Source organism: Solanum stenotomum, chromosome 8, assembly GCF_019186545.1.
Source record: "Solanum stenotomum isolate F172 chromosome 8, ASM1918654v1, whole genome shotgun sequence".
Taxonomy (NCBI): Eukaryota; Viridiplantae; Streptophyta; class Magnoliopsida; order Solanales; family Solanaceae; genus Solanum; species Solanum stenotomum.
Window position 1 is genome coordinate 10,194,833 of NC_064289.1, and position 60,948 is coordinate 10,255,780.

General features: G+C 34.2%; 4 protein-coding genes, 2 long non-coding RNA genes and 1 pseudogene across 7 annotated transcripts; 4 read left to right on the forward strand and 3 right to left on the reverse strand.

Moving 5' to 3' along the window:
• The first annotated feature begins 5,948 nt into the window (after positions 1 to 5,948).
• LOC125873450 (F-box/LRR-repeat protein 25-like) lies at positions 5,949 to 7,181 on the forward strand. Its single transcript, XM_049554388.1, has one exon. The coding sequence runs from the start codon at positions 5,949 to 5,951 to the stop codon at positions 7,179 to 7,181; it is 1,233 nt and encodes a 410-aa protein (XP_049410345.1).
• On the forward strand, positions 7,146 to 7,752 carry LOC125872816 (uncharacterized). The gene is made up of 2 exons (XM_049553614.1): positions 7,146 to 7,420; positions 7,522 to 7,752. The coding sequence occupies exons 1-2, from the start codon at positions 7,223 to 7,225 to the stop codon at positions 7,696 to 7,698; spliced, it is 375 nt and encodes a 124-aa protein (XP_049409571.1). The 5' UTR covers positions 7,146 to 7,222; the 3' UTR covers positions 7,699 to 7,752.
• Positions 7,753 to 23,986: 16,234 nt separating this feature from the next.
• On the reverse strand, positions 23,987 to 27,047 carry LOC125872815 (putative late blight resistance protein homolog R1A-10; annotated as a pseudogene). The gene is made up of 2 exons (XR_007447166.1): positions 24,449 to 27,047; positions 23,987 to 24,242 (listed from the first exon to the last, which is right to left on the reverse strand). The product of XR_007447166.1 is annotated as a putative late blight resistance protein homolog R1A-10 (transcript).
• A 7,615-nt stretch (positions 27,048 to 34,662) lies between these two features.
• Positions 34,663 to 36,637, forward strand: LOC125874370 (uncharacterized). The gene is made up of 3 exons (XR_007447264.1): positions 34,663 to 34,874; positions 35,323 to 35,400; positions 36,585 to 36,637. It is a non-coding gene; the product is annotated as an uncharacterized LOC125874370 (long non-coding RNA).
• A 6,222-nt stretch (positions 36,638 to 42,859) lies between these two features.
• LOC125874388 (uncharacterized) lies at positions 42,860 to 44,188 on the reverse strand. The gene is made up of 3 exons (XR_007447265.1): positions 43,477 to 44,188; positions 43,215 to 43,404; positions 42,860 to 43,108 (listed from the first exon to the last, which is right to left on the reverse strand). It is a non-coding gene; the product is annotated as an uncharacterized LOC125874388 (long non-coding RNA).
• Positions 44,189 to 45,872: 1,684 nt separating this feature from the next.
• Positions 45,873 to 47,588, forward strand: LOC125874568 (putative leucine-rich repeat receptor-like protein kinase At2g19210). The gene is made up of 3 exons (XM_049555474.1): positions 45,873 to 45,982; positions 46,305 to 46,857; positions 46,939 to 47,588. The coding sequence occupies exons 1-3, from the start codon at positions 45,904 to 45,906 to the stop codon at positions 47,408 to 47,410; spliced, it is 1,104 nt and encodes a 367-aa protein (XP_049411431.1). The 5' UTR covers positions 45,873 to 45,903; the 3' UTR covers positions 47,411 to 47,588.
• A 980-nt stretch (positions 47,589 to 48,568) lies between these two features.
• On the reverse strand, positions 48,569 to 50,621 carry LOC125873139 (transcription factor bHLH87-like). The gene is made up of 2 exons (XM_049554017.1): positions 49,807 to 50,621; positions 48,569 to 49,366 (listed from the first exon to the last, which is right to left on the reverse strand). Exons 1-2 carry the CDS (start codon positions 50,486 to 50,488, stop codon positions 48,780 to 48,782), a joined length of 1,269 nt encoding a protein of 422 aa, XP_049409974.1. The 5' UTR covers positions 50,489 to 50,621; the 3' UTR covers positions 48,569 to 48,779.
• Between the last annotated feature and the right edge of the window lie 10,327 nt (positions 50,622 to 60,948).

A 60,948-nucleotide genomic window follows, 5' to 3' on the forward strand; every position in this document is an offset into this window, starting at 1 on the left:
TTCTCCACCAATTGTGAAAACATATCCACTCGTGGATTTTGTTTCAGTTGACCCAGTAATCCAATTTGCATCACTATATCCTTCAAGAACTGCTGGATATTTGTTGTAATGCAAAGCATAGTTTTGGGTGTCTTCTAAATACCCCAAAACTCTCTTCATTACCAACCAATGATTTTGATTGGGATTACTTGTGTATCGACTCAGTTTACTTATGTGCGTAGGTTATGTCTGGTCGTGTACAATTCATGACATACATCAAACTTCCCAATACTCTGGAATAATCCAATTGAGACCGACTTTCACCTTTATTCTTAGCAAGATTAAAGTTCACATCAATTGGGGTCTTTGCCTTTTTGAAATTCAAATACTTGAACTTTTCAAGTACCTTTTGGATATAATGAGATTGAGACAATGCTAGACCATTATGAGTTTTGTGAATCTTAATTCCTAATATCAAATCGGCTACTCCTAGATCTTTCATATCAAACTTACTAGCAAACATACGCTTAGTAGCTTTTATATTGGCAATGTCCTTGATCATTATCATCATCCACATATAGGCATACAATGACTTCCTGATCCGGAGTGTCTTTAATGTAAACACATTTATCATACTCATTGATCTTAAATCCATTTGACAATATGGTTTGATCAAACTTTGCATGCCATTATTTCGGTGCTTGTTTTAGTCTATAAAGGGACTTAACAAGTCTGCATACTTTCTTTTCTTTACCGGGAATTACGAAGCCCTCAGGTTGTTCCATGTAAATCTCTTCCTCCAGCTCTCCATTTAAGAAGGCGATTTTCACATCCATTTGATGGATTTCAAGACCGTATACTGCAGCTAGGGCAATTAACATCTGAATTGATGTAATCCTAGTCACTGGCGAGTATGTGTCAAAATAATCAAGACCTTCTTTCTGTCTAAAGCCTTTGACAACAAGTCTTGCTTTATATTTGTCAATAGTTTCATCATCTTTCATCTTTTTTTGAAGATCTATTTTAAACCCAAGGGTTTGTTCCCTGGAGGAAGATCAACCAACTCCCAAGTATGATTGCTTAAGATTGATTCAATCTCACTATTGACAACCTCCTTCCAAGAGGTTGAGTCGCTAGTTGTCCTTTGACGTTTACTGCGCCTTAGACTTTCTTCATTGTTTTCATTCTCTTTTGGTTCTTCTCGAGGTTGTTTAGACCCCCCACTAGATGACTCAAGTCTAGTTTTATACGGATAGATATGTTCAAAAAATTCAGCATTATCTGATTCCATTACCGTATTATTATGAATATCCGGATGTTCGGACTTATGAACCAAAAATCGGCATGCCTTACTATTTGTGGCATATCCAATGAATACTTAAACCCACAGTCTTAGGCCTTATTTTCACCCTCTTAGGTATAGGAACCTGGACTTTGGCTAGACACCCCACACTTTGAAATATTTCAAGTTAGGTTTTCTACCTTTCTATTTCTCATATGGAATAACATGTGTCTTCTTGTGAGGCACTCTATTGAGTATTCGATTTGCTGTAAGGATAACTTCCCCCCACAAGTTTTGTGGTAAACCTGAACTAATAAGTAAGACATTCATCATTTTCTTTAAAGTTCGATTTTTCCTTTCTACAATTCCATTAGATTGAGGAGAGTAAGGTGCAGTAGTTTGATGGATGATTTCATTTTTCAAACATATTTTTGCAAATGGAGATTTATATTCTCTACCTCTATCACTTCTAATCATTTTGATCTTTTTATCCAACTGATTTTCAACTTCAGTTTTATATTGCCTAAATGCATCTATTGCTTCATCCTTACCATTTAGCAAATAAACATAACAGTATCTAGTGCAATCGTCAATAAAAGTTATGAAATACTTTTTCCCACCATGTGTTGGTGTTGACTTCATGTCACAAATGTCCATGTGAATCAGTTCTAAGGGATATGAATTCCTTTCAACAGACTTATAAGGATGCTTAGCATACTTAGATTCAACGCAAACTTGACATTTTGATTTATTGCACTCAAATTTAGACAAAACATTTAAGTTAATCAGTTTTTGCAAGGTTTTATTATTAACATGTCCCAAACGTTTATGCCATAAACATTTAGACTCAAGCAAGTAAGAAGAAGCATACTCTTTATTCATATCAACTCCAATTACATTGAGTTTAAAGAGGCCCTCAGTGAGGTAACCTTTTCCTACATACATTTCATTCTTACTCACTACAACTTTATCAGAAACAAATACACATTTGTATCCATTCTTGGTAAGAATTGGTATAGAAACTAAGTTCTTTCGCAATTCTGGAACATACAAGACCCTGTTCAAAGTCACCACCTTGCCCGATGTCATCTTCAAGTGGACCTTGCCAGTTCCTTCAACTTTTGCAGCAGCAGAGTTTGCCATAAATAACTTCTCGTCTGCTGGTGCTGGAGTATATGATGCAAATAATTCTTTGTTGGCACAAACATGGCATGAGGCACCAGAATCTACCCACCATTCTCTTGGATTTCCAACCAAGTTGCATTCTGAAAGCATTGCACAAAGATCGTTCATCTCTCCTTTGGATTCAACCAAATTTGCTTGATCCTTCTTCTTGTCCTTCTTGGGACCCCAACATTCAGTAGTCCTATGACCACGTTTGCCACAATTGAAGCAACTTCCATTGAATTTCTTCTTAGGAGGATTGCTCTTTGGACCAGATGCTTTCTTTCTTTTCTTTGATTTTATGGGATCTTCTTCAACAATATTTACTCCAAATGTTGCTGAATTACCACGTGACCTCTTTTCTGCGGCCTTGTTATCCTCTTCGATTCTCAGCCTTACCATGAGATCTTCTACAATCATCTCCTTGTGTTTATGTTTCAAATAGTTTTTGAAGTCCTTCCACAATGGAGGTAACTTCTCAATAATGACAGCTACTTGAAAAGCATTATTCACAACCAATCCTACATTCAAGATTATGTGAGTATTAAGAATATACTTAATATTTCCAACATAGGTATTAAATAAATTTATACCTTCATCAAGGAGATCATGAATTATGACCTGCAATTCTTGAACTTGGGTGACGACGGTCTTACTGTCTATTATCTTATAGTCCAGAAACTTTGCCACAATGAACTTCTTCATTCCAGCATCCCCTGTTTTGTACTTCTTTTCTAAAGCATCCCAGAGTTCTTTTGAGGTTTTGACATTACTGTACACATTGTACAGATCATCCTGCAGGCCACTTAAAATATAATTTTTATATAAAAAATCAGAATGTGTCCATGCTTCTGTTATAAAAAATCGTTCTTCAGGCGAAGTTTCATCCGACATAACAGGGACGTTCTCATTAATGAACCTCTACAGACTCAACGTAGTCAGATAGAAGAACATCTTCTATTGCCATATCTTGAAGTCGACTCCAGAAAACTTAGCAGGTTTCTCAGCCGGTGCTAGTGCAGCAGTTGAACGGTTGTGTGCAACCGATGTTGTTGCAGCACTTACTGTTCCATTTTTTACTTGACTTGAATTAGTCCTTTTTCTATCACAAATGGCAGACAATTTTAGTATGTGAAATACTAACAGTAAAAGATAAATCCTTACACAGACTGTTTCTGATTTAACGATAAAGTTTTTACGTTCTTTTAATCGTTAATCGAATGAATTTTAAAAATTCAAACATAGTAGAAAATCATAAAGGTTTTAATCTCCAGAAACCTCAAATACAGAAACTTATAAATTTCTTAAGATTGTTGTCTCCTGTATTCAGGTTAGTAAAAAATACAGAAACAGAAAAAGATGAAAATAGACAGAATGATTTTTAATCCGAGGGGGCACCTTCTTCTTAACCCTTTAAGAACTAAAGGAAGTGCTTCCTAATATAAGGACACCAATTTCCTTTCTTCTACCAATATGGTAAAATGACTTTTCATTTGCACTTTGCATTGACTTTTCATTTTTCCCTCCAAAATTGGTTCCCCCACTTTCATTGGTTCTTCCACTTTCCATTTTCTCTTTTTATTTTCCGTTCACACCTTGCTAAAACCCAATAGACTGCGCCTAATCAAGGTTGCAATTGCAAGGCACAACTTCCTATGCTCCTTACAAGGCGCAAGGAGACAGTGACTTACAAGTTGCAGACTGTCTGCACCTTGTAAGGGGCATAGGGTCCCGCACCTTGTAAGGCGCATAGGGCCCCACACCTTTCTCAAATATTAAAAAATAAAATAATATTTGGCCTCTAAAATTTTCCATGCAAATTTTCTATTTCCGCCAATTATAGAAAAAAAGTAAAAAATTATGATCAGTTTATTTGCCGAATCACCATAAACACATTTACGTTCTAACTATTAGATTGAATTCATTAGTTTGGAGAACTGCAAATAGGGAGTTGTGCCTTGTAAGGCGCATAGGGAGCAGCACCTTGCAATTACAATCTTGATTTAGACGTCGTTACCCCTATCGTTTAAATGTTACCTTTTCATTACATATTTATTTTTGTTGTTCTTTCGAAATTTTTGATTAATTTTTTTTGCCCTTTTGGCTTCGAACTCTCGAAAGTGTTCATCTTATTGATAGTCATTCCAATTCACGGGGAGTACTAAAAAGAGGTTTTAAGGTCCATACAAGGTGTTAAAAAATAATTATGGGTTAAATAAATTTTATTATTGTTGATGGAAAATCTAAACCAACCCACTAATGAGAAGGATATTTATGAAATTATTAGTGGGAATTGAAATCTCAACACGGGATAAAGTATAAGTTGAGATATTATGAGCTTATTTTTTACTTACTAATTGTGAAACCTGATTTTGATATTGTTATTTCATTTGTATCTGGATTTTTTCTTTTTCATGTGTATCCATTTTGTGACAACTTTATATCAATCGCATTTGAAATTAGTTTTAATTTGATTCATGCATTTAACATTTGAACTAAATTAATTAATTTTTTAAATTATTGTGGTTTCGTAATGGCTACCCAATCACAACAATATCAAAGATTGGCTATATTCATGGGATTACATGTAAGAATCTGATTTTAAAATAAAAATAAAAGTTCTAACAATAATTCTAACCATGGTCTTAGTATTTAGGAAAATCAATCAAATTAATGTCTCATAAAATAAAGATACGTATTAAATTACACAATATTTTCCTCAATTGATAATAATAAGTTATTTAAGGCTTTGAAATATTCAGAAATTTGATTGAGCAGTCCAGTCTTTTTGGTACGTATCTCCAAAATTTGATTGAGAAATTCTCATTATATTTTAGGGTTTAGTAGCCGGAAAACGCCATTTACGGCAATCTGTTATATTGTTGCTCAAATCCCAGCTCCGATAACTGTGTTTTGGTGATGGCTTGCGTCCAATTTTTTTTTTTTTTTTTGGAGTTTCAAACTAAAAATTAGTGTACGATTATACCAAAATTGTCCCCTGTATTATTAGTTGATGCAAAGCTTACAGCATATTTATTTTATCCGTGTATTATGAAATTGCTTCTGCTTCTTTTACTGGTTGAATGCTGATTTAAAGATTCCTCTGATTTATTTTTCTGAAATGACGATTGCTCTTGTTGCTGATTGTGATTCATTTTGCGATTCTGAAATGCCTTTATTCTTTTGCTTGAATGCTCATGAGTCATGATGAAGGTGGTTTAGTAGGACGTAACTGTAGCAGATCAGTATCCTTACTTTGAGTAACGTTTTAGCTGTAGTTGCTAATCCATCAAGTTGTATGATGTTTCGAAATTGGCATAATACATAAACTTGCTCTTTTAACTTGCAGTTGACATCATTTTTTTGTGAAGTGATACAATTTTCTGAAATAGCACAGTCCCTTGTACGAATTTGATCATCTTACTTTGACATCAGAATAAAATTAACTAAATGTGTAGTTTAATGTATGTTTTTGCCTTATTAATTTTCAGGAAAGATGGCCACTCGAGGAAAAGGTAGAGTAATGGATCAAATCTCTCAACTACCTGACCCTATTTTGCTGCACATACTATTCTTCCTACCTGCGAAAGATGCAGCTCAAACTAGTGTGCTCTCCAAGACATGGCTGAAAGTCTGGAATTCGCTTCCTCTATTTACATTTGATTTCGGTCAAAACCTTTCCTTATGGAAACTCCTGTCTACAGAAAAAGAGGAATCGGAACAAGCTGATGTAAGAGATGCTTTTCTAAATATTATAGATGGCTCATTGGTAAATCTCCGCGTCCAAAAAGCAATAATAGAGAAATTCAGGCTTTTTCTTAAACTGTCATATCTAAGAAATGTGTCTTGCATCGATGAATGGATAAGATTGGCTACCAATAACTGCATCAAAGAGTTAGATGTTCATATTAAGCGCCAGTATGGAGAAGACTGGTACAGTTTGCCAGGTACAACATTTACAGCTAAATCACTGATTATTCTGAGATTGGGAGGTTTTAAGCTAGACTTCCCTCTAATTGTTGATCATATGAAGCTTACTAAATTGAGAGAGCTATCTCTAACTGATGTTCTGTTGGAAGAACAGACGATCTTGGAAATTTGTTCTGCTTGTCCAGCGGTAGAAGATCTACGTCTCATCAGGTGTGAAGGAGTGAAAGATCTATTGATATCTGATCTCCCCAGACTTATAAAGCTTGCAATACATCAAGCAAATGAAATAACTTGGGAATATAGAAGTATCCGGATTCAAGCTGTTAATCTTCAAAGTCTAGAATACAGAGGATGTAACAGCGAGTTAAAGTTTGACGTGACTACTTTCAAGCTTCTGAAAGAATTGAGCATAACATTTGAGCTGATTACAGATCTGGTGGTAGAAAATCTTGTTTCTGAATTGCCCCTTCTTGAGAAATTAGAATTGAACTTTTGTTTCAAGTTGGTGATGCTTAAATTTTCGAGTTGTATGCTTAGACAGTTAACATTCCGTTCTGGCAAGAGTCTAAAGGAAATTGTGATCGACGCTCCAAACCTGATCCGTTTTGAATATGGTGCTCGTAAATTGCCTGACATATTCTCTATGACAACATCTTCTCTGCAGGAATGTTATCTCAAATTAATGCCCAGTGATCATCTAAGCACGAGTTGGTTTCAAAAATTGAAGGGATATCTATCTAGATTCAAACAACTAAATTTACTTGTTCTGTTTATAGATTCAATGACTGTAAGTCTGAATTCCATTTTCACTTTATTATTTTGTTAATGTTTAGTTTTTGTGACATTTGATTATCTCTTTTGTCGTTGATGATCAAGAATACATTCATCGTGGAAGAACTGAATGGAACGTTGTCCTGCCCACTATCTGTTGTCAAGCATGTGAAGATAAAGAAAGTTATGGAGTCTCTAAATTTTGAAACTCTGTTAGATGGTCTGCTTTGGACTTGTCATCCAGAGACTCTGTCAATTGATAGAACCTGGGAGCACAATGAGGATTTTGTACAGGTGAATTTGATTTTCCTGTCTTTGCTTGTATACAGGATTTTTGTTTCTTATATAGTACAAAGCATATCAGTGTTGTGATTCTTGTGCTGCTTTTGGTATAGTTTTTGAGGGAGAAACTAATGCAAAGAGGTTTTGCTACTGTCTGTTGTGACTCGAGACGTATCAAATGCTGGAGGCACTACCTTAAGGAAATTGAAGTTGAGAGCTCTACTAGACAGTATGGGAATCCTTCTTCATCATCTCGAGTCTCAACCGTTTGTTTCAAACTCACATGGTAGAATAAGCGCACTGGTCTATAGGACTGAAAACTCATTTCGTCTGTCTTGATTTGCTTATATTCACATGGATCTGTTTCGTCATTACTGCAGTCTCAAAGTTGGATATATTATGTAGTGATAACCTTTATTTATTCTTTCTTTTTTCCCTTTTAATTTTTAACCAGATTAATTCTCCCATGATTAAAAAAGACAAACTGGAGAAACAGTAACTCGTTATGTCTTGTGTTTTGGTCTGTACTTGTTATTAACCTTATTTGAAGGAATTTATTGCTCTAATGATTGTATACATTTGAGAAGTACTCTCGTTGAGGGGGCATTTGTGCGAATGTGTCAACAAAAATTAAAGACCACTCAAAATAGGGGCGTTTGGTAGAATGACCCAACCAAAAATTGGTTGGTGTCGTACTGTTTTGGGCTTGAGGCCTCAAAAGAGGGATACCCATAGTTAAGAAATACTCAAAGCATGCAGCTGTAGTGGTCTATGCCATGCACGTGAACAGTAATTTAAAGTATAATTCTTCATAGTTTCTAAATATATAATTCTATATATTTAGCAGTCTGATTACAAGAACTTGTAATTTTTAACATAGAAGTATAATTCACCTTATCAAGGAGTATAAGATTAATAATTTTGGCCTATAATGACCTTCAAGTATATATATGATTCATACTAATTGGTCTACAGTGACCTTCAAGTATATACACGATTCATACTAATTGGTGTTGTTATATATATATATATCTTAATTTTTTGTATTAATCTGCTGGCATGTAAAGACCTTCAACGTCGATGACCATAGGCGGGTAATCTTCAGGATCAAGGCTTTCTTCATTCATCCGCACCACATAGCTGCCAGTGCAAAGTGCATAGGAATCTATACGGTTCCACCTCTCATCAAACCATGCGCGAACAGTCCAGTTAAATCCGAAATCCACGAAATTATAGTCGAGAGCAAGTCCCATCACCTCTAGCAACATTACAGGCATGGGCACTTGCTCTCGAACTATCGACGTTCCCATTGTTTGCAGAATTCGGACAGTACCAATGTTTCCACAACCGCCGCACTAGATATAATTCAAGAAGAATTTGTGACATAAATTAACGGAAATAATGAAAAATTAAAAAGGTGACACAACTCACTGATACGATAGCATTAAAATGATTGTTGCCCCGTTATATGGTTAAGGAAACCCGTATGTGTACAGGCGCACTCGTCCAACAACATTCATGACACTTCCAACTAGGTAATTTGATCAATTTCATTACAAAAATGCTTAGAAATATTATCAAAAGAGTACCACATAAAATATGACAATAAATTTGATCGAGCAGGCATGAATACCATTTTGTGGTAGTTAGGGAAAGTTAGTAATTAACTTGAAGAGCAAGACTTAATATAATACCTTAATCATGTAGGTTAAATGTCGACTATTCCATCCTGATGCAGGTTGAAGATGGCTAACCTTACGAAGAGTAGCTACGGTTAAGGCAAGAGTCACTCTCATATTTGTAATAGATTCTCAAATACTACTTAATAAATAACTATGTCAAATGTGTGAGTTAGCTTAAGCTAGGCGTACATATATATAGGCACAATTTTGAGGGGTAAATTAGTAAATTGTCTTTCTTACTTGCGTATAATTTTGTAACGAATGCGTAAAGAAAGTGACAAACTAATTTGGAAGGTTTGAGACTTTCTTGCCACTGAAGCTATAAATGTCCTAAGTGTCATTTTAGATGGTGCCTTGACGTTGCTTTCAGAGACTAATTCATGTGTATGGACTTCCCTTAAATGGTCTCTTTTGAGATTAGTGCTAACCAGTTTTTTAATCTAATAAGTTCAAGTTTAAGTTTATTTTACATTGAAAGTGTAAAAAGAAATTAGACAATCGGATTATTGAAAATATAATTGTAGGTAGTTTTAAGGGTAAAACCCACTTTACTCACTATTCATTACTAGGTTATAGAAGAAATTTAAAAAATTACTAGGTTATGATATGTGAGAATGATATAAAAATTATAAAATAGTTTTTATATGAAATTGAATAGATGAAATAAAATTTCTCTTCTTTTCAATACTAATAATACTAAATAAAATGGATCAAAATAATTTGAAGGTTTACAAAAAGAATTAAAATCATGCAGGAAAATGAGACTTTAAATATCAAAAAGGAAAAATGAGGTTGGAATTTACTTTTTATACAATTCTACTTTTGCTTAAATTTTTTATAATTATTTAATAGAGTACATGCTGAAAGTCATTATAGACATTTTAAAATATATAATAATTCGACTCATTTCTAGCCATTGATTTAAGATTATGGTGATTTATTCAAGATATATATGAAGAGGATATTATTTTTCCAAATTAGAATTTTAAGAGGGTAAAATGGGCTTAACCCTATTTTGAGTTTATAAATTGATCGATTATTTAAAATAATGAAAGATGATAATATAATATAACTGGTCAAGTAGTTACTAAAAATACAAAACGACCTAACTATTTCTCCTTTCAAATTAATTTATTACTAACCTTTGTTGCATTTTTAGTCTATGTCCGAGGTACCCATTCTCTCTCATAACTCATAAGTATATAAAATAATGATAATTCCTAATACCTCTTAGTTGCTTTTTAAAAAAATTCCTTGTTTGATTAAAAGAAAAGGAAAATTAATAATCTATCCTTCAATTTGTTGTTCCTATTTTTTTAAATTAGTTTGTTTGAAAAAAAAATGTCTATTTCCTTTTTAATAATTCTTTAATTCTAATTTTTCACATGACATATTTCAGAGTTTAAGATTAAACGGTGTTTTGATACATATAGCATATCTTTAATTCAAGACAAAAAATTCAAAAATACTTTTTTACTTTCGAAAATTTCGTACCAAATCAAAATAAGACAAACGAATTAAACATAATAATTACTAAGGCAATTGTTTGAAGTAGTGGATCTCATCCCAATTCTTAGATTAATTCTTTGATCTCATCTTGGACAATTTTTAAATTTTGAACTAACTTTGTGTAAGGTTACTATAAAGTATAAAGTTGCCAGTAGAATGAAAGGAACAATGTGTTTTATTGATTGTAAACTAAGTATATATAGATTCCGTACAACTTTTACAGCAAAGAGATAAACTAAGAAAAAGGTAAGCCTTATCTAATAACCTATATACAAGGAGGACGTTACAACCGAGTCCTAAAGAGAAGACACTACTAAAGCTGATGCGTTATTACGCCCCCGCAAGTTGGTGGTGTCAATAATACCCAACTTGGAAAATTGTTGGACAAAACAAGCTTTGGGAAGAGGTTTTGTGAGTATGTCAGCCACTTGATCAGCTGAGTGAAAGTGGTGAACTTCAATATCCATGTTCTGAACTTGTTCATGAACAAAGTGAAAGTCAATGTCGACTTTCATCCTACTATGAAATATCGGATTGGAACAAATGTAAGTGGTGCTGATGTTGTCACAGAAAACCTGTGGAACTCCCTTAAGTGAAAGCCGAAGTTCATGAAGAAGATTTGTGATCCAGTTGATTTCTGCAACAGCAGTAGCCACAACTCTATACTCAGCTTCTGTAGAGGATCGAGATACGGAGCGTTGTTTCTTGGAGGCCCAAGAAATTGGTGTGTTTCCCAGGAAAGTGATATAGCCAGAGGTAGAAGTGCGATCATTTGGACCACCAGCCCAATCTGAATAAACAACCAAACGAGAATATGGAGCTTTGGTAATTTGTATGCCATATTGGCAGGTGTGACGAAGATAACATAGTAATCTCTTAACTGCTTTCCAGTGAGAGTGGCGTAGATTGTGCATAAATTGAGAGAGCTTGCTAACAGTGAAGGCAATATCAGGACGTGTAAAGGATAAGTAGTGCAACTTTCCAATTACCCGCCTATAAAGAGTACCATCAGTCAGAGGATCATTCACTGAAGTTGTCAAAATAGTAGTTGAGGTCATAGGTGTAGGAGCTCCTTTACTGTCTAGCATGCCAACAACATCTAAAAGTTCCATAATATACTTGTGTTGGGACAAAAAAAGACCAGCAGTAAAAGAGATAACCTCAACACCCAAAAAATAATGGAGTTGTCCAAGGTTTTTCAAGGAGAAACGAGTGGAAAGACCATCGATTATATGACGTACCCCACGAATCTGATTTCCAGTGATGATTATATCATCCACATAGATAAGAACATAAACAATGAATCCAAAATTATGCAAAATAAATAAAGAAGAATCAGATTGGAACTCGACAAATCCAACAGTTAGCAAATAACTTTTGAGCTCATTGTACCAAGCTCGAGGGGCTTGTTTCAAGCCATAGATTACTTTATTCAACTTACATACATGGGATGAGAGACTTTGATCTTCAAAGTCCGGTAGCTGCCTCATATAAACTTCTCCCTCAAGGCTTTCTTGTAAGAATGCATTATTGACATCAATCTGATGGATTGGCCAGTTGTACTGCGTCGCGATGGTAAGCACCAACCGAACAGTAACTGGTTTGACTACCGAGTTAAATGTGGAATGGAAGTCTAAGCTTGGACGCTGGGTAAATCCCTTTGCAACAAGATGAGTTTTATACCTGTCAATGGAACCATCAGATTTATGTTTTATATGAAACAACCACTTGCACTCAACCACATTCATCAAAGAAGTAACTGGAACCAAATCCCATGTCCAATTCCTAATAAGTGCATCAAATTCAGCTTGCATCGCTTCTTTCCAGTGAGGGTGAGGACGTGTTTGCTTGTATGTACGAGGAACAAAGGATGATGAGAGTTGAACACTGACACTAAACTGCTTGGGTTTGAGACCATTTATTTTGGAGCATGTGACCATGTGATGGCTTGAAGTTGTCACCACGGGTGAAAGATCAGATGGAGTCAAAGCAAGTGCAGGTTGGGAAGGGTTATTGGCAAATGACTGAGAAGGTAGGTTGGTGGGAGGTATAGGGGAAGGGAGTGGTAACACTGAGGTACTTAGTTGTTGGTATTTTTGCGTTGATAGGTGATTAACGGTCTGGGTGACGGTAGGGGCTGAGTATTATCCGGTGGTGGTGTAATGGTGTGGGGCAATGATGGAAATGATAAAGTCTGAGAATTACATGATGCAACAGAGACACCTTCTGATCTGGCAGGCATTGAGTTGGGCAGTGGAGAGTGCACGGGCAGAGCATATGGGAGAAGATGACAAGAATCGAAACTTGATGGTTTATTAGTCACAGGTAAAACATCAGAACAAATTTCCCAAGCGATATCAGTGCTCTGTTGGATTTTTAGATTCGAAAAAATATTATGAAAATGATACTTGTCTTACAAAAACTAAACATCCCTAGATAAGTACAATTTATTTTTGACGGGATCAAAACATTGGTGGCAGTAATGTTTATTAGAAAATCCTAGATATACACAATGAGTCGATTTTGGCTCTAACTTATTTTTGGCATACAGTTTAAGCCACGCGTAACATAAACAACCAAAAACTCTAAGTGATTCATACTTTGAAGCCTCGTGAAATAAATTTCATAAATGCATTTATTTTGTAAATTTGGAATGATTAGACGGTTTATAAGGTAGACAGCTTGGTGACAGGCAAAACTCTAAAAAGATGAGGGTAAGGAGGCTTGATGCAATAAGGTTTTGGCAGTCTCCACTATGCATGTGTCTGCGTTCAATTGATGCCACTCTTTGAGGCGTGTATGGTGGTGTCACTAAGTGTTCAATACCATGAGTTTTGAGATATGATGATAAACCTTGGAACTCACCACCACCATCAGTATAGAGAGACATAATTTTGGCTTGAAACTGACGCTCAAGTAAGGGATGTAAAGCTTGAAAGACATCAAGAACTTCCTTTTTTGATTTAATAGTGAACAACCAGATGTATTTCGGGTACTGGTCAACAAATAAGGCATAATATCTCTTGTTATCAATTGACAAAACAGGAGATGGCCCCCATAAATCAGTATAAATTATTTGCAATGGTCGTTGACTTTGTAATGAATTTTCAGAAAAAGGTAACATGTGCATTTTATTAGAATAACATGAATTACAAATGGAAGCGGTTCTAGAATGTGAAACTAGAAAAGAAAACTGACGTAAAATCGTGTTTAAAGTACGATGATTAGGATGGCCTAAACACCGATGCCACAGGTGTAGAGGAACGACAACATTGCATTGAGGGGTAGGGGTGTTCACGGTTTGGTTTGGGTCGGTTATTGGTTAAAACCAAAACCAAACCAACTTAATCGGTTTTAAAATTATCAAAACCAAACCAAACCAAATATAATATACATTTATCAGTTTGGTTGTTTTCAATTTTGGTTTGGTTTGGTTTGGTTTGGTTTGGTTCAGTTATTAACCATACATAAAAATAAAAGAAACAATTCATTCAAAACGTGAAAAAAATGACAACAATCCATTCAAAACGTGAAAAAAGTGACAATGATCCACTTAAACAAAAAAATAGTTAGAATGATTGGCATTACAAAACTTTCGATTATTGAATTTACTGAATAAAACTTCAAAATTCACTATTTTGGCATAGAAGGAAGAGACAATGACATTTTCAGTCCCACAAAGAATTTTCATAGACACTCATATACATGAAACCAATAAGAAAAATGTTCTCACCTTGGACATTTTTTCTTTCATAAGTAAATTATAAATAAATTTGATGAAACATATATAAAATCTTTAAAATATTTTATGAATATAATATAGGACAAATTACTTAACTACACTCCTTTACTTACCTTAATATCCATTTATCCCTACTTATTTCAAAAATTTCAAAAATCCCTTATTTTACCTATGTATCCCGCATGTATCCCGTGCACAACGCCATGTATCCCGCTATGTGAAATGTATCAAACACAATGTATCCCGTGCACAACGCATGTATCCCGTGCGCAACGCCATGTATCCCGCATGTATCCCGTGCACAACGCTATGTATCCCGCATGTATCATGTGCACAACGCTATGTATCCCGCTATGTGAAATGTATCAAACCTAATATATTTCATGCACAACGCTATGTATCCCGCTATGTTGAATGTATCAAACCTAATGTATCCCGTGAACAACGCTATGTATCCCGCAAACATTATTTTTAAGATATTTTTGGTAAATAGAAAACTAGAAGGGATATGATGTTATTTAGTACTTATAATATGTGGTTCCTATAATTTATACTATAATATATTATGTATGTATAATAATAAAATTTATGTATATACTTGTTGGTTTGGTTCGATTATTTCTTCAATTTTTTCCAAACAAAACTATAACCAAACCAAATACTATCGGTTATTAACAATCTAAAACCAAACCAAACCAAAACCCAAATTAAATCGGTTCATTTAATCGGTTTGGTTTGGTTTTTCGGTTTGAATCGATTTTTATCCAAACCATGAACACCCCTATTGAGGGGTATGATGTGCACTGCCTAACGGCCACTCATATAGCCGATCTCGATTCTGCCCGCGAAACAGAGGAGCCCCCGTACTCAGATCCTTCACACAATAAGAAAAATGAAAGAATTCAATGGATGTATGGTTATCACGGCAAAATTTGGAAACAGAAAGAAGATTATTTTTTATAGAATGAGAACATAAAGTATTGAGAAACTTAAATTGCTGATTCGATGCATTTAAGTTAGTGTTACCGGTATGAGGTGGAATGGTGTTACCGTCCCCCATTGTTATCTCTTCTGGACCGTGGTAGGTGTGCATATCAGTGAAGTTTTGTGCATTAGAGGCCATATGATTAGTGGCGCCTGTATCAACAATCCAAGGAGCCTATTGAGTTGGAGATCGAGCAGCATAGTTTGCTCGGACTTGTATGTGATCGTGTGATTGTGATCTGCAAACCGTAGCAGAATGACCAGGACGGTCACACAACTGGCACTTTAGAGTGTGGTCATAACGTCGTTGTTGGTTATTGTTGCCAGCACGCCATGGTTGGGCACGCCTTGACTGGTTGGTTTTAGGGAAATTTGCATTTGAACGCCTATTAGAGGTGTTTCCTTGGCGATGATGCATGTTTGTTTGCTGTACAATAGCAGCAGTAATGGGTGTTGAGAGTGGCTTCTTTGATTCTTCATGCTTGACGAAAACTTCATGGTCAAGTAACTTCTCATTAAGTTTTGGATAAGAGATAGTAGAATCTCTTGCACGAATAGCAACCGATATTTCACGAAATTTAGGTCTAAGTCTAGTGAGGATTTTGACAATCAGTTCCTCATTGGACACAGGAGCTCCAGCAGTGGCAAGTTCATCACAGAGAGATCGAACCTGGTGCAGATAATCAACGATAGAAAGGAAAGGCGAACCAGACGATCACCCAAACTAAAGATCCTTGTTTGCGATTTGTTGGCATACGCAGTGTGCAGAGCATCCCAAGCAGCCTGAGAAGTGGATGCAGCGACAACCGTAGCAGCAAGAGTTGGATCAACTGAGGCCAAGATGGCGTTTTGAATTAGTTGATCTTGGCGATACCATGAAACAAATGTAGGATTTTCGACGTCCTGATTATTTTGAGCCACTGTACAAGCAGAGGCTGGGCGAGAACCGTCGAGATGGCCAAAAAGATTGTGACCACACATAAGCATGGACACTTGTGCTTTCCAAAAGGAAAAATTGTGGCTGCCAGTCAATTTGATTGGTAACTGGGTGACAGGATTAAACTGAACAATCGTTGTATTGGCATCGGAGTTGGTTACAGTGATGTTTGGGGCCATTTTTTTGGGAAGGGTGGGAGGGTTTCTCGACAGAAATTTACTCGTGAGAGTTAATTGGCTCTTGATACCATATAAAGTATGAAGTTGGTAGTAGAATGAAAGGAACAATGTGTTTTATTGATTGTAAGGTTTCTCGACAGAAATTTACTCGTGAGAGTTAATTGGCTCTTGATACCATATAAAGTATAAAGTTACCAGTAGAATGAAAGGAACAATGTGTTTTATTAATTGTAAACTAAGTATATATAGATTATGTACAACTTCTACGTCAAAGAGATAAACTAAGAAAAAGGTAAGACTTATCTAATAACCTATTTACAAGGAGGAAGTTACAACAGAGTCCTAAAGAGAAGACACTACTAAAGCTGATGCGTTATTAGTTACTACGTACCAAATTATATATATGAAGTGTTTATGAGACAATTAATACGGTTATGTCTTCAAATAATATCATATGTAATTAAATTGAATTGTGTGAAAGGTTATCAACATAAGGAAAGTTGGTTTTCAAGAATGGTTATAAAATTTCTTTAATCTATTCTTAATGAGCCACATATAAAAAATTTATAACCGTGAAATTGACGATTTATCTTCTTGCAATGAAGTAAATTAACGACCTATCTTCTTGCAATGAAAATGACATCATATCAAATCCCCAGACGCGTTTTTTCTTTTCGATCTATATGACTTTTAGTAGAAAAATTTGCTATAAATATGGGTATAGGGATAAGAAAGTCTTTCTGGTTGAATTTTTTTTCCTTTTTTTTTACCATCTTATGATCTTCTCTTAAAGAGATTATAACAATGGTAACTTGTAAGGTTCAAACAGTTCGCTTATATTGATTTTTCTTTTAATTAAACTAGGGGCAGTAAAAACAGCTAGAAAGCTACTCCCTTCGTCCCATTTTATGTGAGGTAATTTGACTCGGCAAAGAGTTTAAGAAAGAAAGGAAGACTTTTAAAACTTGTGATCCAAAATGAATGATAGAAATTTGTGTGACTATAAATCATTTCATTAAGGGTAAAATAGATAGTTAAATTGTTACTTAATATAGAAATGTGTCATTATTTTTGGGACGGACTAAAAATGAAAGTAAGTCACATAAATTGAGACAGAGGGAGTATTATAAAAATATTTTAAAAATATGAGGAAAATATTTTTCATCAAAAATATTGTTTCTGAATACTAAAAACTAAGGAGATGATTGCTTCAATGCAAGGAAAACTCAATTTTAAAAGTTCAGCCGGACCATCATATGGATCGGGATGTGAATGATAACTTATTTGCATTCGGTGTTCATAATAAATTAAATAATTTAATCTTAGTAATTTTAATTAAATTGAAAATACATCTCATGAATCAACCATGCTGATTATTAATGATCAGTGATTAAACAGACCTTATTTGTTTTAAGTGAGCATAAATATAGGGTGAGAATTACGAAGTTTTATTTTCGAAAAGGAAAAACAAAACACTAATTACATATAATGTTCTATATTAAATTAAATAAATTAGAAAAAGAAAAGTAGACCCCCTTTAATTTTATTTTATTGTAATTATAAATAAAAAGTTTCTATACATGAAACTGAAATATGTTACTGATAAGGTTAACAAGCATCCATGCATATTAGAAATAATTAAAATGGGGCATTAGGAGAGCTTTGATTTCCTTGTAACTTTCTTATATATGACGTAAAACCATTGTAACTAATTAAAATGACTTAGAAATTGAAATGGTGTGTTCATACAAGACTTGCTGATGATGACTGATGAATTTAGGGATGGCAAATGGGGCTGGGTACGGATGCGGGGCGGGGACGGGTTAAGGTTATGAGGGGTGGAGCCGGCCGTGGCGGGGAAATGTTTTTAAAAAAAAGATAATGTAGGGCGGGGACGGTTTGTGGTTTTACGCGAGTTCAGTTTTAATTTTAACTTTTTACATGTTATAAGTGTGATAAAACATTATCTATTAAGATAATTTCTCTAAAGTTGCTAAAATATTCAAGATAGTAAATGAAAATAATTTAATCAAACCTAATACAATTTCTTATATGATTCCCATTTCCCAATTGACCTCTAAAAATTAATACAACTTGGTGAAAAAATGAATTTATTTTTATGAATTTTATTTTTAGTATCAAACATAACTAGAAAAAAAATATTTAAAATTTATGTTGGGTTAAACAGATTGAAAACGAAAATATTATTTATGTGAGACAGAGCGAGGCGAATTAAATTTTTTTGTGGCATATTTTTCAACCCCGTCATATAACTTTTTTTGACAGTTCAATTATGGGAGTTTGTGATGACCTCCGCAAATTTCTTAACTTGCGATTAAAAGCTCAATTTGTTATTCTTCACCTCTTATTCTATATTTTTTTTAAAGGGAATTTTTGCATATAGTCAATCAAAAATAATTTAATTAAAAAAATATTTAATTATGTTTTATAGTTATAATTTTCTAATTACGATTCGTAGCTACATGTAGAGGGAGGAGAGAGGCGAGCGAGATTGGGAGAGGGAGGAGAGGGGAGAGAGTGGAGAGAGGTGAGCGCGAGAGGGCAACGAGTGGAGAGAGACGAATTGTATATGTATACACGTTGAATTGTATATGTATATCTGTCAAATAATTGTATATATGTAGCTGATATGTCACGACCCAAAACGTCGTGATTGACACCCACACTAACCCTCCGTTGGGAGAACCATTACTACAACCCAAACAAACCAATTTTATCGGATGTTAAGGCATTTAAAGATACGAAAGCGGGTTTAAATGACAATAAAAATGGAGTCCCCATAAACTCCAAGGTTTTAACAAACAACTAATCAAACTAATGTGGAAGAACAAGCCCTAGAACCTGAAAGTCATTGTACCAAAACTCTACTAACGACAAGTTTAACAATAAGGGGTACAACCCCAAAACTAAACAACACCTTAAACAAATAGTCTGAGTCCGAAAAGAGTGGACTTAAACAAGAAAGATCAATGGCAGCCTGAAAGAACTGGTTCACCCTTGAATCCGGTCACGCTTAATAGTCACTTAACTGAGGTCTATCAATAGTCGCCTGAAGATGCCCTGTACTCAACAAAAACCAAGCAAGTGCAGTATCGGTACACAACCACAGTGTACTGGTAGGATCACGCAGCTATCCCAATAAGTGTATGTTCTCAATAATATACATTGATTATCAATTTAAAGCAACATACAATCTTCCAATATCAATCATCATTAGATATGAACGTAATCATCATAAGTAGGTACACAACACAATTCAATGGTCCTCTCACGAAATCCAATTTAATAGTCCTCTCATGGAACCCACACCCAAACTGTTAGCATACCGAAACGTGGTACCCGATCCAATGTTTATGCCGGAACGTGGCAACCGATCCCATATTTATGTCGGAACGTGGCAATTGATCCATGTTTATGTCGGAACGTGACAACCAATCCATATTTATGCCGGAACGTGGCAACCGATCCCATGTTTATACCGGAACGTGGCAACCGATCCATTCAACAAACCACAATCACAATCAAAATGTATATTCTCACAATCATACAACAAGAGGTGATTCATGACATACAATTATTCAATTATCCTCATTTACGATTATAATGATCAATAATGCAACATTCGCATACATATATGCATTATAATGAGCAATTACAAACATATATCACATCAACATTAAATCACAACCATCACCTACCTCAAATCCAAGCTTGAATCTCTTAAGGCACTTGAATCTTCCATTTTCGGATTTATCCGCTTGTTCTAGGTCTACAAACAACAATTTATACGCAAGGATCAACAATCAAGACCCAATTACCCGGATCATAATCAATAATATCAACCCTACGTCAAACCATTGATCCTCATACCCAGATTAGGGCTTTTTCCCACCATCCAAACAGTTTCAAAACCCTTCCCCAACAATAATCACCCAAGAAACTAAGTTCTACGGATCGAAAAACGGATTCGGGGAGTGAAAACCTTATCTTTAGCCTCAAGAATGGTATAAGATTGTCAAGAAAACCCCTGGGGCTGTTCCTTATCTCTCAAAGTAAAAAAAATGCAGAATAAAACATTTAATTTTTGGGGTTTTATTTTCGACTTAAGTCGCGTTTGTCTCGCTACAACGGGACCCAACCCGCCCTAGCGGCAAAAATCCCACCCCAACGGCTTGCACGGAACCAATGAGCTATTTTAATAATTCCAAGACCCCAATTTCACAACACACATTTAACCAATGACGCTTAGAAAATACCGTTCACGCTAAGTCGATTCCGGGAATCTACCCCACCAAATTCAATTTCGTAAAGTCGTACGGATTCCTTAACGACTTATCTAACTACGCATGTAAGCAAAATCATAATTAAATCACCCATTGTTACCAGATTTTCCTACACATTAATGACTCTAATTTCGTCCAAATTTGGACTATGTTGAGAAATTCCAAGTTACTATGACAAAGTTTTTCAACCCAAAATTTTTCCCCGTTGGCTTTTCCCTAACGATAGAAATCAGGTTGTTACATTGTATACATATGCATTTGTATATCTGGCGAGTGAGATTGGGAGAGGGAGGCGAGAGGCGAGAGGCGAGAGGTGAGAGGCGAGTCGCGAGCGAGAGATGGGCAGAGAGTGGAGAGACTGTCAGATAATTATATATATAACTGATATACATATGTATTTGTATATCTGGTGAGCGAGATTAGGAGAAGAATGAGAAAGGCGAGCGAGATTGAGAGAGAGAGGAGAAAGGCGAGCGAGAAAGGACAGAGAGTGGATAGAGGCTAATTGTATTTGTATATCTATCATATAATTGTGTGTGTATATATATATTACTTGAAAAGCATAAACTCCTAACATGAATGTTAAATTACTATAATATCCTAACTTAGGTTGTGACTTTTTTGATGAGTTGTGACTTTTTTCAAAGGGTTGTGATTTTTCGTTGAGTTGTGACTTTTTCAATAAGTTGTGACTTCTCGGAAACGCCATGAATTTTTAGATAAGACACAAAAAATACTTGTTCATACTACCCTTTGTTGACTATAAATAGAGGGGCTTCCTCTCATTTTTCAACCACAATTTTTTTAATCTTCTACTCTTCTTCTTCTTGCATTTTTAATTTTTTTTTGTGTGATTTATTGTCGTAGAGTGAGTTCGAAGTTTAGAAGAATATGAGGTACCACTATTTTGATGAAGTAAAAATCCTTCTATCCTAAGAGGGTATATTTCATAACCTCGAGTACTTGAGGAAAACAATTTTGATGATATAATAATCATTTTTTTTGCTTAATATATACATTAGTATGTAATGTTCCAATATATGAAGTTAACATGATGTAGTCTAAATTCATTTGTTTTGTTAATAATTTTTCTTGTGATGTAGATATATGTTTTTGAATATCTTTTTCCAAAATTTAGAGAATTGTCATGATTTGTTTTTTTTTATGCTCAAAACAAAAGAATGACTTTATTTATCAATGTTGCTTATGTGATTTAGATTGTTAGGAAGTTTGCTTCAAAATAGTTATTACTATATTAACAATGCCCTTTGTTTTACTTATATACTATTTCTTAATATTTCAGTATTTTAGACGAAGAAAAGTTCACATGACTTGAAATAACGCCAGTTGAAGTTTATATTAGTTTAATTTTTATTATTTATTTAATAGCTAATTTTAATGAAATAAATATTTTCATTAATGAAAATATATATTTATATTTAGGTAGGTATTTGTATTTAAATTAAAGTATTATATATGTCACGAATTTATTATCATGTTAACAAGATCTTCTAACTTCAAAATATATTATTTTAAAATATTCCGAGTTCTTTTTAAAAATAGAAACTCATAACAAATGTAAAAATATGCGAATATATATATATGAAAGTAATATGGAATACATATTTACATTTTATCCCTACCCTAAATTAAAATGTTTGCTTTTCACGCGTAATTTTCCCTTTAAAGAAGTATCAATTTTAGTAGGTTAGTGAAAGTGGGCCAACTTGATGTAATTTACGAGTTACGACGTTATTAATTCGAAGCAAAAATTATTTAATTGAATGTGTAACAAGCGAAAAGAAAACTGCAATTATTGAATTAGTTAATGTAATTAAGTGATTGATTAGTTAAATTCTCGGAGAGTAATTAATTGATTTGCTTCCTCTATTTACATTTGATTTCCATCAAAATTCAAAACCTTTCCTTATTGAAACTCTTGTCTACAGAAAAAGGGGAATCTGAACAAGCTGATTTACAATACATCAAGCAAATGAAATAACTTGGGAATATAGAAAGTATCCAGATTCAAGTTGTTAATCTTCAAAGTCTATTACAGAAGATGTAACAGCCAGTTAAAGTTTGACGTGACTGCTTTCAAGCTTCCGAAAGAACTGAGCATAACATTTGAGCTGATTACTGATCCCTTGTTAGAAAATCTTAAATTTTTGAGTTGTATGCTTGGACAGTTAAATGTTCCGTTCTGGCGACAATCTGATGGAAATTGGGATTGACACCCCAAACCTGCTACGTTTTGAATATGAAGCTCTTTTTCGTTGATGATCAAGAATACATTCATCATGGAAGAACTGAATGGAACGTTGTCCTGTCCGCTTTGTTGTCAAGCATGTAAAGATATAGCAAGTTTTGGAGTCTCTGAATTTTGGAACTCTGTTAGTTGGTCTTGCTTTGAACTTGTCATCCAGAGACTCTGTCAATGGACAGAATCTGGGAGCACAATGAGGATTTTATACAGGTGAATTTGATTTTTTCCGTCTTTGCTTAAATATAGGATTTTTGCTTCTTATATAGAGTAGTAAAAGAATATCAGTGTTGTGATTCTTCTTCTGCTTTTGGTACCGTTTTCGAGGAAGAAACTACCGCAAAGAGTGGGGGAGACTCCTTTAACTTAACAAACCCCGGAATTATGCACCCATTCCGTTTTATATAAAAATGGGGGGTTAATCCCCTATCCATCAAGCTCACACAAATATACAGTTGATCATAATGTAAGTAAAGAAACCTTAGTCTACTTGTTTTTTTCTGCATTAGTCTATCGTCTCTCTTTAAGAATGGCGCAGAAGATTTTCTGTAACAAACCAATTTTCAATACACAGACACTGATATGTATATTATAATAATCACTGAACGGAATTACAGTGGAATACAAATACTACAAGAACAATTTATTGAGACCTAAAGGAACAAGAATAGGATAAGCATAAGGGGACGAGGAACAGAAACTTTGACAAAGCATAATTACAATTTGCCTTTCTAATTACTAGTCCTTTTAAACTAGATGGCAACTCGGCCTGGATCGTTTGATATCAATCTTTGTGAAGATCTTCTGTCCTATATTTCATCCCAATAGTTGCTTGTAGGTATTGCCATTGGGCTTTAACTGATACATAACATTTTCCATCAAGATGATCTCGACTTCTAGTAAACTGTCTGTCTCAAGCTCCAAATTTCTTTTGTTTTTTGTTAATTCGGGGTATTAAAGAGTACTAAATAAATCAGACTACTCAAACTCGTCAGGAAAGGACAATGGAATTCTAGTCATATAATGTCTAGCTTGCAAAAAAATTACAAAAATAAGAGCAACACAACCTACATAACAATCAGGTCCTTTAATCATTGTTATAAGGAACAGAAAAGAGACTTAACTTGCAAATGAACAAGTTACGTGATCTCCCCTTGTTGGAGAGTCGAGTCAATCATACGCACACCATTTTCTCCACAACTTTGTTGATCAAATATGCTGAGCTGAAGATGACCTGTCAACAGCAGAAGGAACTCATTATGATTCATGAATCAGATCAATGGTGTCCAAAGGACAATATAACAAACCTAAGTTGGTTGGAGATTTCCTTGACTATGTTCTTAAAATTTTAAACTATATCATGAGACAATTTTGAAAGAAAAACAGAGCACATAACATAGAGATAGGAAGCAATAATTTTTGAAACGGTACGAGTCTTACGGATGATTATAGATGAGGACATTAAGACATTCATTCCCCATGCTCTCCTGTTCTTCTTGAATGTCTTTGCCGGATTTAGCTGCAGATATACTGCATTTATGCAACTCTATTGACTCCAAGGTACATATTTCCCCAAAGTCTTGAGGGATTTTCTCCAGGTTCATGCATCTTTTCAGAAATAGGCGTTGCAGCTTTGGGAAGTTAACACTACCAGCTTTCCAGTGCTTCAGACCTGTCCAACTGATTAGGAGGAACTTAAGTTGCCTGAAAATCTCTTCATCGTTTAACATCCATTCATCACCAAGAAATCCGTTGTCTTTAATTTTAAGCACCTCGAGGTTTGGTAATGTTATAACATTTGCCATGTCTTTCCATGGTAAACTAGTGCAACTTAAAGTCAACCTCTTCAGTGATGCAGGCAAAACATACTTACTTGGGATTTGGGAAGGTTGTATCCCGTCATCCCTGTACTTCAAGATTTCAAGTTTTTTTAAACAGGAAAGGCTATTTAGGCGCTCTCTCTTCATTTCCATCAGATAATTTCCAATAATTTTCAGCTTTTTAAGATTGGGAATAGCAGAAAATAATTCAGAAGTGCAGCTAGTCAAAGCTAGACGGGAGAGTTCCTGTAAATTTTGTAGCTTGTTTGATGGAATAGGGAAAGAAAAGAAGTCGCCGATATGAAGATGCCTTAGGTTGCTCATTTGCCAAATTCCCGCAGGTATGGTTGGAGGTAATAAACCTGCAACTCCATAACCAAGAATGAATGTCTGCAGATTATAAAGCTTTGACACTGACCAGTGAATATCATCATAACAAGTGAATTGAAGGTATCTGAGTTGTACTAATTTTGTTATCTCAAGTGGGAATGTTTGAAATGTTACATTTAGGATTGCCAACACTCTTAGCAATTTGAAGGACACCAAAAGAGGAACTTGTTTAGAAAGTTTTTGAAATCCATCGAAGAAGTGCAATGTTCGGATGATACTGGATAGCTTCCAAAAAACAGCCTGATCGCATGAATGGAAACAATAGCGACGAGCACTTCTAAGCTTCTCTGCCGAAGGATTAGTGGCTTCATGAATTCTAGTAACCTCTAGGAACTTCTCTTTCTCGGCTTCTCTTAAAATCAAATCACGAATCAGATCATGGACACCACATGTTTTTGCCTCGCCATTAAAACTCCTGTTTCTAACCATTACCAGATTCCTGCTAACAAGATCCTCCAAGCAATCTCTTCCCTCTAATTCATCTGCTATAAAACCCTCAGAAATCCATAAGTTGATCAATCTAACAATGTTAACAACACTGTCTTCGGGAAAGACTCCCATGTAAAGGAAACATGGTTTAAGATGATCAGGTAAGTAATTGTAACTCATAGCAAGCACTCCTAGACATATATCTGATTCATCAGCAACAACTTTACTTACACTTTTGGCAACATCTTTCCAACTTTCTCGTGTTCTAGAAATTTTAGAGAGATGTCCCGCTACCACTAGAAGAGCTAAGGGCAGTCCTTGGCATCTTTGTGCTACTTGTTCTCCAATATCCTCCAATTCAGGAGGACATGCATGTTCTACCCCAAACACTTTGTCACGAAGTAACTTCCAACTATTATCTGAATTTAAGAGGTTCATTTTATGAGGATTGCTATCAGGATCTGCATGATTAGCAACCTCTTCTTGCCTACTAGTCAAAATAATTCGGCTCCCATTGTTATCATCTGGAAAAGTTCTTGTCATAAGATCCCAGACATCACTACTCCAAATATCATCCATTACAACAAGATATCTCCAACCCTTTAACTTCTTGTGTATCATATCCATCAACCGATCATTAGACTTTTCATTGGTCTCATCTGAAGTACAACGAAGAATGTCCAACAGCATACCTTTTATCCGATACTCTTGAGATACGGTCACCCAAATACGGATGTCAAAGCGATGCCTAGTTTCAAAATCATCAAAAGCCTTTCTAGCAAGAGTGGTTTTTCCTATTCCCCCATTCCTAAAATGGGGATAATCTCTCGAGTTAACGTTGGCCCTTTCAGTCTTCTGATTATTCTCATGAGGTCATCTTCAAGACCCACGACAATATTTTCTGGATTCAGTTTTGCAACATTTCTCGATGAAAGACCAGGCAACAAATCCTCATTTGTAGAATCATCATAGCCTTGAACTTGATTTGTACCAAAACTACTTCCCATCACATTACTCTTCACAGCATCAATCTTTTTTACAAATGGTAGCAACGTTTTGCGTATTGCCTTTCTTTCCCTTGGTGCATCAATCTTTCCTACAAGTGTTCTCAAGAAAGTCTTGGATAATCCCTCTTTTTTCATTATCCCATACATGATCTTTAGTTCAATCACATCTTCTGCTTTTTCGACTTCCATTCTAATCTCTCTCTCCAACTCTTCAACCTTTCTACAATATTTTTGCCTTCTCTTGCTAGTGCTCTCAAGAAAGTCTTGGAAATATTCAAGACTATCAAGGACAGAATCCACCATTCTTCTTGTTTCATCACTTATCAAATGTGGTTTTCGCTGCACCAGTTCCTCCAAAGATCATACCAGAGAAATCACAGCAGCATTAGCCATCTCTATTTTAAAAAAACAGCATCAATTTAGAGCAGCATCACTTGTTGTATTGTGTAGTTAAACTTTATTGAATTCTATCACAAACAATTTAGTGTGATAACGTAATTACCTTAAAAAAATTCACATTTTGTCTTTCATTAAAATAATACAATACAATAAATAGTGAAACAATATATAACAACAATCCAAACAGAGTATAAATTAGAGTTGTAAAAGTCAAGTACTTACCTAGATTTAGCTGGTTAGAAACAATTTAATACTTGTACATACAAAACCTGCAAAAGTTCAAAACCAAGGCTGCAGTTTGTTGGTAAGAACTAAGAAGAGAATCTGAGAAATCAAAAAACCAAATCTCCCAAATTAATCTGCCAAACTTGACATGTTCAAACCTGAAAAGAAAAGCCACTGATGTATTTTGTCCTCTGCTGGTGCATAAAGAAATCTCCACCATTTGTTTGTTTAAGGGATACATTAGCCAATTTTGGGAAATGAGTCGATAAGTCTTTTTCCTGTATTTTTTTTTTAATACTTCCCCGAAATGTAACTGGTGACCCTATCCATTTATTAATGCATTACTCTACTAATAGTTCTTTTCGTATAATTAAAACTGAATTTCATCTAATTTTTAAAATTCAACTTGACTTTTATGAAATCAGACGAACAGAAATAAGAAGGAACATCTCCAAATACGAAATAAAGTTATGGGAAAATATAATAATCCAAGTTGACTTGCATAATATAATCAGTCAAATTGAAACTGAACAACGAATTTGATGAAAAAAGAGTGTAAGATAAAGAATCCTTCGTTGTCAAGATCGTCAGCATGTGATGTCCCATTATTGAGATGACCTTGGGTGAGTTCGGTATAGTGTAAAATATATTTTTGAAAATTATTTTTAATTTTTTTTGAACAAAATTTAATTTTAAAATAAGATTTAAAATAAAAATTCTAACAATAATTTTAAACATGCTCTCAGTATTTTAGGAAAATCAATCAAATTAAAGTCTCGTTAAACCTTAATTAAAGACGAGGTATTAGCTAATTCATATTTTGGTGTTGCGGGATCTCGAAATAAGAAAAGAATAAAGATACTATTGAAGATAGGCGTGAATAGGAGATTAAGTAATTAGTTGTAATTAGTTTTTTGGAAGTTAATTAAATGTAAGTACTTTCAGTTAGTTAGTTAGAATAGTAGTTAGTTACTGTAGCTTGCATAAATAGAGGATTATTCCTCATTGTAAAGTCAGTTTTTTAAGTAATACATAATTTCATATATTTCCGAAATCTTCTCTTCATGCTTTGTACATTTCTTCATGGTATCAGAGCCCTGAATCAATGATTGTTTGATTCAACTTGAGAACTCGATACTGGGAATCTCCATTAACGTGAATCTGAAGCTTCATTCTTATTCTGCAATACCAGGAGAAGAAGAGACACCACCTGTTGTTGATGTTCAAGAAACTCTCAAGCAAATTGAGAAGAAGAGGAATCATCATCTTTACCTACATCCATCAGACACTCCTGGATGTGTACTGACCTCTGTTCAGTTGACTGGATTGGAGAACTACTCACTATGGAGTAGATCGATGTTGATCAATCTCAGGGTGAAGAGTAAACTAGGATTTGTGCTTGGAACATGTAGAAGGGTTAATTATGCATTGGAGTTAGAAGAGCAATGGGAGAAGTGCAACGCCTTTGTGCTTGCATGGATCATGAATGCAGTTTCAAAGGAATTGCTGAGTGGAATCGTCTATGCTTCAAATACTGCGACAGTTTGGGCAGATCTGAAAGAACGATTTGACAAAGTAGATGGATCTAGGATATATCAACTGCATAGGGAAGTTTGTACAATTCATCAAGGTAATCAGACTGTTTCAGCTTATTTTACTAAGTTGCGACTATTATAGGATGAATTTGATGCTCTTGTACCACCTCCCTCTTGTAATTGTGATAAATCTAAAACTTACGTGGATCATATGCAATACTTGCGTTTGTTTGCCTTCCTAATGGGACTGCGTGAGATGTATGGTCATGTAAGGAGTCAGATCTTAATGATGAACCCTTTACCTAGTGTTATGTTAGTAAGGCGTATGCAATGATAGTTTCAGATAAGAGTCAAAGAAACACATCTGGAATGCATACAGGAGGAAATACAGTTAAAGGCACTGCATTATATGCAGGAAAAGGAAATTATGGTTCGAGAAACACACGGATTGATAGTGATAACAATGATTATGGAAGGGGGAACTATAGCAGTAAGAAGAAAGTGAATTGGAATTTGTTCTGTGATCATTGTAAACTTCATGGTCATACTAAGGACATTTGTTACAGACTTGTTGGATACCCTGAAGACTGGAAGTTTAAGAAGAAACCAGGGCAAAGTAATGATCCCAGATCCATAAATCTAATAGGAGCAAACTTGAACAAAGGCAAAGGCATAGCAAACAATGTACAAGTTGATAAGAATGAAGATGTGATGAGAAATGAAGACAGACATGAAGAGCAAGGATCAGGTGACTTTGATTCTATTCGAACTAACCTGCAGGCCCTTGCCAGGAAATCCAATTACACACCTACTCAATACCAAAAAATCTTACAGTTTTTGGATGAGGCAGGCAAAGCTGCTGGTGTGGTGAACATGGCAGGTAATGTTTCCTTATTTTCTGATAGCAGGAAAGAATGCTTTGATATATTGAATGTTGGTAGTAAAGTTAATGTGCATGATGTGCATAATAGAAGGAATCAATGGATAGTTGATTCAGGGGCAACATGTCATATGACATCTAAGCTTGAGAAATTAGATAATGTTTACACTTCTAATCTGAACATAGGAAAGAAGGTTTACCTACCTAATGGACAGACTACACTAGTCACTAATTCAGGAAATTGCATGATAGGGGATGATGATCTATTAGAGGATGTCTTGGTGGTTCCTGATTTTAAGTATGATCTATTATCAGTTTCCCAGATGACTAGACAACTGAAGTGTTCTGTTAATTTTTTTCGTGGGTTTTGCATTTTTCAGGACCTCTTCAATGGAGAGGTGAAGGGAATTGGTAAAAAAATAGAAGGGTTGTACTACCTTCCTGAAAATTTCAGCAAAACAGGGAGAGTTTCTGATGGTGTTAGCACTAACAAGGTTTTGATAGCAAGTCAAATGATTCACAAAGTAGGCTATGGCATAACAGAATGGGTCATCCTTCACTCAAGGTTTTAAAACAATTGTCATTAGTAAATAAAGATACAACTGTAGATATATGCAATGATTGTTTAATTTGTCCTTTGGCTAAACAAATCAGACTTTCATTTCCATGTAGTATGTCTAGATCTAGTGGTATATTTGATCTGATTCATATTGATGTATGGGGACCATATAAATTTTCTACACATAATGGATTCAGAATCTTCTTGACTATTGTGGATGATAACTCAAGGATGGTTTGGTTGTTTTTGCTGAAGTTCAAAAGTGATGTTTTTTCTACATTAAAGTCTTGCTTTATCTTGGTAGAAAATCAGTTCAATAAACATGTTAAGAAAGTTAGGTCAGATAATGGCACTGAATTCTTCAATAAAGAATGCAACACATTATTTGATTCATTGGGAATTATTCATGAGAATAGTTGTTCTCACACTCCACAGCAAAATGGAGTGGTTGAAAGAAAGCACAGGCATATTCTTGAGGTAGCAAGAGCTATCAGATTTTAGGGATCCATTCCAATAAGGTTTTGGGGAAAATGTGTGTTGGCAGTTGTACATTTGATTAATAGAATGTCTACTGCTGTATTGCAAGGTTTATCTCCTTATGAGGTGTTTCACAACACCAAACCAAATCTTGATCATTTGAGAACCATTGGTTGTTTATGCTATGCAACTCGGCTGGTCAAGAGTGACAAGTTTTCTTCCAGGGCAGATGCTTGTGTCATGATGGGATACTCACAAACTCAAAAAGGATATGTCCTGTATAATTTGAGTCTTAAAAGGTTCACAGTGAGCAGGGATGTTGTCTTCAAAGAAAATGTGTTTCCATTCAGCAGTTTGAAAGAGCAGCACATACCAATTTTCCTTGATACATCACTAAATGATCCCAATGATATGAAAGTTGACGTGGGATCTGATATGCAGGAAATAGGGAATATTGATTTTCAGCAACTAAATACTGATGTAGCTGATAACGCAAATGATGAAATATTACCAGACATATGTCACGCCCCGAGCCTATACCCTGGGTGGGATCGGCACCCGGAGATCATTTCTGGCCCCAAGCGAACCCTTGGCCTGACTTTCTTAACTCAGCGAAAACCTAACCCAACAGAATAACTCAATGCAATGCAATATTACAAAACAACTTAACTTATAAAATATGGCCATAAAGGCAACTCGAATCTCAAAATAGAATATTTACATATATATAGATGAGAGACTCAAAACTAACTGACTGACTGTCTGTCTATGAAGCCTCTAAAATACTGAGATGGATGTTGGGACAGACCCCGCAACATCCTAATAAAACAAAAATTAAGAACACAAAATAATTAAGTCCTCCGGAATGCAAGGAGGCTCACCACTGACTCTGGAGTGCTCAGCTGGATCAACGACGTGCAGGATGCTGATCCGGGGTACCTGAATCTGCATCATCAAACGATGCAGGCCAACTGGCATCAGTACATGGAATGTACGAGTATGCGAGCTGGAAAACTAAGCAACAAATGCTAGAAGAAAATCTGGAAGAAACTGAATAGCTTACCTGGCTCAACTCAACTCAACCTGACTGACTTCTTTCAATATAAGGCAATTTAAAACAAGTGCGATATAAAGAAAGACTGTTTAAAACATGCTATAAACTCTGTGTGTATACAAAGATACAATAAGCCTGAAATGTATATAGAAATACAATGAACTGATGTATATAAAAATACAATAATCTCTGTGTATGAAAATACAATAACTGCTGTGGGAGTTTCTCTAACCGACAACCATCACATAAGAGCTATAGTGATGATACAGCGATCGACCTCACGCTGCCAGAGCATCTTATACCCGGCCAAAGGTATAAGACCTGAACTGCCTAATGGATCCACTAGTCTAATCTGAAAAGGATTCATCTAAAAAGTATGATCCTTTTCTACCCATGGTGGCTAACATGGTTCTATGGGGGCTGTGGGTTCTTTGAACGCTCCCCCAATTCGGTGCTCGATACTACTCCCAAAAATGTACTGGCTCTTATGTTTTTAAAACATATTTCTTCCTGCTGATATGAGATAATTACTCAAAAACTAGCCCGAAGGCTCTTTTGGAAATCTCAGTTTCCAACCTTGTTTAAATGTAAAAACATTTCTTTAAAACTTCTTTGGGAATACATAGTTCCCTAATAACTTTGAGAAAAGAACTCAACTTTAAACTCTTTACTTTACTTGAACTCTTGGCTTGATGTGAAACTCTTAACTTAACATGAAACTCTTAACTTTTGACTTGACTTGAAACTCAATACTTAACTTGGAACTTGAGCCTTAGAATGAAGTTAAAACGTTCAATGAAGACTCTTGGAAAACCTTAAAGACTTGCTTTGACTTACTTACTTCTAAGCTTGACTTCACTTGACTTGGAAACTAACTTCACTTGAATTGGAAACTAACTTCACTTGACTTGGAAACTAACTTCACTTGACTTGTAGTTTTACTTGACTTTTGGAAGTACCTTGGAGTGTTGGAAACAACTAGGAAACATAGGTATAATACCTAGGAACATGTATGAAAAAAGAAATGGTGAATGAAAGGGAAGGATTGGTGTCCTTGGCACTAGGAGAGGTGCAACAGCCCAGCCCCTTTTTCCCCAAAAATCCGACTTTTTCCCCTTGTTTCTTTCCAATTCTAAACCCTCTCAACCTCAAGGTTTCAGCAGCAACACTTAGAACCATAAAGACCCTTATTATACAATAGATTCAACTCAAAAATCACAGCCAGAAATCTGTACTAAATCAGCAAGAACTTCAACACAACACCACTACAACTTCAACAACCAATAAATCTTCTCTTGGAATTAAAAACAAGTTGGTGTGTGGGGGTATGAACCAACCAACACTAAGGATCATAAAATCCCTCAATATACAATAGATTTCAGCTCAAGAACACAACCAAATCATGTCCCACAACCAACAATAACTTCCACAACACAACTAACAACATCAACAACAACTAACAACTTCAACAACTTCAACAACAAATTCAATCTTTTCTCAAATCATAAAATGAGCTTGGTGTGTGGGGGAAAGGATCAACCCACACTAAAGAACTCACATACCTTGATAGGGATCACCCCCGACGAAATTCCACGATGGAAACTTGTTGATCTCCTCTTTCTTCTCTTCTTCTCTTCTTCTTCTCTTCTTCACTCTCAAGAACCCTAACTTTCTCTCTTTTAATATGGAACAAAAATGATCCACAAACAGCCTAACACAACAATATAACCTCAAAAGAAATGATTTGTGAAAAGACCAAAATGCCCTTAAATTTCCGGACGGACTCCCTGCCAACTGCCCAACTTTCAAAGGGCATAACTCGCTCATACGAACTCGGAATTGAGCAAACTTGGTGGCGTTGGAAAGATCGTTCCACAAGCTTCACAACCATAACTGGAACTACTCCTAAATCATCCTGAGCTAGGAGTTACGACTGCTCAAAGTTGGCCAAAAACTCACTGATTTCCACACTTAGCCAAATTTTCCAGATTCTGAATTTTTTTCCAAAAAAAATGACTACTTCAAATTTCAAGCTTTTCCATAGTTATTTCAAATTGCCGGATGTTACAACATAACTCATAGTGATCAGACGATTAATGTCTTACCTAGAGCCTCAGCTAGAAGATCTCATCCATCTGTTTGGATGAAGGATTATGTTACTACTGTCACTGACTCTATGCATCTTTACTCATTAGGTAATTATGTGTCTTATAATCAGTTATCCACTTCTTATCAGGCCTACTTGAGTAACTGTAATGACTCTCTTGGTCATTTCTGTGTCTTGCCTTCTGTGTGTCATTTAGAGCGTTCCTATAGCGACCCCAAGTCATTTATGACTTGCTGGGACTGATAGTTCGGTCACCTGGTCGTTCATTTGGTCCTGGTGTGAGTTTTTGTGTTTTGGAGCTTATGAACCTTGAACGATCATTTTCGATCAAAAGTTCAAGAAGATGACATCGGAATCCAATTCTGACGATTTCATCAGCTCCGGAAGGGTCATTTTAGGCTAGTAGCATGGTCGACATGACTCCCGAGGTTTTCAGTGTTAGTCGGTGCGATTAGGCGTTTTAGCCTTTGAAATTTGACATAAGGTTGACTTTGGTCAACATTTTGAGTAAACGCGCTCGGATGAGAATTCCGTCAGCGTGGTTAGCTCCGGAATGTCGAGTTTGGTCTAGATTGACCTTTCTTTTGTGTCTGGAGGTTTTCGATATCTTTCCGAGCCCTTTTGTGGGTTTTGACTTAAAAGGGCTTTTGGAAGTGGGACCCACTTTTTATCGAAATGACCTCTGATGGAAATTTCGACTGCGCCGTTGAGTCTGGAATATCGAATTTGGTATGGTTGCATATCTCGTTTGCGTGCACGGGGTTCCGAACGAGATCGAAGCACCCCGTCGGAATTTAAAGTTTTGGAAATGTTGCAGATTTTCTGCAATAAATTGCAGAAAATCAGCCACATTTCCCAAACTTCAAACTCTCATCTCTCTCTCATCTCTCAACCGATTTGGGTGATCCAAAAGGCTAAGTTGTGAGATTTTTCGAGGGCAACGTGTTGGTGAGCTCGGATAGTGATTTGGAGTCCCCGTTTGAGGTAATTTTCGAAAAATACCTGCTGCCAGACCTCTTTTTGTGACTTGATTTTGGAAATTTTGAGACTTGTTTTCTTAGCCATTTTAGATCCGATTTTGGTGATTTTTGAGGCTATCTTGAGTGGTTTTTCGAGGAGAACATTGTGGTGTTGTTAGATTTTACTGTAGATCGCTCGTTTTTGGTAAATACACTGCTGTCCCATTTCGATTTTTGAGAAAATTTGGGTTTTAGTTGTATGTTGGTATTGTGTTGTTCCCGAGCCCCGAATTGTGTCCCATTATGGGAAATGAGCTGGGGGAACTGGTTAGGACCCACTTTTGGGGTTAATTTCGGAATTTTCTGTGTGGGTCCCACGATTCCCGTTTTGACTCCAAAATTGACCCGTCTCTGTTTGTTGTGATTTTGGTGTCTAAACGACCGTATTAACGTTGTGATACTATTTTTGATAGCGGGGAAGCGTTTCGAGACCTTTCGGAAAGGAAAATCTCCGGAGGAGTGATTTTGGAGCGCGTGTGATCGGCTTTAAGGTAGGCTACGGTTTTCCCTCTCTTAGATTGAGCTCGAGAATGTGAATGCATGTTGATTAGTTGGGATTTGGGTTGGGTAGTCATTGAATCTTGCATAGGTGTTAAGAAATCATGTTTTCGGCCTATTTCGGGAATTATCCGGTAACTGTGAGCATGCTTTGTGTTATTAACGGACCCTCCTCGCTATGTGGAGTGCTTGCATGCTTAATTATTGTTTATTTGAAGAATGTTGGGCCTTAGTTTAGGTTTGACTAGGGCTTGCCTTAGAAATACATTATTCGGATCCAATAGGCCTTAGTTTTGCCCCGACGTCGCTCGGTCGGCTTAGATCCTTGTAGACTGGTGTAGCAGACTTGAGTCTGATAGTTTGGGCCTTAGTTAAGCGATACTCTTTCTCCGACTATAGTTATTCTTATTTTTCCTCGATGTTACGGCTTCACGAGTTACATCGGCGACACTAGTTCTACTTCGCGATTTTAATTTGATTTTTGATTTGGTTCCAAGGACTTTCATTGATTGGCTATGTGTGGACGGCGTTCCACAGATATTTATGAGTATGGATCAATTGGGACTCTTTCAGCAGCTACATTGGCACTTATATAGAGCATCCGGTTTGAGGTCCGGCCTCTATTGCCCAGATACTTATATAGAGCATCCGGTTTAAGGTCCGGCCTCTATTGCTCAGACACCTATATAGAGCATCCGGTTAGAGTTCCGGCCTCTTATACTTGATACTTGTGATTGGTTACTTGGGTACTTCTGCTGAGCATCCGGTTCGAGGTCCGGCCTCAGTGCTGTCAGATTCTACTAATTAGGGTTGAGGTTCTGGTTCGATGTTCTTCGTTCTTGGGTTCTTTTATGCAATTCTCTTTAGTTATAGTTATTCTGTGTACTCGTCGGGCTTATGGGGGTCCGTTCGGGTTTTTATTTAACTTGCGCACGAGTGTACCTTCTGGGCTTATGGGGGTCCAGTTAGGTGTAGTTAGCTTATAGATTACTTTAGTTAGTTCTTTGTACACTCGTGTGCATTTCATTGTTAGTTAGATTTTCGTTCTTGACTTCGGTTTGCGTATTCCTTCTTTTCATATTGCCTTTACTTTTCAAGTTCAGTCGGCCTATGATGCCTACTGGGTACCTGTTGTTTTGGTACTCATGCTACGCTCTGCATCTATTTCGTGATGCAGGTCCGGGCACTAGTAGCCAGCGTTGATCGAGCTTGGAGCAGACTGATCCGGAGATGGGAGTGAGCACACGACGTTTTGTACTATTTCAGTCTCCATCTATATATATAGACTTGTCTTTTACCTTTCGAGACAGTCTAGTCTCTGTTGTCTACTTTTGGGACTTGTACTCATTTTGTTAGTAGCTCTGTACTAGTGACTTCCAGGTTCTGGGAGGGATCTTTATTTGTATATAAGTTTTTGGTTTGCTTCCGCCTATTTATATTGTTATTTGTCTACTCTTGTTTAGTTTCTACCCTCACACCCATTACTTGTTGTTCCGGGTTACGGGTTGGCTTACCTGCTGGTGGGTTATAGTAGGTGCCATCATGACTTGAGAAATCGGGTTGTGACAGTAACATGTCTGCAGAAGTTGAGCCCCAGAATTATGAGCAAGTTGTCAAGGATGAAAGATGGGTAGAAGCCATGGAGCAAGAGATTGTTGCACTTGAAGACAATGGCACTTGGACAGTGGTGAAGCTACCGCCAGGCAAGAAGGCAATTGGGTGTAAGTGGGTGTTCAAGATCAAGTACAAAGCAACTGGTGAAGTTGATAAATTTAAAGCCAGGCTTGTGGCAAAAGGATACAGCCAAACTGAAGGGATTGACTATCAAGAAACATTTTCACCTGTAGTGTAAATGGCTACTGTGAGGTCTATAATTGCTATTGCAGCTGCTGAAAATTGGTTGATATACCAGATGGATGTACTCAATGCTTTTTTGCAAGGAGATTTGATTGAAGAAGTATATATGGACATGCCTAAAGGTTTCTCTAGAAAGGGGGAACAAGTCTGTAAGCTTAAGAAGTCATTATATGGCCTCAAACAAGCCTCTAGACAATGGAATACAAAATTGACAAATGCCTTGTCCAGATCAGGATACACACAGAGTCATCTAGATTATTCTTTGTTTACCAAAAGAAAGGGTTCATTATTGGTGATTGTATTGGTATATGTGGATGACTAATTGATCATAGGAAATGATCTTGCACTGATACAAGAGACCAAACGAGTATTACATTCTCATTTCAAAATCAAGGACTTGGGAGAATTGAAATATTTCCTTAGTATTGAGTTTTGTAGATCAGCACAAGGAATCTTAATGAATCAAAGAAAATATGCCTTAGAGCTAGTATCTGAGACTGGTTTAGCAGGTTCCAAACCATCAGCAACACCATTGGAAAGTAATATGAGGCTTACAAGTGCTGATTTCATTCAAGATAACAATGATGAATTGTTTACTGACGTAAGCAAGTATCAAAGACTGATTGGAAAACTATTGTACCTCACAAACACTAGGCCTGACATAGCTTTCTCAGTTCAAAGCTTAAGTCACTTTTTACAAAAACCAAAAGTATCACACTGGAATGCAGCTTTGAAGGTAGTCAGATATATCAAAACAACACCAGGACTGGGGTTGCTTATGAGTACTGCAAAACAACCACAATTCACTGGTTTTTGTGATGCAGATTAGGCTGCATGCCCTACTACCAGAAGATCAGTAACAGGCTATTTGTTGAAATATGGAAAGTCATTGATAGCATGGAAGTCGAAGAAGCAACAAACAGTCTCCAGAAGCTCTGCTGAAGCAGAATATAGGAGCCTAGCTACATTGACAGCTGAAGTAGTTTGGGTATCTAATTTGTTTAAAGAGCTAGGATTTCATGTGAATGAACCAACTACCATATATTGTGATAGCAAGGCTGCCATTCAAATAGCAGCAAATCCTGTTTTTCACGAAAGAATGAAGCACATCGAAATTGATTGTCACTTTATTCGAGAGAGAATACAACAAGGGTTGATCAAGACAAGCTACATCAATACAAAAGACAAACAGGCTGATTTGTTGACAAAAGCTTTAGGAAGGTCTCAACATGATTTTTTGTTAGCCAAGCTAGGTGTCTTGAATGTCTTCAGTACACCTAACTTAAGGGGGAATATTGAAGATAGGCGTGAATAGGAGATTAAGTAATTAGTTGTAATTAGTTTTTTGGAAGTTAATTAAATATAATGTAACTACTTTCAGTTAGTTAGTTAGAATAATAGTTAGTTACTGTAGCTTGCATAAATAGAAGATTATTCCTCATTGTAAAGTCAGTTTTTTGAGTAATACAGAATTCCATATATTTCCCAAATCTTCTCTTCATGCTCTGTACATTTCTTCAGATATGTATCTCCATGTTTTAAATTACACAATATTATCCTCAATATGGTGGAATGACTTATTTTTGTATATAGGTTAATATTCAGAATCCATTGAGCTACTAAGATTGAGTGTCTCTCTTTTATGGCAAATGTGGAAAGCGACAAATTCATTATGCTTTCATGATGAGTACATATGAACCTAATGACATAGTTAATAAGGCTTTATTTGATTTACATGAATATAATGATGTTGTGCAAAATTCGATAATTGTGAATCATATACCTAACAAGATTTATGATGTAACTATTACTTTGGCTCGAAATGGGGTTGTTTTCACATATGCAGTTTACAAAGGGAGAAGAAAAAAACAAGCATTTGAATGATGGCTATAGATGGTTATGGTCATTTGCTTCATCCATTTGGTATCCCTATTCAATTTATAGGGAAGACCATAACTGTTGAAGCACTAGCAATTCAGGAAGCTGTGGAAAAAACACTACAAAAGGGTTGGTCAAAGGTTCACGTCATATGCAAAGAATGTCATGCAAATGTTGCAAAAGAATTTGATGACAACTTGGGAAATAGAGATCATTTGCGAGAATGTTAGGCGATTGATGAAGTCTTTTGAAGAAATCAAGATTTTATATATTCCTCGAACATGGAATGTGATAGCTCATAATCTAGCTAAAATTTCTATTTCAAGTTAAAATAAAGTGGATCTTAAAATTTTCTTGAGTTGCTTAAACAAAAGCACATATTCGTACAAGTCAGAAGAAGAGTCCAAATGTATTAGGGAAAATAACACACAAACTTTGATCGAAATTATTATTACACACTCTAGTTGTGTGGGAGGTAGTACTCATGTGATAGTAATTATATTGTTGATAATTGTTGCGGTTGAGTTTTCCGTTGCCGGCATCGACATAATTTTTCATTTCCGGTATCGACACCAGCTACATGACTGAATTTTCAATCAAGAAGAAAGCAAAAAAATAAAGAAAAGAGAAAATGTTGACATATTAGTTTTAATGATAATTAATAATCAAGTTTAATTTATTAAAAAATATCCAATTAAAGATTGACATGTTGTATATATTCCCTAATAAAAAAATAAAATTAACTTAACATCTAAAGTCGACATGTGTATATATTCCCTAATTAAAAAATTAAAATTAAGTTATTAACTTAACATCTAAAATCAAGGATATTTAATGAAGAAAAGAAAGAGGAACGATATGGACTGCCACGTGGTATTCATTTTACTTTATTACGCATTAATTGTGAGTGTGGTCACTTGTTCATCCAACTAAGCTGATAATACCCTCAGTAATACACTAAAAAATAATTTTGGGGGGTCATAGGACCCCGCGAAATTGGAGTGTGTAATAACAATTTTGATCAAAATTTATGTGTTTTGAACCATTTTTCCAATATATTAATTGAAAGAATATTAATTATTTCAAATAAATATATCCAGTACTATAGATGCAAATCATAGGATGAAGATGATTTTGCATAATATTTTGCATAACTAGAGGTCCATGTGACTGCTTTATGGCTCATTGATATAACTTTGTAAATTTACTGCGAATTAGCGACAAATTTGGTGAGTGCATTCTGCATTTTCTTAATAACATTTCCCCCAAGAAAAACAAGAAGTTCTTTTTAGCCATGGATTTCGTCAATCGCTAAGACCAATTTTATTTTTTTTCGTAGTGATAGTATTTTAAAAAATTTACTTATGTAGAATTTAATATATACGTAACTCACCTTCAAATCAGCTACTAACTAGCAACACCTCCGTTCTTTCCCGCTGATCAAGTATTGTGATTTCTGTGCATGAAATGAAAGTCTCTTAGTTTTCATTTTCTACTCTTGATTTACAAATTCCAGTAAAGAAAAGCATGAAGTTCGAAATGAGTGACCTCATTGTTTAAAGAAAATAGAGCGACATGGATTAACCGTAGCAATCCAGAAGTATAACAAGAACTCATTAGATGTTCATCAATTAGCTCCGATGGACTACATACTCTGGGGACATGTAGCCACTGCATCACATATTAAACAGAAAATAACATTAAACACCAGGATATTATAAGCAGGGGCGGCTCAACTCTAAAGTCACCGAAGCAATGCTTTAGGTACCTAGAAAATAAGGCCTTACATTTCTACTTTTTAATTTGTTTAATTCATTTCAATTTGAATCAATCATATTTTAAAATTTGTTTTTGTAAGACTGTCTTCAATTCTCTAGATTTCTTAAACATTTCAAGCTCAAACTAATTAGATTGTCAAATAATTAAATTTAAAAAGACTTTAATTTGTCTTAATTTTGAATGCCTTTTGAGGCCTAACAATAACTATGCTTAAACCTGCTTTTGTAATTAAATGTAATACACAAGTATAAATGATACTCTAATTGATATACCCAATCAAATGAAGTCTCAATTATTATTTTTAATATTTCTACTACTTCTAGAATATTTTGATAGTTTATATAACAATAGATTCAATTGATAAAAATTTCAAAACTATAATCAATAAGAACTTATCTGAAATATATACATTTGTAGTATTATATAACGTAGAATAATTTATATATACCTATTTGTGTCTTACAGCCCCGTTCATGTACAATGTATCAAGTATAGCTAGTTCCATATTAGGATAAAATTAGATTAAACAAGTGGATATCACAAAGAAACCACAGAAGAGTATCTGTAACTGCTCATTTAAATTGAAATCTTCATCCATTTCATTGTTGTGACTTTCATGTGTCTCACCGCTTCTCTCCCTACACAAAACTCTCAAAATTCCTAGGACTACATTGTGAAAGAAAAGAAAAAGCCAAATATAGAGACTTTATATCATTCGTTTTAGGAAAAGAAAAATCTATTTATGGTAAGAAACTCAGCGCAAATACCCAACATTCATTACTTTGAAAGGCCAGTAACTATGTTTATCTTGATTTGCAGTTTCTATATGGGTATCAGTTAGCTCCAATGTGTATGTTGATTTGCCTAGTAATTATGTTTATCCTGATTTGCAGTTTTTAGTAATTAAAGAGAAGCATGAAGTCTGAATTAGGTCCAATGTTCATGTTGATTTGCAGTTTTTAGTAATTATGTTCAACTTGATTTTCAGTTTCTAGTAATTATGTTCATCTCTAGTAATTATGTTCATCTTGATTTGCAGTTTCTAATGCCGTTGGACGAGTACGCCTATACACATACGGGTTTGCTCAACCATACGACGGGGCAAGAGACATTTTAATGCTATCGTATCTGTGAGTTGTGTCACATTTTTCATTATTTATGTTAATTTATGTCACTAATTCTTCTTTCTGTTTGAATTATATTAGTGTGACCATTGAGGAAACATTGGTATTGTCCTGCAAACAATGGGAGCTCTGATAGTTGGAGAACAGAATGTTGCTAGAGGTGATGGGACTTGCGCTATTTCGTGGATTTTGGATTTAACTGGATTGTCCACACATGATTTGATGGGACGTAGAACCGTATAGCTTCCTTTGGACTTCGCACTGGCAACTACTTTGTGATACAGGTGCAGATCAATGAAGAAAAGCTTTCTCTTGGGGCTATGGTCATGGACATTGAAGGTTATTACATGCCAATAGATTAATATATATATATATATATATATATATATATATATATAGACCAAATAATTAATTCGATAAGATGAATTATACTTGTATGTTAGAATTACAAGTTCTTATATAGTACATACTCTATAGAATTATATATTTATAAATTTTAAATAATTATACTTTAAATTACTGTTTACATGCGCCCATAGACAGTTTTCAGGAGTCGCAACAGACCCAAAACAGAACCAGTTCTGCTAATTTTTGTTGGGTACTAGAGCACTTCTCAAATGTATATATACCATCACTAGAGCAAGTTCTTTCAAATAAGGTTATTTGTATGGTGAACAAGTAAAGACCAAAACACAAGACAGAACTAGTTATGCAAGTATCTGGTTAAAAACTAAAAGGCAAAAAGAGAATAAAAAAACATTATCACTGCACCATAATCCAACTTTGTGACTGCAGTAATGATGAAGCAGATACATGTGAATATAAGCAAATCAAGATGGACAAGATGAATTTTCAGCCCTAGACCAGTGCGCTTCTAATGTCAGCATATTCTACCATGTCAGTTTGAAACAAATGGTCGAGGCTCGAGATGATGAAGCAAGATCCCCATACCGTGCAGTGGAGTTCTCAACTTCAATTTAAGGCAGTACCTCCAACATTTGAAACGTCTCGAGTCACAACAGACAGGAACAATCTCTCTTTGCATTAGTTTCTCCCTCAAAAACTGTACCAAAAAACAGAACAAGAATGAGAAAATTAAGCACTGATATTCATTTACTATATAAGCAACAAATATCCTATATAAGCTAAGACAGGAAAATCAAATTCACCTGTATAAAATCCTCATTGTTCCCACCAGATTCTTTCAATTGACAGAGTCTCTGGATGACAAATCCAAAACAAACCATCTAACAGAGTTTCAAAATTTAGAGACTCCAGAACTTGCTCTATCTTCACATGCTTGACAATAGATGGCGGGCAGGATAATGTTCCATTCAGTTCTTCCACATTGAATGTATTCTTGATAATCAACTAAAAAAAATAATCAAATGTCACAAAAAGTAAACATTTGAAGATGGAGTTCAGACATACAGTCGTTGAACCTATACACAGAACCAGTAAATTCAGTTATTCAAATCTAGATAGATATTCTTTTAAATTCTGAAACCAACTCGTGCTTAGATGATCGTTTGGCATTAATTTGAGATAACATTCCTGTAGGGAAGATGTTGTCATAGAGAATATGACAGGCAATTTAGGAGCTTCATATTCAAAACGGAGCAGGTTTGGAGTGTCGATCCCAATTTCCATTAGACTCTTGCCAGAACGGAATGTTAACTGTCTAAGCATACAACTTGTAAATTTAAGCCTTGAAACAAAAGTTCAATTCTAATTTCTCAAGAAGGGGCAGTTCAGAAACAATATTCTCTACTATCGGGTCAGTAATCTGCTCAAATGTTATGCTCAGTTCTTTCAGAAACTTGAAAGTGGTCACGTCAAACGTTAACTGGCTGTTACATCCTCTGTAATATAGACTTTGAAGATTAACAGCTTGTATCCTGATACTTCTATATTCCAAACCTATTTCATCTGGTTGATGTATTGTAAGCTTTAGAAGTTTGGGGAGATCAGATATTAATAGATCTTGTACTCCTTGACACCTGATGAGACGTAAATCTACTACCGCTGGACAAGCAGAACAAATTTCCAAGATTGTCCATTCCTCCTAAAAAACATCAGTTAGGGATTAGCTCTCTCAATTTAGTAAGCTTCATAGGATCAACAATGAGAGGGCACTCTAGCTTAAAACTGCCCAATTTCAAAACATTTACCGCTAAATCACTGATTGTCAACTATTTATAGGTTGAGCATTCACTCCACAAGTCAAGTGTCATAATAAATAGATATATTCTTATCTAAAAAGGTTCATAAAACCTAGGGAATACACAGATGATAAGTATAAGTTTATGGATAAACTCAATGGACAATCCAGTTAGCTCAATAGATTTATAACATAAATCAACTTAAAACTAATTTCAAACGCCATATATATGAAGTTGTCACAAAATGGATACACATGGGGAAAAAAAATTAAAATGCAGGTACAAATTAAAGAATTTATGCGGGACGAGCCTTGCGGGTAGAAAATGAAAAAAATTATAATGCAAGGCGGAGTGGGGAGAATTAATTTTTTTGCGAATTAAGCTCAACCCATAACCCNCCCCCCCCCCCCCAATTGCCTTCCTTGATGTGATGTGCTTTTTTAAAATATTAAAAAAACAAAGCAAAGAGAGATTGTTCCTATCTGTGGCGACTCGAGACGTTCAAATGTTGGAGGCATTTCTAAGGATCGACCAACAAAAATTAAAGACCACCCTGACATCAAATTTCATTTTGAGGCTTTCCGTCCATTTGTCAGGTACGGGTTATAAGTTTTGCAACGGTGAGGTATAAATGGCCGTATAGTATAGCTATTAAACGAAAATTGAGGAATAATTTTGACCCTTCTCCCATAAATAATTCTATATAGCAGTGAGCATTTGGCAACTAAAATAGCTGCTCTCTAACATAGCGAGAAGTGAAGTGGCAAAACGCACCAAATTTTCGATAATGCAAACTTTTGTTCCTTAGAAAATATTGTATTGTATTGCTATCCTTTGGAATGAGCAAAAGCCACAATGAGTTGACTTGGATAACGTATTGTAATAGGATTACTATTTTTATTTTATTTTCCAAGGAAGAATATGATTGTGGGCCAAAAATAATGTTCACTGAAATTAGTTTGAACGAGTACAACATTCCTTCAAGGCATTATCAGTATCCAGATAAATCAACTATTTTAAATAAATAATCAAAGACGGAGCTAGAATTTTAATTTTATGGATTCTGGATTCTATAATGACTGCTTCAAGTGTTCACAATCGGATTCTAAACTTAATATTTTTACATATTTAACGAATCTCTTAACACAAACATACTATTTGAGCAAAAGCTATTGAGTTTGATTGATCAACCCGTATCTGGGCATCTAGCGCCACACTGAATTTAATAACTTAATAATTATAGAGGTTACGTTGTTCATTCCAAGAATTGGTATATGTACAACACAGGAACAATCAAGATCACAGACATAATCATCTATAGTTGAAATGATTTTTAAATTCTATAACCTGCAATTTTTAGTGGAATAATATCTTGGACATAAACTAATAAAACCTATTGTTAAACTTTGTTTAAACGGTTATTATTTCCTTAATATATGTGCTTAGTCTACTATTTCACTAGTGGCTCAAATTAAAGCAAGGTAAACTGGTTGAACTATTAAAATTGCAAGTACAATTCATGACACAAGCATATTAAGATAATATAAGTGTTGCATTCACCTTGCTCAGCAAATGATATCATGATGGCGTTTACCAAATCACTTGGAAACAGCATAGAATATATAAGGCAAAGCCCCAAAGTTATTCTCACTCAACCAACTAAAAGTCTAAACTTCATGATAACAGATCAATCCAGATGTTGAAAGGCTTCCTCTTTGCTTGGCTTATTGCTTTTTCTTTAGCAACAATAGCTGTCGCACAAAACAATCAAACAGGTACCATGTTAATTCGTAGTATAAACATTTAACTTAATTGAATAACTTTGACTCAAATCTTATTGGCTACGGATCCGATCGACCTAGTTACCTTGGGTTCAAACTTTGTATTTCTCTTAAATATCCATTGAACATGAACAAGCTACTAATTCAGAACTCACACATAAACTTCAGGTTCGACGCCGCCTCTGAAGGGTTGTGGTAAAAAAAATGAGTAAATTTAAATTCTAGATCCGTCTCTGCTTCTACACCTAGTAAATATGTGACTACAATATTTGCCCTGTTTAATGCTCATGTTCTGTTTTATGTCCATCTTTTACAGGATTCATAAGCCTAGATTGTGGAATACCAGCACGTTCAAACTATACAGATATAACAACAGGACTATTTTACACTTCAGATGTAGGTTATGTCAGTGGTGGAGTGAAAAATAACATATCATCAACATACCAATCCAATTCCCTAGAAAGACAATTTCTCACAGTTACAAGCTTTCCAACAGGAACCAAAAATTGCTACACTTTAACTCCAGCTCAAGGGAACTCTGGCAGATACTTGATAAGGGCAAGTTTTTTCTACGGAGATTATGATAATGGAAATGACCGATTCCCGTATTTTGATCTTTACATTGAAGAAAAATATTGGATCACAATCTCAATTCATAATGCTTCTATACCAATTCGAGAGGAAATTATACACACACCTTCTAATGGCTCTATAAATATTTGCCTTGTCAAGTTAGATACTACAACTCCTTTTATTTCAGCCTTAGAGTTAAGGCCTTTGAATAATACCATATACAAAGCAATACTCAATAGTTCAATGGAACTTTTTCTCCGTCTGGACTTTGGTTCCTTAACCAATCAATACGTTAGGTACGTTTTATTATTTCAATCTATTTTAACTTGAAGATCAAGATGTTCTATTGAATAATTTTTTTTAAAAATACATAACAGGTACAGCGATGATGCGTGGGATAGAGTTTGGAGACCATATCAATTGCCGCTTACAGCAATTATTAATACAGCAGAAGACTTACTTCAGAACACTTTCCGACTACCTTCTGCGGTAATGAGCACGGCCTTGATACCTGATCCGGAGACCGATCCCAATCCCGATACGTTGACCTTTTTCTGGTACTCTACTAATGCCACGGACAAGTATTACTTATACTTTCACTTTGCCGAAGTTGTTAAATTATCGGAGACAGAGAAAAGGGAATTCAATATTTATGTCAATGACGACCTATATTATGGACCTATGTCTCCGGCCTATTTGTCCACGACAACGGTGTACACAGTGAATCCAGGCAGTGGTATCGAGAAGTACGATGTGTTGATTAATAAAACTGAGAGTTCAACTCTTCCGCCACTCATTAATGCTATCGAAATTTTTAGAGAGCTAAAAGGATATAAACCGGATACTTAAAATAGACAACAACACGAAAATGAATCAGCATCTGACTGTGGTGTGGTGTGGAGTGAAATAAAGTGAATTTTTCATCAAGGAAATCGAAGGTCGAGATAGAGAACTTTTGGGTGCGTGCGTTCTTGATGTACATTTTGTTGAATTTTAGTTATGTATGTGGATGAAAGCTAGTTCAATTGACGGGTAATTTTGATCTTTGTTGTACAGTTTGTTGAATTTACATATCTATGTTCCACTCCTTTTATTATTTCTGAGATTCAACAAATTTCAATGCTGAAAAATCGAACATATTGCTCCAGTTGATCCTCCTATATAGTCGACTGTTAAATAAATTTAAAAATAAGTGGGGCTACGTAGCTACATCAAAACAATTGCCAGCCAAATGAAAGCATTTTTAAATAAGATTATCTGGAGACAGTTGCAAAGAATCTTTGACACTTGACAATCTTTATTAATGAAAATGTCAGCTAAGACAATCAACATATTTTTATACTAACCAAAGTCAATGCCTTTTTTCCATTTCATAAGATCATAGTGTTGGAAATAAATACTTTCCAGAAATGAGCGTGGATCACGTATATGTTGATTTTGATTTTTTCACACACACTAAATCACTTTCTAGACACCGTCCACTTGAAAAAAGAAGAAGAAGAACAAATAAAGAGCAAGTTGGCAGAGCAAAAAGCCAAGAATACATATACTTCTTTATTTATTAACAGAATTTCCTATTTTTATGCAAAAAAATCAGTAAGCTCTTTTATCCAATCAAAGCAACTTCCTCCACCATCCCCATAAAGAACTTGCAAAAGCAAGCATTGTGTTGTCAAACTCCAACATCTTTTTTCCTTTACCATCACATCCTATGTCAACACAATTTGTTCACTTCTGGTTTCATTTTTTTTTCTTCTTCTAATTTTGCATGAAACATGCTTGATGCTACTAATAATCTTTGAAATATTTGAATTTAGTTGGACTCTATTATGGGTACTTGACACCGGATGGGAAAATAATAAAAAAATTATTAGGAATGATGATTTTGTGTATTTAAACTAGTTTAGAGTTAGTGTGATACTGTGATTCGAATTCACAAGTATTTAGAGGAATATTTCTTTGCATTGGTTTGCTAGCCGACAGCTTCAAATTGAATAAAGTCCAAAATACACGCACGAAACTAAATATATAATGTAGTAAAAACATTAAAACATGATACACTATCAGGTCAGGCAAATGATATCTACAAGTAAACCTCCTTAAAATATGAGATTTATGATCTTGATAATAAATCATGTTACCTGTTGTAACATGTATATTTGACCTGAAAAATATGTTTTTATTTTTACATTAATTAAACTCTTTCCGAGATCGTATTTCAACACTTAGGGTGATGGATTGGATTGAGGTTTTGCATAGGAAAATGTGGTTGCAAGGGAAATGGGTAGTTGATTAATGGTATTGAAGATAAAGAAGTAGTAAAGTTATTGTTAATGATAATTGGGTCTATATTAAAGCCAAATGCACCCAAGGCATTCACTTGTGTCCTTAAGAACTTGAGATAGTTTGCAGCCTCATCAAGCATGGATGCAGTGTCCATATTGCTTCCTCCTGGTACCAGCTTCTGCAATATCCTTATTCTTTCGCTTATCTTTTCCCTCCTTCGTCTCGCTGCAGCTGTCTGTGGATCCATTGATATTCTTACGTTCTTCCTCTTCGGCTTCTCTGCCATCACATCTTCCCTGACAGAGCTCACTGGCCTGAATGCTGCTGCGCGATAAATCATTTCCTTCATTTGTGCAATTGCTTCTGAATCAGGATCAACTATTGAACAAGCCGAAGAACTAGCTTGCTGGAAATTGATGTTCGATGAACTTGGAAGCTTGTATTCTGATCTGGATTTCTTGGACTTAGGTTGATCATTTTCCGAAATGAGCTGGAATACGTAGTCTCTGCTCGAGGAATCTGTTGTGACATGATATACTTAAGTATTTGAAAGTGTATTATATTCTTCACAAATATTTAAATTTTAAATGAGTCTTGCACTCAAATCTCATAACAAATTAGAACTTTTAACGATTCAATATGGTATCAGAGTTGGTTAAAGGTTTTACACTCGAATCTCACTGTCATCCAAAATTAGTAAACCGACACATGAGGGGCCTATCAGACGACTTTTCTTGTACGAATGTCAAACTACTTAATTTTTAGTCTGTATTCAGACAAAGACTCAATAAAATTTTATATATAAGAAAATAATATAATAAATCACCATAGTTAATAATTAATTCAAAATATTTATAAAAAAAAAATGATTTTGTTTTACTCTCCTGAATAGTATAGTGTAAGAGAAATTAATGTACTATTTATTTAAGCAATTAAAAGTGTGCCAAGAGTGTTCTCACCTGATTCGAGCAGAGCATTGTGGCTTCTCTTGTCCATATTGTAACGATTTCCTTCTGAAGATGTTATAAAATTGTTATACGAGACTGTTTCATCAAGCTCATTAACAGAGTAGTGAATATTATTGTTGTCATTGGCATCAATGGGTTTCGATTTGTAGGCATCAATTGCAGATTCTCCGGATGAAACTGCATTGTTAGTGTGGATATTCCACAAGCTTTCAGAATTATCAGAGAAAATCACATCATCTAATTCGCCCGATGTGTTGGTGTTGCTTGTATTGGTTGCAGAAAGCAAGCAATCAGGGGATCTGTTTTTTGAGAATAGGCCAATTGAACTAAGATCCGCCATTAGGCCACAAATAGGAACTTGATTATTACCGAAGTAAGGCATATAATTGTTCCGCGGAGGAAAAGAAGAAGATGAACCAATTTTACTTTTAGTACAATCCCCATTTGAACCTGCTACTGATTTAGCAGCGACAGAGTCTGCAGCCAATCTCGTCGCAGCTTCTTGACGCTGAGAGATATTCCAACTAGAAAGGATGTCGATTGGATCAAATGCAGCTCCAAATTCCTGAAAATTCATGGCTGACGATGCGCCGATATCAACTTGCTGCTGAATTGAAACTAAAGGATTAGCTTTGCTACTGAAAGGGGCAAAACGGTATGAATTAGACAACATTAAGCTTGGCCAAGTGCACAGAATCTGATAAGTGAAAAACTAGCTGCAGAGGATGAAAAATGAAGCAGAGATGTATAAGAATTGCCAAGTTGTTGCTGAAGGAGATGTTCTGACTTAAGCTGCAATATGTTGGTTGGGAAACATGCTTATATAGAAGAAGCTAAAGTTTACTCCTCTGTCCCATTTAAATTTAGTACAACTTACAATTTTTTATGTGAATTAAAATATATACTTTTAAAATTTTTAAAAATAAAATAAACATATTCAAAAATTACGGAAAAATATTATGTAAGTCACAACTTACAATAGTTAACCATTCTAAATATTTAAGATGGATTTCAACTAATTGTGGTCTCCTTTTGACTCTTCAAATAATAACTAGGCTATATAAAAGTGAAAGAGAGCATATGGAATAACATTGTCTTCATCCCATTTTAAATTTCAAATTTAAACTTTAAAATCTATGAATAAGATATTTTCCATTGTAAAAGGTAAGCAATTATATTTATTGTAATATACACATCTATAAGTTAATTTCTAATATTTCTATATGTATGACAACCTCACGAATATAACATGGAGCGTCACCCCCGAATGGGCCCTACAGAGCGGAGCTTCAATGTGAGCTCCGGACACCGGCTGGAAAACCAAAAAAAAAAAGCCTAAAGTCATAATTATCTTCTTCTTTATTTTCTCATCTTTTTGCGAAGGTATTGAAAATCCAAATAAGGAAATCACGTGAGTATCATTTCACTGATGCAATACACTTTCCAACTAAATCAAAATACAGCAAATACTTTCACATGAGTTGCACATTTTATAGGATAAGCTCAATCATAGCCATAAAACACAATGTACTGTAACAATGAATTATATTATATTATATTATATATAATAGAGTTGTTGGTTTGGTCAAATTTTTTAGAGGTTTTAAGGAGTAGGAGAAATTATTTTTCAAAAATTGGAAATAAAAGATTGATAAACTCTACCATAAATAATCTAGATTGAGTCAAAAGAAAATAAAACTACAATTCTTAAAGACGAGAAAAGGACACATTTGTTTCAAAGGACCACAAATCTACTACGTAAGTATTATTTCATTTGTCTCTTCTTCATTTCAAAGGAATATTATTCTAAAAAATTAATAACTATATTCTATCATTTTGTAATAGAAGTAGGAAATTAAAAATCACGTTTCCTTTTGAAGAAGAAGCAAATCATTATTGGAAAGTAATATTCATAACATGCTAGATTTTTTTTCCCAGTACATAACATGCTAGATAAGAGTATAGTATTCTTTGTATTTCATTTTATTTTTTTATTTATTCTATTTTTTAGTTTGTTTTTAAAAATAAAATATATTTTTTCTTTTTAATAACTCTTTAATTTCAACTTCTCATATGACATGTTTAAGACCACACAATTATGATATATATTTAATTTAGAAAGAAGTATTGAAACACCTCTACTTGATTAACTAAACTTAGATACACCTCCGATTTGCCACATGATATAGCAAGTGGTCTCAAATTCTTGTACGAGCATGAGACTCTTAATAAAACCCTAAAGGAACTGTTGAAGCACCCCTAAACTTGGTGAGAATTTAGGGGTGTATTTCAGTCATGTTGAAAAATCATTGGTGTATTTAAGTTCAGTTAGTCAAGTAAATGAGTGTTCGTAAGACTGTCAATAATTCAAAAATGAAATTAATAATTTGCATCAAATATAAGAGAATTCTTATTCTTAGCTTTGGAGTCTTCCTTGTGGGCCTATAAACTGAGTGGGCCTCAATGTTGGGGGCAAAATTGAACAAAGTCGGCCCACTTAAGGAAGTGGTCCATCCACATACTTCCATCATTCTTACAAATGTCAAAATTCACAAGTAAATGCTCAGTTAGTTTTAGATTTGTCTGCTTCAAATATATCACTTCATTTTTTTCACTACATTCAACACTTCCTATTATTGCCACTTACACGTGAAGACAATAGCCTTATGCACACGTGGAAGGTTCCAATTGGGCAATCACACAATCAGATAGCCTTATACCACATGGGAAATCAATGATTTGGACCATCTCATATGCCACGTACACAGATATTGGCTAACGTGAGCATTGGAGTTTTTTTTTTTTCCAGACTTTTATGTGTTTTAGGATCTGACTAAATATAGATATAGAGGTTCAAATCTGAGATTTCAAGTTAAAATGTGAATATATATATATATATATATATGCAAATATTTAATATTTAAATTTATATACATAATATAATTTTTTGTCGAAAAATGTTGTGACTATTTACTTGGACATACATAGCTACGCCTGTGCTTGTTCATATAATAGTAAGGATCTGCTTGAAGTCAGCAGATACGATGATATGCATGAGCTGGCTGATCCTAAAATAGTTCAATATTGTCTCCTATTTTCTTATCACATAAATTTGATTTAATTTATTCGATTGGATATAATTAAAAAAAAGACTTGTGTGATAAACGCACACTAACAACATTCTAAATCTGCTGGTGGACTCACTTGTAACTTTTATGACTGCGCATCAATTGTTCGATTCGATTTGGTTTTGAAATTTATCGATTTATAGGCATGTCAAATTGTTATAAAATCATTAAGATATTGACTTATCGGTTATTGATTTATCGGTCATCAATTTTTATCTATTCAGTTATCGGTCTAACAATTAAAATTTGACATAAAAAAAAAAACATTGAAATTCACTCAGAAACAAGGTGACAAACCAAATGAATCATGTGACACGTGTTGACACATTATATAATAACCGAGTGTTTGAGACCGTCAACAAAAAAAAATATGAAACCAAACTCTAAGTCAAGGACTTAATATGATTATCTAATTTACTATCGATTAACCCATTAAAAAAAAACCTCAAAACAATAACCTGATAATAAAAAAAAATCAAAACCTTTGGTGAAACCACTAAACCAATTACCCATTATGATTAACATTATAACTTATTTTCAATTCGATTTTGAACAGGTCTACATTATATTCCTTTGATGAATAAGAGATTTAGAGATGAATGAATTCACGAGGGTTCTTTGATTTGATGAAGATGCATTGTACAAAGTCAGAGTGTGTCATATTCAGTGTCCATAACAGGTGGGTGATCTGGTACGGTTCAGTCACTTTCTCAATTTTTTCTAAAGAAGTAACTTAGCTAATTAAGAATCTACCCTATCCCAACTACATCTTGTTTGCTAGTACATTATTAGTTCACTGCATATTTCTACTTACCGTTGTATTCCTAAAATTTCCCAAAATTTGCCCACTCCTTGGCAGTGTGATTGGACCTACCACCTGCGTGACATTTCAACAAAATGACAATAAGTCCTTTTATGTTTAAAGTTACCTTGGTGTAAAATAATTGTAGGAGGAATAGAAGGCGAGCTGATATGATGGAGTTAATAATGAAACTAATACTACCTAATTACCTATATCTGATATAAGAGAGAGTTGCTTGGATGGTAAACTCTCTTCACTTTCAATTTTAAAGTTGTAAGTTCGAGTTACCAAGAGAGGAAAGATAATAATTAACACAACTAAAAAGTAGCTGTGTCACACGTGGTCATATATAGATATGCTAAGGTTAGTTGCTTCAGAACTAACTTAAAAGTATTTGTGATTGAAGTTGTAAGATTTCATGTTTGAAGTTAGACCATATGGGAAAATTGTATAAAATAACAAACTATTAATTCAAATTAAATATTATAGTCATAGTTTATTTTAATTGTAATTCGCAGCAAACATTTCCTTTTTTGGCTATCTGATTCGGTATGCAATTAGTCATTTTATACATTTTTGTATGAACACTTTCGGGACCCACCCCTTACATAATGAGATTTAGTTTAGTAGAACTCTCCTATATAATGGGATTAGCAGGACCCTCCTACATAATGAGATTTAGATTAGCAAGACCCTCCTACATAATGAGATTTAGATTAGCAGGACCCTCCTAGACAATGGAATTATCAGGACCCCCCTACCTAATGAGATTTAGTTATTTTCTCTTAGGATAAACACTTTCTAGTCTAAAACCGTTATTTTTTATTATTTTTTTCTCCTAGGATAAACACTTCCTAGTCTGAGACCGTCATTTTTTTTATTTTCTCATAGGATAAACACTTCCTAGTTTGAGACCTTTATTTTATATTTTTCTCCTAGGATAAACACTTCCTAGTCTGAGACTTTTATTTTTTATTTTCTCCTAGGATAAACACTTCCTAGTCTGAGTTTATTTTTTTGAAAATTCACATTTGCTAATAACTCACAAAAAATTTCCAGTGAAAACTGGGGTAAATTTTTTGTTTATTTCTTTTGTTTGTGATTGTTTTCAGGTTTCTTCAAGTGAAACATGGATTTGAAATTCAAGAACAAAGTTTCAACTCTTTTCAGAATAATCAATCCCATGATAGCCAAAATAAGCTTCTTCAATGCATGTAGCAACCTGACTTCCTTACATTTATTTCCGTTCAGCTTCTGATAAAAAAAAACATGCAGTCATTCAAGAACATATTCAAATTGTCATTTCGAAGAGTGCCAAAAACTCACTCTAAGTGGCAAGTTAAAAATCGAATTCAGTTCAAGATCAAGATACTCACCAAAAAAATCAAGGTGATATATGAAAGTCAAGACTCAAGAGAAGCTGCATAGATAGGAGCTTGTACTTTTATTTTCCTTTTGACTATTAGCTTTAATTTTTTTATATAAGGATAAGAGTCGCGACTTGGAGCCTCGATGGAACCTCACTTAACTTCCAACTCATCACCTCATCTCCTGGAACTACACATGACCTGATTTACTTACAACCCGGGATATGTAGGCTGTCCAAAACAAGGACTCGATCGCATATTTTTCTTTCAAATAAGAGTCCGGTCAAAACTTATCGCTTTGTCTACTTCTTTGTCTGAAAACTCTTCGTGTTTCCAGTCAAAGAGGGGCAAACTGTAGACACGTAATTTTTGACCGAACATAAGGTTTTACAGTAGTTTTTATTCCTTAAATATTTCTTTATGTTTAAGTTAGATATTTTGAATTTGTCTTATTTTAGTAAGTTTATTTTAAAAGATTTGAAAATAACAAAAAATATATGTTTTTTTTAGTTTAATAAATAAGCTAATAATTCTTAATTATTGTTATTATTAGCTACTTAATTTTGTTAGTTTAAAAAATAATTAAATAATATTTTTATTATTATGCTATATTATATGCTATATATTAATTAAAGAAAACTAAATAAAATTAACCTCCCACTACCCACTACACTACCCCACTTCAACTCCACTCACCTCACCACCCCCACCATCTACACACACTACTACAACACCACATACACTACCTATATTAACACTACAATACACATATTGACAGATACCGATACATATACCTACACACACGCACAGCAATATACTAAAAACGTGCAGAAACCAAAAAAAAGAAAAAGAAAAAACACACACCAATACACACACACCTACACTACTCAAAAAACAAAAAACAACACACACACCAACACTACTCAAAAAAACAACACACACACAAAAACGTACAGAAGATGTACAGAAGGAAAAAAAAAAAACCAACAAGCAGGAAGAGGAAAAAACAGCAAACATACTCACATTTTATTTATATTTTTCTTTCACTCACAAACAAAAGCTGAGGTCGAGGTTCACTTTCGTGATTTCGAGTTCATGATTTCTTATTAGGATTGTTTCCTTTTCGTGAATTGAATTTTCGCAAGAGGTACCATTTAATTTTTATTGTATAATTTGATTTTCATGATTATATAGTGCTTGATTTCAATGTTATGAAGTTGCTCAAATTTTATGTGTGTTTAATCTCATTGTTTTTCATCTTGTACCATATGCTACTATTAATTATCTCTTGCATCCAACCAAAATTTATCAAATACCTAAAAAAAATTATTGTAATAGTTTGTTTAGTCAACTTCATCTAAAATTAAAAATGTTCAGAAGAGTTACACAATTTTTATTTTTTAATGTTTTTTGTCATGACTTGTAAATATACTAAAAATATAAATGCATCTATGTCGAATTTTAATATGAAATAACTTTATAGTTGTTTAAGATTTTAGAGTTTTATTATGTAAATAGTGTTTATAAATATAAATAGTAGAGGTAGTTTAATCACTAATAATAAGCTTAAATTTTCTAGTAATAGATAAAATATTAAAATATATGATCCGTTTCAAAAGTCGATTTCAATTAAGAATGTGGTTACACATCTTTCTTGAGACATTAAAAATAAAACTCAAGAATGCGGTGACACACCTTGTTCAAAAAATATAATTAACATTCATTAATCTATATATCTATATAAAGGAGAAACATAGAGAAGGTGATATGGCACCTCTCTATGATCCCCATTCTCATTTTTCTTTTTTCTCCTTTTTTTTAGCCTTTTTTCATATTTAAAATATTTAATTTATTGTGAAAGTATTATTTAATTTATTATAAATAAATATTATATTAATGAAGGAGCATTTATGTATATCAAAAACTCTTCACATGCCAAATATATATATTTTTTTATATTCTATAAAAAAAGAAAAATGACAATTACTATTCTTCCATTTATTTTATTCTTTAATATACAAAATTGAATGTCTAAAAATTTACTACTCCACTCAATGTCCATAATATCAAGATGTAATTTTACCATTATGTGTAATAAACTCACACCTCCACCACATCCTCTTTTATCTTCCACACCCCTTAATCTTCCCCACATTCTCAAGAATTAATGTCATGTTTATTGTTATATCTGCATATATATATATATATATATATATATATGTTTATGTAACAATATAAATAGAGGTCTTGAGGATTATGTTATGCACTTAAAGATTTGAGAAACACTTGGACATACTTGGAAGAATAAGAAAACTCTTCTAACTTATCTCTCTACATTTTTTGTCTACTTTCTTACTTATATTATTATTTCTTTAGCTTAATTTGAAATATGTTTTGACTCTTAAATAGTCACATCTAATTGCATTTACCTTCTACACTAGAAAAGATGTATTAATACTTTGTAACCGTTCAATATAATTATATACGATGAAAATTCATTGTCTCCCAATAAGTATGAGATTTGTTACAAACGAATTCAAAGAGACAAAAATCTACGTGAAGACTTCTACTATTAAATATAATTTTGGTTATGAAGCTGCATTTTCAAGGTAATAATTTGCCCACTTCTTTCCTTTTTGGTTGTTTTTTAAGTAGTATAAATATGCAATAGTGTGAAAAAAAATTCGGAGTTTTAAAAATATAATACTTTTCAAGTACTTTATTTTTTATTTTTTTATTTTCAATTTGTCTTTGATTCATTTATTTGAAGAAAAAAAAATTGACAATGGTTTAAATTATCTTTATGTCCAATGCGATGGACAGAAAAAGTAAACCTACACTAAGTTATAAAAAACATTTTATTCTTTGCCCTTTTGTTTTCTTTTATTCAATATAAATGCATAATTACTTTATACCTTTCTTTTTATTTATATGTAGTTTGTTGATGATTTTTAAGAATTTTTATTTTTTTCTTTTGTTAATCTCATATATGTTGTGTGTTGTTTAATTTATTGATGGAGTTTTAGGATTTTTTTTATTTTTTCTTTTGTTAATCTTATTTGAACTTTTGTTGTAAATGATGATGAAGATATCACATGTAGCTATATTCATAGAATATATTATCATGATCTATAATTATTTTCCATCAATTCTTTTGACTTTATAAATTTTCATCAAATGATATGAGTGATATAAATTTATATTATATTAATCTCATAATGTCTTTTTCTAAAATATTCTTCCTTTCTTTCCATGTGTTCATTCATAATACTTAAAAATATTTTTTTTCAATAAAAACTTAATTTTTTTCCATTTGATTTTCAAAAAGAAGAAGGAAAAAACCTGACAATACAAAAAAGATCAAAAAACGAATGATTTCAGGAAGAAAAAATAATTGTCAGGACAAAAATAATAACAATTCTACCACCATCATCGTCTTAAAGCTTGACTTGTATTAATTAATTAAAAAGGCCAATTATATGCATTGACAATTTTTAGATATTTTTAAGTTAACACATAATTTTATATAGATAGGGATAGATAAGATGATATGATACCTCTTTATGAAATAAAATATTATTTGCACTTGTCTTTCATTTAACACTTTAATTGTGAAATAAATTGGACACGTGATTAAAAGAATTGAAGATTGAAAACATGATTTAGTATTCATTCAAAAATATTGGTACTTAATATTTATAATAGAATGTTCAATGTAAATTTACGAGAAATACAAAAAATGGGTGAGGTGAAAAGGTTGTAACTCATATGAACTTGTAATGTTAATTAAAATTCAATAAATATGTTAACATAAATTTACGTTTAAGAAAATGTAATAAATGGTCTTATGAAGTGGCTTTTGAATTTTTATAGCTGCTCTTTTTTTCATGTTTGTTTTGATTTTTTTCAATATTATAATTCAATCCAATTTATTTTATTAATACGCCATACAATTCCTCTACTGATTTGGATTAATAGCCTATATACCAAGTTAATGAAGCATGCATATTTTTTTCGTTGTCTTTTCTACAAATTCTCAAATAGATTAAACATATTATTTCCGTTATAGTATTACTTTGTGTATTATGAGTTTTAAAAATTTAAAAAACTTCATAACTTAATCAAAGAATTTGAACACCGTTATATTTACACCTACACTCAAATGAAATGCAACATTTCATGAAACATTTTCAATTCATGAATCCAAAATATTAGAGTGGTGAGTATGAGTAGAAAACTGATCAATGTTTGTTTAGTTTATATTCTTTTTTGAGTGATATAATGAAGTGTATTTTTATTTTTTTTTTGAGAATTTTTTGATATCATGTTTTCATTTAATTATTTCTTGAGTAGCAAAGACTAAATATATAAATAACTTGGGTGGACAAATATATAGTCAAAGGTCTGTCAAAAAGCTATTTTTATTCATAATTTTTTTTATATTTGCTTAAAACAAAATATAAATAAAATTCAATTCGAATTTTCATGGTCAAATTAATATTCAAATAAAGTTAAAAATTTCAGAAAAAAGTTTAATTTATAATTTCTTATGACCAAATGGGCGGTGTAATTTTTTAATTTCACACGAAGCGCGGTTAAGTTCCCTAGTTTAACATAAGACTTATAGATAAAATTATTAGGTGCGATGCGAAGAAAGACAATTATGTCTCTAAATGTCAAGACCAAGAATGCAGTAACACATCTAGATTAAGACCAAATAAAAGTTCAACAAATAATATAAATGCGAACAAATCATGGCCGGTAATAATATATCCAAAAATAATTTCAGTCAAGTATAAGTCAATAAAAGTGACCGTGCTAGAACCACAGGACTCGAGGGATGCCTAATACCTTCCCCTCGGTCAACGGAATTCCTTACCCGAATTTCTAATTCGTAGACCAAAATAAAGAGTCATTTCCTTTTGATTAGGGATTAAAAAAAAGGTGACTTGGAACACCATAACTCAATTCCAAGTGGCGACTTTGAAAAAAATAATAATCCCTAATCACTAACGTCACTTTAATTGGAAAAACCTTTCCGCCGTGCTGAAAAGGGGTGTGACAGTTATTTGTCTAGAATGACAAAAACTAAAGACCAACATAAAATAGGGACGGAAGTGCAAATGACCTCATTCAATTCGCTTGATTAGTTCGTTCATCTTTCACACATAAGTGTCATATGACACAAAATTACCCATGTGGAGGGCTTACGTAGGATAAAAACTAATTTTTGTCGATGATTCTAAATAAATATGAAGATTTTTCATGAAAGATTATAGATTCGCATAGAAGGTCTCTAGAATTTTTAATTATTTTTTTTTAGTTGAATCATGGGGGGCTTTTATTAATTGGGAAAGATAAATACAAACTCATTTGGGCCTATTACCCAAATCAATCAAATACAGATAAAAATAAGAGCAAAAATGGAAAGAAGCCCCCTTCAGACAAGGCCCTTCCCTGTCACATTATAGACTATAGTCTAGGGTTTTCAATTTCAGATCTACCTTCCATTTCCTTGAGACCCTCCACACTTACGATAGAAGGTCTCTAGAATATTCTAGGCATGTGGAGAGTTTTAGAGAAAGAACCTAAATGTATTTATGTAGGGACTTACGTAGAAATTATTATTACACTTTAGTTCCTACATATAAATAGATGGACATTCATTTATAAAATCATCCGGCGAAAATGAATCAAAATGCTCTAAAACTCAATTATTCCTATTAATCCTCTTATGTTCTTTCTACCATTCTTTTAGTGATTCGTGAGCAAGTTTCTTTGTACCATTCTCTTAGCGATTCATGAGCAAGTTGTTAAGTGTCGCACTTGTATTTAG

What these genes read in the sequence shown, in the direction of transcription:
- LOC125874568 (XM_049555474.1), top strand. Translation starts at nt 45,904, where the DNA reads ATGTTGAAAGGCTTCCTCTTTGCTTGGCTTATTGCTTTTTCTTTAGCA. An exon ending in CGCACAAAACAATCAAACAG is followed by an intron (nt 45,983 to 46,304) that starts GTACCATGTTAA and finishes CATCTTTTACAG; the next exon opens with GATTCATAAGCCTAGATTGT. An exon ending in TTAACCAATCAATACGTTAG is followed by an intron (nt 46,858 to 46,938) that starts GTACGTTTTATT and finishes AATACATAACAG; the next exon opens with GTACAGCGATGATGCGTGGG.
- LOC125873139 (XM_049554017.1), bottom strand. Translation starts at nt 50,488, where the DNA reads ATGTTGTCTAATTCATACCGTTTTGCCCCTTTCAGTAGCAAAGCTAAT. An exon ending in CAATGCTCTGCTCGAATCAG is followed by an intron (nt 49,367 to 49,806) that starts GTGAGAACACTC and finishes ATGTCACAACAG; the next exon opens with ATTCCTCGAGCAGAGACTAC.
- LOC125872816 (XM_049553614.1), top strand. Translation starts at nt 7,223, where the DNA reads ATGATCAAGAATACATTCATCGTGGAAGAACTGAATGGAACGTTGTCC. An exon ending in ACAATGAGGATTTTGTACAG is followed by an intron (nt 7,421 to 7,521) that starts GTGAATTTGATT and finishes CTTTTGGTATAG; the next exon opens with TTTTTGAGGGAGAAACTAAT.
- LOC125873450 (XM_049554388.1), top strand. Translation starts at nt 5,949, where the DNA reads ATGGATCAAATCTCTCAACTACCTGACCCTATTTTGCTGCACATACTA.